Here is a 70238-nt window from a genome sequence, read left to right as displayed (position 1 = left end):
GAAAAAAGAAAGACAATCATTGGACATAGGCAAACAATAGAAACCTAGGCAGCAATCAGGATGCAGCTAAGGCATTCCGCTAAATATGGAGAATCATTAATTAGGGCTCTTCCCCAAAATGATGTTTCTTAGAAGAACTAATTAATGGAGGAAAGGGCTTGCAGGAACCTTTTCTTTGTTTCTTGAAGGAGTATTTTGTAATTTAATGATATAAGTATCAAATGTACTTTGGTAGACTGAATCCAGATACTTCATGCTTTCTATAGTAATTTTAAGACTATTTCCCTTTCTATCATTGCTTTTTGGATTTTGTGGTTATTATATGAGAATGCAATTGATTTTGGGGAGGTTTATTTTACAGCCTGCAACTTTCTATAGCTATTGCCTCAGTTAGTTTCTTTGTTCATTCCCTTGGATCTTCTAAGTAAGCTATCATGTCATCAGCAAATAAGCATAATTTTATTCCTTCTTTGTCTATCTTTACGCCATTAATTTACTTCTCTTTTCATCTTGCTAATAATAGCGGTCACTTTAAGAATTGATTTATTCCTTTCTTTCTGATTCCCAACTCTCCTAGCTGATGGATCATCAATCTAGGAAAGTAGGACCTTTGATTCACAAATCCTGGTCCCTTTGAATTCCAATAGAAGAACTGGGCCTGTCCCAGCCCCAACCAGGATCTGAGCCAATTTAGGCTCTACCAGCCCCCATTCTAATGATCTGCTCAGGTTTCCCAACCCCCACCAAGCAAACTCAAGCCCCCACTGAAAGCCAAAAGGAGCCAACTTGGGACTCCACCCACAGACCCCTTTAGCTAAATCTCTCATTATAAAAGAGCCAAACTAAAATCCTCTTTGCAGAGGGTTGAAACATGCCAGCCTTACGCCTGACACGCCAGGGATCTCTGTCCACTGGAATCCTGTTTCTGGTGTCCTCTTATCTCTTTCTCCTTACCTATTTCCTTAACTATACTTTAACCTTACTTCCAAACCCCATAATAAACCTCTTTTATCAATCTAGCTTTTCTGGTCTGTAAATTACTTTGCCGGGATCCACGCCGCCACTAGACCTCATTTAACTCCATATCCTTGCGCCAAATCCAAAAGGGTTGCAGGGGGGCTCTATTTGACTCTCTGTACCCCGAACCTGCCACTAGACTTCAATTAAACCCTAATTTCATTTAGGTACCCCATATCTAGACCTCATCAATAGCATTCCTATAACTATATTAAATAATATTGAGGAACAGTGTTGTTTTTTATGTGTCCTCACAAGCTCATCTCCACTTTGTGCTCTGTATGGTGTGTACTCCAGTCCAAACCCTAGCTACAACAGATGAAAAGCAAGAAAGATTGGAAAGGTGGCCTAGTTTAGTTGTTGGTCATTTGGAAAGGGTTAATTCTCTAATCCTGCAACAGTGATTACAAGGAATGGGATAATCTGGAAATCCACCCTGCTGAAGGACAAGAGGGTAACTAAATACTGAAGCTCAGCCTGAGCTCATAAAACTACAAGAGAGATGAGAGAAAACGCTGGGTAAAGAAGAAAATGAGTGATTGGGGAAGGTGAGAACAATTTGTGTCTTCTAAGGTTGAGAGGATGACTTAAAGTCAAGAGAGTAGCAGCTGAGAAGGGGAATAAGAGAGGAGTGGGAGAAAGTGAGTAGTGTTTTTACCTTTTATAGTATTCTAAATTCCTAACCAAGCTTATATCTTTATGTGTTTAGACTTCCTTAAGTCCTGGCTAAAACCTCTCATGTCATGGTCCTCTTCCAGAATGAAGGACAAACAAGAAGACAACTATATCAACAACAACAGAATCCCACCTTCTACAGGAATCCCAACTTTAAGTTCCTTGATTCTGGTTCATTCCCTCTGTTGATCATCTGAAATTTATTCTATCTACAACTTTTCTATATTTAATTGTTTGTATGTTGCCTCTGTAGACAACAATTATATTGTAAGCTCCTTTTAGATGTTATCTTTTTTTTTTTTTTCCTTTCTCTGTATCCCTCACACTTAGCCCAGTGCCTGGTATATACATTGCTGATATTGAGTTATTTCAATCAAGTCTGACTTTTTGTGACACCATTTGGGGTTTGCCATTTCTCAAGTTCATTTTACAGATGAGGAAACTGAGGTAAACAGGATTAAGTGACTTGCCCACGGTCACACAACTAGTAAGTGTCTGAGGCTGGATTTGAACTCTTCAAAATTCCAGGCACGGAACTCTGTTCACCCACCTATCCTTTTTTTAAAGCCTTAAAAAAAATCTTTAACACCTCTTCTTTGTCTCTATTTCTTTCAATCTATTTTTTGTAATTCTATTAACTAGGTTAAGGGTAAAATTAGATGAACCCAGGTATCCTGAATAACTGCCTCCCACAAGACAATAATAACACTGATAACTCTAAAAGGAACAGCATAAAGTAGAGGAAGACCAGTTTTTATTCAACATAAGGGGAAATGTCCCAATAATTAAAAATTGTTCCTAACTATAACTGGGAAGTCAAAAAGTAATGAGTCTGGGGGGTTGTGTTTTAATCATATGAAGTATTCAAGAAAAATTGGAAGACAACTTTCCAGGAGCATTGCACAAAGTCAGACTTTGACCTTTTGAGCTACCCTCCAACAATAAGACTGCATCTAACAATACAACCAGCTGCTGTACCCCCAAGACTTGGGGGTGCTTTGTCCTCTCTCTATTAAGATTCCAACTGCTCTGGATTTGGTCAGACTGGATTAAACTCTATACCCTGACCCTTACCTCAGATCCCTAAGTGAAAGGCTGTTTACAGCTTTTGTCCCCATAGGAGAGAGTAAGAAGGTATTCAGAATATAACATAAGTCACACATGGGACAGCTATTCAATTACTACAAACAAATGAAATGCTTGGCTTTTTCTCACCAACTCACATTAACAAACTTAACTGTCACATCCTACTCCCCACTGCTCCTTAAGAATAGGCATTGTACAAGCCTAATGTCTTGCACACAGTAAAAACTTGTGAAATGGTTTATCACTTTTCACATAAGAAACGGAGGCAGGCAGAGTGTTAAGTTGAACTCAGTTCTTCCGCATTCCTTCCTTCACCCAACCCACTGCATATATCTCAAATACTGCATTGAAACAAACAGATGTATTCTTGAACTTTGCTTGTGGAAGCATCAATCCTTCACTCCTGGACACTCAATGAGAACCACCTTCTCTATGCCTCCTCCCCTAAGTTATTGACATCTCCTACCTCTCTCTTTGCCTCTCTCCATTCTCTCCTGGGATCTCCTTTCATTTTATTCCTTTTTACTTTATTCCTCACTCCCTTCACTTAGATACACTCACTGCTCACCTGGTGACCAGTTCATTCAACCTGGACAATAAATAGCTGAAATGAATGCACAATGTTTCTCCCATCCCCTACTTTTCTCCCAGCCCCCGTCTCCCACGCAATTCCTCTGTTAGGACTATACAGACACCTAGCGATCAAAGCAGGAAATTCACTTCCCAGATTTACTCCACTTTCCCCATCATTCATCCCTATTAGAAATCTGAACCAGTGCTGAGTCCTACTCCAGATGTGTTGAGTCTGTAGCCTGATTCTTTTGTATCTTTTAATTCTGAGGACCTTCCAACTCTCACTTGGCCATTGCTGTTTCAAAAAAGTGATTTGAGGTATGTGCAGTAGGTTGAGTGTTGGAATGAAAAACAAATGAGTTCAACTTAATAGCTATATATGATCCTTAACCTCTGCCTGCCTCTGTTTCTTATGTGAAAAAAATGTTAATAGCAGCATGGGGATCTAACTATTAATTAATTATGTAGTCAAAACCAAATTCATTCAAAAAACCCTGACCAGAAAAAACAAATCTTTGGCTTTCTTCTGGTTCTTTTTTGCTTAGCTGCTGTTCTAACAAGAGAAATAATTATGAAAGGGGAAATGGCTGAGGCCTCCTCCATCTGAAGTTAATATGTGGCCTTTTTGTTCTGTCTGTTTTTGAGTTTTTTCAGATGAAAGAGTATTGGTGACAATTATAGACCAGTGGACTTTAAAAGATCAGAATATGGAGTCACCGGAAATTTAGGATCTGGAATCTATGCCAGCTTTCACAATAAGCCCATCTCAATATTGAGGTTCTAAAGAATGATCTTTGTTTGGGACCCCAGAGCAGCAGTAGCTGAGATAAAGACATATCTAGCAGCTGTGCTGTGTTGGAAGTGGACTCATGGGAGTGGATGATATAAAGAAACTTGTTAAGTTGGAGCCCGTTTTGCCAGAAATCAAGACAAAAAAAAGGGAGAGTGTGGCCCCAGCTGTTGGGAGAACATGTTCACAACTTCTGTTCTTGCTTTATTTTTAAAGTAAAATATCATTTTGTAAAAGTTAATTGATTATAACTGGTTAAATGGAACTGAAGTGCTAAACACTTAATAGTGGGAAAAATATAACAGAATGAGTGCTTGAGCTGAGAGCATTAGAGAAAGCTGTCCTGTTGCCGTTGGAGGATACTCCTAGGACCCCAGGAAGGAGATATAGTCAGCCTCACAGTCATGACTACATTCATAAATATGATACAAAGTAGAAAAAGTAGGAAAGGTGACTATCAGAGAAACTTCTCTAAAATATTCTAAGAAAAAAATGATCATTTTTAACTAGTGGGGAGGACTTGCAAAGGTGCTCTGAAAAAGCTTTAAGGAGGTGATGAACCCCTGAATTGGTCCTGGAAGGAAGAGAAGGATTTTAACAGATGCAGATAAGGAAAGTTTGATTCAGACACAGAGGACAAACATACACATACAAGGAAGGAAACTACTATTAATTATTTTTAAATTAATTATTAAGCACCTATAATGTGCTAAGACTGTTAAATGTTTTGCAATTATTATCTCATTTTTATCTTTACAACAGCCTCAGGAAGTAGATACTATTATTATTCTCATTTTACAGTTGAGGAAACTGAGGTAGTCTGAAGTTCAGTAACTGGATCACATAGCTAGCTAGTGACTGAGGCTTGATTTGAACTCAGGTTTTCCTGACTCCAGCTTTATTCGTAATTTTGTAGGAGACAGAAGAGTATAGGGAAAAAAATGGAAGATAGCCAGTTGTTTACTTTGGCTTAAATGGTGATTTGTGAAGAATAATGGGATATAATCCTGCATCCCACACCCAGGTCTCAGGTTTAGCTCACTTTTGTTTCAAGAACTTATCTCTACTAAGTTTAAAAGTTGTATATGTCTATATGGTTCTTTGCTTATAGAATTTCCATCTAGTACTTCCAAAGGAATCATTATTTCCTCCTCCTCTCCTGAAGGAAGAATGTGTCTCCTGTTTCTCTACAAAAATCTATATCTCTCCCTTAAATTCTACCCATTCTGGCATCAATCACATCAGATAAGGCTTTAGCAGCAGTTGGATTTATTATATATCATACCATTTAATATATCCATACATATAATATAAAGGAAGTTGCTCGACTGGGAGCAGTAGGGCCACATCCAGGGCCATCTCCAGTGGTCCTGATCTCTCTCTTGCCCCTGGATCCGGAAGGTGCTGAAGGAGAACGTGAGGCTGGTGACCTTGCACAGCCTCCCTCAATTAAATCCAATTCTCTTGCATGTCATGGCATCATCTCTTGCTATATCACAGTCCTCTTTGAGAATGAAGGACAAACAAAAATCCCTGTGGGGAGATCTGCAGGGGTGGGAAGGAAAATAATTTATTGGACAGTGAGCAGTGGGGAGGAAAGGGACCAGTTTGTTGGACAGGAAGACATCTTCAGCTCACGCTGTCAGTTGCAAAGGCAGAATCCACTACTTGTTATTTTAATGTCTTCCATGTCCCAGGAAGGAAGAAAAACAAAAACTCAGCTGAATTCTGTAGTTGATGAGGAGAGGCTCCTTACTTAGAATGAAGAAAAAGGGGATAGGTTGGTAACCTGGCACAGGTTGCATCGTCTCATCAGTCAATTCTCATGAGGCTCTTGGTAGTCTGTCTGGAACCGTCTGGAACTAATCACTCTACCCAGTAATAGCAGTTAGTCAAAGTCTCAGAAGAAGGGCACAGGGAAGCAGGGATCAGAAGACTATTCAACCCTGCCTACTTGTGAAGGATAAGATGGAGAATGAACATAGTTTTTCTGACTTCTCCCTCACAAAATTCTAAAAGAGAAAGGAAGGAAGGAAGGAAGGAAGGAAGGAAGGAAGGAAGGAAGGAAGGAAGGAAGGAAGGAAGGAAGGAAGGAAGGAAGGAAGAAGAAGGAAGGAAGAAGGAAGAAGAAGGAAGGAAGGAAGGAGGAAGGAAGGAAGAAGGAAGAAGGAAGAAGGAAGGAAGGAAGGAAGGAAGGAAGGAAGGAAGGAAGGAAGGAAGGAAGGAAGGAAGGGAAAAAAATTAGTTTCCGAAAGCCAAATTCAAAGGCATTATTCCAAGAGCAGAACTCTGGGATGTATCTGCTTAAATGTTTCATCTCCGAAGCAATGCTCTTCAAATTGAGAGTCTAGGAATCCTAGTTAAAAGAGAAACTGCTTAATGAAGTCTCAGGAAGTTGTGAGTCTTTAAGGATTTCTTTCAAAGAAGGGAGAAAAAAAAGCTTTAAAATGAACATATCAACTGTTGGAATATAAATAGGTGATTCTAAAATGCTTGAAAAGCTGGCCTTCTTAAGTAAGCCTTCGGAAATCTTATCATTTATTTAGCAGACTCTCCCCTTGATCACATCCTCATCCTTAGAATCTTTGATCTCCCCTTCCTTTGCTCCTAGCCCACTAGAATTCATCTCAAATGCCAAATAAATGAAGTATGAATTAATGAGGTCCTATTTTATTGTACCTGGTAATATTTTTGCTTCTTCCCAGAATTTTAATCTTCTAGAGCCTTTTTAAGACTTCCCTAATATCCCTGCCTTCTATTTTTTCTCTACATTTCTTGATTAAGAAGTTTTTATTATATCATTACTCTGCATAGTTTTTCTCTCCCCATTTTTTTTCTTTTTTTTCTGCTCCATTTTTTGACCCTTCCTTCCTTCTTTCCTTCTTCTTTCCTTCCTTCCTTTCTTTCAATAAGCATTTATTGAATACCTTTCTGGCATTAGGTACTATCAAATGCTGAGAATATATAAAGAAAAACAAACAAACAAAAACCCCAAAGCTATCAGTCTTCAAGAAATTAAGTTCACCTGTGATTCTACTTGGTCTGTGAGGATAGGGATAGTATATTATTTGTGAAACAGAAGATGCTTAATGAATGTTTAGAATTGTTTTATTTGGATAGTTTTAGCTCCAATTTTAATTTTTTTTTAGGTTAAACATGTGCAGTTCTCTTAAACATATTTCCATATTTGCCATATTGTGCAAGAAAAGCAGACCAAAAGGAAAAAACCAAGGGAAAGAAAAAGCAAGCAAAAAAAAAAAAGGTGAAAATATTATGATTCGATCCACATTCAGTCTCCATAGTTCTCTCTCTGGATGTAGATGGCATTTTCATCCCAAGTCGATGATAGTTGATCATCACATAATCTTATGGTTACTCTGTACAATGTTTTTCTGTTTCTGCTCACTTCATTCAGCATCAGTTCATGTAAGTCTTTCCAGGCTTTGCTGAAGTCAGCCTGTTTATCCCTTCCTATAGAATAATAATATTCCATTACAATTACATACCACATCTTATTCAACCATTCCCCAATTGATGGGCATCCACTCAGTTTTCAATTCCTTACCACTACAAAAAAGCTCCTACAAACATTTTTACATATGTAAATGTAAATTCATTCTTTCACCTTTTTAATATTCTCTTTGATACAAAGGGCTCAAAATTACATTGAAGTTCCAAATTGATCTGCAGAATGGTTGGATCATTTCATAACTTCATCAACAAAGCATTAGTGTCCCTATATCCACTCCAATATTGATCATTTCCTTTTATCTTAGCTAATCTGAGAGATATGAAGTGATACTTCAGAGTGGTCTTAATATGCATTTCTTTAATCAATGTAATTTGAAACCTTTCTTTCATATGTCTAGAAATGGCTTTAATTTCTTTAACTGAAAATTGTCTGTTAATATCCTTTGACCACTTATCAATTGAGTAATGACTTGGATTCTTATAAATTTGAGTCAGTTCCCTATATGTTTTAGAAATGAGACCTTTATCAGAAATACTGGCTATAAAGTTTTTCCCCCAACTTTCTACTTCCTTTCTAATTTTTGCTGCATTGGTTTTGTTTGTGTAAAACCTTTTTTAGTTTAATATAATCAAAATTATACATTTTGCATTTCACAATATTCTCTATTTTTTGTTTGGTCACAAATTACTACTCTTCTCCGCAGATCTAACAGATAAATTATCTTTTGCTCTACTAATTTGCTTATAGTATCACTCTTTATGTCTAAGTCATGAACCCATTTCAACCTAATCTTGGTAGAGGGTGTTAGATGTTGGTTAATGCCTAGTTTCTGGCATACCATTTTCCAATTTTCCCAAAAGTTTTTGTCAAATAATGAGTTCTTAACGCAGAAGTTAAGAGAAGAATAGAGTCCTTAATGACTATTCTTGTTGAATGAATACTCTTCTTCTTCTATAATATAGATTACTATAATTGTTGACTATTGTGATTATCTTTCTTTTCAAGGAGACCTCAAACTTTTATCTCCACCTGTGGACCCATTTTGCTTTGGCTTTCCCTGGAGATGTTAGCCTACTCTTCAAGTGTATCATCTCTTAGTCTTCCATTCCACTCTCTTCCTAGCTAAGGCTTCTGGCCAGAGCAAAAGGGTTGGGCATCCTATCTTCAAGGAATTAGTTCCTAAAGGAGTTGCTGAAAGGCACTGATCAGAAGATGTCAGAAGCTGTATTCCTGTTCCAACTCCTACTAACTGTATTGTCCCAGGCAAGTCACTTAACCTCTTTCCAGCTTAATTTTCTCATCTGTAAAATTGAGATCATGATATCTACCCTATTCACCTTGCAGAAAAATAGAATTAAAAAGTTAGGGAGATTTAATACAGCACACCTTTTTGTGCGGGTTATTATTAGTATAGTCATAATATTCAGGGATTTTCTTGACAAAGTCTAACTACCATCACCCATCACAGAAGTTTTTAAGTTGGATATAACCAATGGCCTGATTCTAATTTGACTGAGTATGTTGAATGAATGACTGAGTGAATAAAAAAAGTAATTATTAAATATTTACAATGTGCCAAGTACTATTCTAACTGAGAATACACTGGGAATACAAATAGAAAAACTGAAAAAAGTGAGTGGAAAAAATTCATCCTTGCTCTTAAGAAGCTTGCCTTCTAGTTGACATACAAAATACAGTTTTGTTTCAGGGCAAATAAAAGTCCTAAGGATACAGTGATAGATCAGAATTAGGCCTTCTTGAACTTTTTCCATTCAACCAAGAAATTTTTACGTGACCTCAGGTATACAAAACAAACATTTACTGATAATAAATCACAATTTTATGACACCCCCCCATTAAGTTACACTACTCCATATGAGATTCCTACCCACAGTTTAAGAAGCTTTGGTTAGATGACAAAGACCAGAGTTCCTCTGGTTATATTAAGAGAGCTAGGGAACAAGCAGAAGGAAAGCACCTAGTATCTTTCATTTCATCAGAAGGCTGAAAAGCCTTATGAGCAGCCAAGAATAGCGGAGCAAAGGAAGAAGGCAAGGGATAGGCCATCTCTGACGGAGGCAGCTCTTTCCTGCACTAGTCCCAAATGGTCCAACTGTTAGTATCACTTCCCCATTGCCTGAATGTAAAACAGACATAAGTGGGGGAGTTCTCATAAGTCTGGATGATAAATTGCCATCAGTAATGGAGGTGCTCAATTGAATCATCTCAAGATATCCTTAATGACTATTCTTGTTGGATGAATACTCTTCTTCTTCTATAACTAAATAAATCTCCTTTTGTTAATTGTCTCATTATCTCCCCCAGTATTAAATCTAAACTATCAAGGGACTGGTCTGAATCAGGTCCAGGCCAGAGCAGTTGATCTGGTTGGGATGATTGAAGCATAATTAATTCATCAAAATGGGAAGAAAGACCCAAGTTTCAGAGTAAGGTAAGTCTAGATTGACCTTTATGCTTCCGGTGGTACTTTTGGTGATATCTCTAAAAATGGGGGTCCTTTACTATGAGACATTCATGACTATTAGGAAATTGAAGGATAAAATGTCTATGGCCATTTAACAGGAAAGAAATAATGTGAATAAAGCTCTGTGTTCTTAAGATTATACCTTGAAGATAATTGTGATAAACTGTCAAGAGAAATGATTCATCAAGAAGCCTTACTAAAACTCTAATCAGTATTAGTCAGTTCATTATGATTTTATAAGGGGTAATGATTGTTAGCAATTATTTTAAAATGTTCACCAAGTAATATATATTTAGTCAATCATCTATTAATAGGTACAAGAATAAGCAATATATAAATCCATACTATTATATGTCACATAGAAATAGAGATTCTAATAGAACTCTAAATACAGCGTTAGCATAATTAATTACTTGTTTACCAGATATGGAACTCACTTGCACAATCACAAAAATGTTGATAAAGATATTTCCATTCTGTTTTGCTTTAATTCCAAGACCAAACCAAGCATGGCTGGTGGCAAGACACAGAGAAGTGTCCACCCCTGCTATATTCTTGGAAATATATATATTTCTGCCATCTTCTCCTGCCTAACCAAGGAGGAGCCCATCCATTTTATGACCCCCTAGTCAGTGGAGATATTCCTTCCTTCATTCAACTCATGATGCTGCTAACATATCATTTTTGCTTATATTAACTTTAGCCAATGAGATTCTGTATTGTCATGCTTCTTTTGCATATTTGAGTATCAAACTTTATTAATACAAGGCCCATGGAAGAAGGGGTTATTTCAGATCATGAGGAAGATCTGAGGTTCACTGCATTATAAGGGACCAAGGGACACCTTTAATAAGGTGTCATTGACTCAGAGTCCTGCCTCAGTTTCTTTTATTATAGGTTGGACAATTTTAATCCCCATAGTGCATTTTAGGCTCTTCATCTTTGTTGGGTTTTCAAGGCTGGGGATTTAAGCCTCCTATAAGTTCTGCTAAGGAATCCCTTCAAAATTCAGTTTACCTTCAAAGCAGCATAGAAGGATTGAATTTGGAGGTAGAGAGGGGTATGTAAAAATAGAGAAGAAATGTTTCTCTCATTAGAAAAGTACAAATCCATAAGAACTAGTTATGCTGAGCACTTGCTGGAAACAGATGCTTTTGTAGAGTTAGTGGTCATGATTGGCCAATGATGACAGGGGGAGGCTCCTGGAAAAATAAAAATAAAAGGACCTTCCCAAGTGACACCTATCAATTACTTGTTTGTTTGGTTTTTTTTAATAACTTTTTATTGACAGAACCCATGCCGGGGTAATTTTTTACAACATTATCCCTTGCACTCACTTCTGTTCCGATTTTTCCCCTCCCTCCCTCCACCCCCCTCCCCCAGATGGGAAGCAGTCCTATACATGTTGAATAGGTTACAGTATATCCTAGATACAATATATGTGTGCAGAACCGAACAGTTCCCTTGTTGCACAGGGAGAATTGGATTCAGAAGGTATAAATAACCTGGGAAGAAAAACAAAAATGCAAACAATTTATATTCATTTCGTAGTGTTCTTTCTTTGAGTGTAGCTGCTTCTGTCCATCCTTGATCAAGTGAAACTGAATTAGATCTCTTTATCGAAGAGATCCACTTCCATCAGAATACATCCTCATACAGTATCATTGTTGAGGTATATAATGATTTCCTGGTTCTGCTCATTTCACTCAGCATCAGTTCATGTAAGTCTCTCCAAGCCTCTCTGTATTCATCCTGCTGGTCATTTCTTACAGAACAATATTCCAGAACATTCATATACCACAATTTATTCAACCTTTCTCCAACTGATGGACATCCATTCATTTTCCAGTTTCCAGCCACTACAAACAGGGCTGCCACAAACATTTTGGCACGTACAAGTCCCTTTCCTTTCTTTAGTATCTCAACACTGCTGGATCGAAGAGTATGCACAGTTTGATAACTTTTTGAGCATAGTTCCAAATTGCTCTCCAGAATGGCTGGATGTGTTCACAATTCCACCAACAATATATCAGTGTCCCTGTTTTCCCACATCCCCTAAAACATTCCACATTATCTTTCCCTGTCATCTTAGCCAATCTGAGAGGTGTGTAGTGATATCTCAGAGTTGTCTTAATTTGCATTTCTCTGATTAATAATGATTTGGAGCATATTTTCTTATGGCTATAAATAGTTTTAATTTCTTCATCTGAGAATTGTCTATTCATATCCTTTGACCATTTATCAATTGGAGAATAGCTTGATTTCTTATAAATTAGAGTCAATTCTTTATATATTTTGGAAATGAGGCCTTTATCAGAACCTTTGACTGTAAAAGTGTTTTCCCAGTTTATTGTTTCCCTTCTAATCTTGTCTGCATTAATTTTGTTTGTGCAAAAACTTTTCAATTTGGTACAATCAAAATGTTCCATTTTGTGGTCAATAGTGATCTCTTGTTCTTCTTTGATCATAAATTCCTTCCTCTTCCACAGGTCTGAGAACTAAACTATCCTATGCTCTTCCAATTTATTTATAATCTCATTCTTCAACTACTTGTTTTTAAATGACTTTTTGGAAATGACAATGCAGCTAAAACCAGCAGTCCTCAATCCTATAAACTGTGTATGGACATAGCTAGCCAATAAGGGTCACCAACAGTGAGAGAATGCAAACAAGGCAAATCCCTGTAATTTTAGGATTGTATAACTGTGCCAAAGAAACTATTTTGAGTTTTGTTCTTTTTTTTTTTTCATTTGCTGTAATCTGGAATTTGAGAGGCTAACCACAATTTTGCCACAAGGATTTTGTTGTGATTCTTTGGTGCAAATCACAAGGGGAGGTACATAAAATGACAATGCTAGATTCTCCCCAGGAGCCAGAGACATTTTTGGAATTGTGGTCCCCTGTTTAATTAGCTGAGGATGGGCATGGGAGCTATATCACTCTGAAGAGTTTCTACCTACCACATGGACCTAAATATTCATATCTGAGACTGTCTTTCTTGGGCTCTTCTAAAATCAATCATACCTTTCAAAGGATCTTGTTCTATTGTTTCATTTTCCTTTCGTTATTTTTCTGTTTATGTTTTAGTTTTTCTCTTCCTCTTTTAGTGCTACTTGAATTCTAGTATGAAACTAAACTACCAGGAGACTGCCCTGAATCAGGCTCTCTTGTTTATGTAAACTTGCTTCTGCCCAGAAGTCTGGTATGCACAGCCCAGCCATCTCTGTAGCTCTTGGGCCCTCCAAATGGAATCAGTCTTCCTCACTCTTCCCTCCTCAGCCAACGAGGCAGAGGTATGTCACTGTCTCTTTACAGAGATCAGAACCTCTCCTCTAATCTCTACCCAGTGCTACCATTAATCACCCAAGCCAAGGATTCATTCTCACTGGATTTCCTTTTATGTAAAGGGGAAATAGGTCCATACGTAATAACAGTGATAATTAGCAATTGGGGAACAAATCATTTGTAAAGAAACAGCTGTTGAGCTACTGTGATGGGAAATAGAATCAGTTCCTTCTCCCAAGCTCAGCCCCCTCCTGAAGGGAAAAGAAATAATCTACAAATTTAACAGAGACGTGAGCTTTGAGCTAATTCCTCTTTAACAAACAAGTAAGGGAGGAAGCAAAGCACCTTCTGCTCCTCTGGAATCTCATCAACAGCTTTTCAGCTGGAGGGAAGGGTTATCCCCTTAATTTCTGCTATAGGAGCTCTTAGGATTTTAGAGATAGGGAGACATGGGAACAATAGCCCCTCCATGAGCCATTTGACCAGGTCTCTATCTGGAATTCTACCTGGAAGGTACAGGATGGATGGTAAACAATTTTAGCTTCCATCTACCAAAAGCTTCCAAAATAACGCCAGAACACCAAGTTCAAAAACATCACCAAACTGATGAACTGTCTCTAGTTCATTAATCAAGCACTCATTATATAGGTTCTACATATTTTTCTGGGAAATGCAGATGATATAAAAATAAAACATGTCTTTAAAAAAAAAAGCTAGCCCAGACACTGAGCTTCAAACTCTACTTTGCACTAAGATGTGCTATATAAATTATGTGATAACTGAAGGATCCCAACACTGATTTGCAGAAAAAGCTGGGAAACATCCACTTTCCTTCCTTTGTCCCTTTGCCCAAGCTCATACCTCAAATATCCTATCCTTTAAAGTCAAATGCTGTGTCCTCCATGAAATCTCTTCTAATTCCCCCAGTGAATAATGATTTTGTTCAATTCAACTCTCAAATATCATTTTGTTCATGATTTTATTAGGTATCTAGCTTGTGGCAGGAGGGCAAGGGTTTCTTTTATTTAAAAAAAATTATTTTAGTAGTATATCTGTAATGCTGGAGAAACTGAGGCAGGAGAGAGATTAGAGAGTTTTTAATATTTTATTAATGGGAGAGTAAAATTGACTGGACAGGACTCTCATCTCAAATTATCCAGTCAGACAGAGATAAAGATATACTGAGACCAAGGAATCCATGTTGGTCCCAGGACTGGAGGAGACTATCATCCCAAAGAATCCAGCGTCCAGCATACAGCCGCCAGCCGCCAGTCTCCAGACTCCAGCAATGAATGGAGGAACCCCAACTTCTTAAATACCTTTTCTCTAAACAAAGGAAGGGGTAAGAAGTGAGGAAAAACCTCTATCAGGATAGGGAGGCCATAAATCCTAGAAAACCCAGAGACAGGATGTCTGAATACAAAGAAGTAAAGATATCAATGAGATACCTTGGAATATTTTAGAGGGATATTATAAATCCTTGAGGACAGAAAAGAGTCAGGAGGTCTACTCTCTTGTTTATCTTGCTAATTTATAACCTTAGAGCAAATAATCCTCAGTTTTACTGGGTCAAAGGGGGATTTACAACTAAAGGGATTGAGACAGAACAGTTAAAGAAACTGAGACAAGGGAAACTCGTACAGGGAAACTGAGTCAGGACAGTTAAAGAGAACTGTGGCATAACATATCATTTTATAATTAAATATAAAGATGGTTTTCAACATTCATTTTTGTAATACTTCCAATTTTTTCCTCCTTCCTTTACCGCTCTCGTCCCCATTCTAGCAAACAATCTGATATAACTTAAACATGTACATTCACTTTTAACATATTTCTATATGAATCATGTTGGAAAAGAAAAATCAGAACAAAAGGGAAAAACCACAAGAAGAAAAAAAGTGAAAATAATATGCTTCAATCCATATTCAGTCTCCTTAGTCCTCTCTCTGGATGCAAATGGAATTGTCCATCCCAATTGGAATTGCCTTAGATTAGTATACTGCTGGGAAGAGCTAAGTTTATTTTAGTTGGTCATCACACAATCTTTCTATTGCTGTGTACAGTGTTCTCCTGGTTTTACTCACTTCATTCAGCATCAGTCAGTGGCAGGAGCTATTTTATTAAAAGCACTCTCGTGCTTGCCATCTGGGGGAGGAGATGGAGGGAGGGAGGGGAAAAATTGGAACAGAAGTGAGTGCAAGGGATAATGTTGTAAAAAATTACCCTGGCATGGGTTCTGTCAATAAAAAGTTATTTAAAAAATAAATAAGTAAATAAAGTATACAGTCCAAAAAAAAAAAAAAAAAAAAGCACTCTCAGCTCAATCTGACCAGAATCCCAACTTGACCAGACCAGATCTGATTCTGGAAGGTGACTCCAAAAGAGTTGTTTTTCCTTGCTGAATGACTGTCTCCAGCTGGAGTAACTCTTAGAGAATCTTCTAATACATTAGTCATAGCTCACAATTAAGTTCCCCAAATTAGTAGAGAGTCCCTAGTTTCCATAAAGGCATTCAAGTTAATAAATATATGTAAAGAATGGGATAAACTTTATTTTATACCACAGAACAATTTAAAGACTTAAAGACCTCACAAAGTCCATAAGCAGATACAGAAAACACATAAGAATGTCAAACATCCTGTGTCAAATTTTTTAGGTTCTTCTAGAAGGGAGATGATCATGGAGTTGCTAAGCAGTAAAAATATTTGTTCCTGAAAGTACTAGTCTCCTTTAAAATTCACAATACCACCCTGTGGTTAACATTATCCTTGCTTTTCAGGGATATAGAACAAGCAATTCCCTTTCCATTGTGCCAGAATTGTGGTCGTAACTCACTGGCTTTGTTATCCAGATAGGGCCCCAGGCAGGAATTATATGGACAATCTTCATTCTAAAGATTTGTACTGTATTAGGAAATCCCTTTTCTTTTCAGAAAGTTGGACTCCTGAATTATTAAACTCAGGAACTCTTGAACTTGAACCAACCCCCAAATTCCCCCCAAGAAATCTCTCTTCTCTGTACAAATGGTTGAATTCCCAAATTCTCAAACTTAGGCATTTTTGAACTTGAACACAAGGCAATCCTCACATCTACTTCTACCCAGGAAATCTGTCCAGATGGTTTGATTCCAAGTGCCTGAAAAATTCAAAACTCTCCATCCTCAACAAAGAAGGTTGGGGTCTAGGATACTGCCCATAAAATACCTCTCAAGGCATGTGTCTAACTTGGCCATTTGTTTTACAAGTTACTATCAACAGCTCCTGGCCTTCCCACCCCTCAAATTTCAGAATACTCTGTCATATTGGTCTGTCTCCTGAAGGAGTGAGAAGAGAGGAAAGAGAAACAGACACAGGCAGAGAGGTCTTCTCAGAGTTCACTTTCATAGACTGAAGTCTTGGCCATGTCAGTCTCAATCCACAACAATCATTAGGTAATTAGTGTTGGAAAGTGTAGTGGATTTGGAGTTAAAGACCTGTTTTCAAATTCTTATTTTCCACTTACCATCTCTATAGCTAGTCACTAATTTGGGGTCTCAGTTTCATCATCCATAATATGAAGTTTATTGGATTAAATGGACTCTTAAATTTTACCTTCCAGCTCTAAATCCATCAACCTATAATCTTTGAGCCTATAATTGAGTTCCCTATGTCCTACTGGCAGGGTTACAGTGGATATAACCATACTACATGGGGAGATGCCCTTCAGATATCTCCAAAGGCCCCATAATCTCATCAAACTGAATGGAAATTGTTGACTCTCTAGAGCAATTCTCTCACAATAATGATGAGGATAATGACAATACACATTTCTAAATGCTTCAAGAATTCAATAATTCTGTGACATATTTAACTTGTATAGGACTGCTTGCCATCTGGGGGAGGGGGTGAAGGGAGGGAGGGGAAAAGTCGGAGCAGAAGTGAGTGCAAGGGATAATGTTGTAAAAAAATTACCCAGACGTGGGCTCTGTCAATAAAAAGTTACAAAAAAAAAAAAAAAAAGAATTCAGTGCTTTTTTCATAACAATACTTTATAGGGGATGGTGCAAGTATTATTATAGATGGAGAAACTAAGGTCCAGAGAGATATCCAAGTGTCAAAAACTTGGATTACATTACAATATTTTGTTAAGCATATTTGTATTGTGTTATACTATATCGTACCATAGTGTAAGGGAAGATTGTTGTTCAGTCATATCCAATGCCAATGCTGTCCGGGGGGATTCCTTGGCAAAGACACTAGAGACATTTGCCACTTCCTTCTCCAGTAGATTAAGACACAAGTTAAATGACTTGCTCAGAATCACACAACAAGTAAATATCTGAGTCAGGTCTTCCTGACTCCAGATCCAGCACTCTATCCCCAGCTGCCTAAAGTACTGAAAAGCTAAAGGACTCATCTCAGTCAGTAAATGGGAGAAGTACTGGAACCTGGGTTATTCTGAAAGGATAACTTTACACCCATGATGCCATGCTCTTATGGTATATATTTTATCATGTTACATTGTATTTTCTATATATATCATCATAAACCACATCAATATATATTGTTACATTTTATCTGTTAGAATGGTTAAGTCACTTTTCAGTTACACTCTTCAAGATGGGTTTCTTGGCAGAGATACTTGCCATTTCCTTCTCCAGCTCTTTTTACAGATGAGGAAACTGAGGCAAACATGATTCAGCGACTTGCTCAGAGTCATACTTCCTAGCAGTGATTTGAACCAGGAAGATGAGTCTGACTCCAAGCTGCCTCTGTCAACCTTATTGGTATCATGTTATAGTATCATGGAATATAATCTAATTCACAAAAATATCATGCTATACTACTACATCATATTCATAATATACTATATTGTGTCACATACCATGTTGTAAAGTATTAAAAAGAGCCGAATCCTTCAGCTGAGTAGCTGCACTAAACAGTGAAGTTCTTTACTTCCCAGAAGATGACAAAGCCACAGGATTGCATCCAACACGATTAGGCAGGACATGTATGATAGGCAGCCGGGGGACACAGAGTTCGGACCTGATTCACTTCCTAGCTGTGTGACGCTAGAAAAGTCACTTACCCTGTTTCCCTGAGTTCAAATTCGGCGGCAGACACTTAGTAGCTGTGTAACTTCGGGCAAGTCTCTTAACCCCTGTTTCCCTCAGTTTCCTCAGCTGTGAAATGGGAATAATAGCAGTCCCTACCTTCCAGGGATGCTGTGAGGATCAAATGAGGTACGTGTAAAGCGCTAGCAGCCCGGCGCCTGGTTAAGCGCTACATAAATGCCACATAGCGTTAGTACGCAAGCCTAACGTAGCGCAGTATCCATGACATGGAACGCGCTGCGTTGTGGTGTGATTTAAGTGTAGCATTATATTTTTATATATGGTGACTGATTGTCATTCTTTTACCTATAGGAGTTATGTGTGCCCTAGCAGTGCTTCCCGACCGCTGACGCTGCGAGACTAGCCTCCCATTCAATCCTCGGCGCAGCATCCTCAGCGCCCGAGCCGGTACGCGCCGCCCATCTGCCAACCTAGGAGGTCACCCAGCCCAGCCTCCCAGCGGGGCTGCGCGAGGGCACCAACTCAGTGCGCAACCGCAGAGGCGGGAGGCGGAGCCTCGCGGATGACCACGCCCGCGGGCGGAGCGTCGTGCCCTGGGCCCTAGCCCCTCCCCCGGGCTCGGCTCGCTCCCAGCCGCCGCCGAGATCTCTCCCCTGTCTCTTTCGCTCTGGGCTCTGTCTGCGCGCGTCCCCGCGCCCGGGCTGCAGGGTTCTGAAGCGCGCCGCGGCGGCGCGCGCCTGGTGGGAGGGGGAGGAGGAGGAGGCGTAGGGGGGGCTGCCGCCGCCGCCGCCGCCGCCGGGGCAGGAAGATGGTGGCGAGCGCGCGGGTGCAGAAGCTGGTGCGGCGCTACAAACTGGCGATCGCCACGGCGCTGGCCATCCTGCTGCTGCAGGGCCTGGTGGTGTGGAGCTTCAGCGGCCTGGAGGAGGAGGAGCCCGGGGAGGTGAGCCCGGCCCCGGGGGTGGGGGCCAGTGGGGGCGTGCTGCTGAGACGCAGCAGCCCGGGGGAGGGGGGCGCGGGGGCGCTGCTCCGGGAACGGACTCGAACCCGGAGCTGGGGTTACCGGAGAGAGTGTGGGTGCATGGCCCAGAGGCCCTGGGGAGAGGGGGCGAGAACCAGAACCTCCCTCCCCCACCGCCACCCTTCTCCAGGAGGGAGCCCAGCCCCGGCGGGGGTGGAGGGAGGTCCGGGTCCTAGGAAGTCCAGAAAGGGGGCCTGATGCGGAAGGGAGTAGAGGCGCGAGGCGAGGAGAGGATCCCCAGGGAGGCAGGGAAAGAAGGAGGGAACCCTGTGAGCTGTGAAGGTCAAGGGGAGGGGAGCAGGCTGCGGAGGGGGGAGGCCGAAGCCGGGGAAAGCGGGGTGGCCACAGGGATGGGACTTCTGGGGGAGTGGGCTGAAGACCGGCCGCTGGAGCCCTAGGCCAAACTTTCAGAAGTTAGGACTGAAGGAAGGAGCCGGGGAGGGGGGCAGGTGTGCGAGAGGGGAGGGCCCAACCTTGGAAACTTTGGGGACCTCCGACTTGGCGGCCCAGGAGGTGCCACGCGGGCCAAAGTAGCAGATTGGAAGAAGTGGGGTGTATAGCGGATTGGAACTGTAGAGCCCAGACCGTGGGGGCTGTTTCTCTGCCTCCCCAGAAACTGGAGAATGGGGTACCTGATGGGGGAGGGGATTGGGTCTTCCACCGGCTGAGAGATGGAGTCTTTAAAGTGTTTAACTTAGGAGAATCAGGGAAATTTGTTCCCCCTCCCAGACGAGAGAAAGGAGCTGCTTCTTTTTCCACACTGGAAAGCGTTAGGAGCTTAGGGAGGGGAGCCGGAAGATTGCCCCAGGGGGTAGGGATAGCCTGCCTGTTACCCACTTCCCTGAGTGGAGCAGCCTCGGCATTTTGCCGGACCCGGGACTCCCCTCCAACATCCAAGAGCAAAGAGTCTGTGCAGAGGTTCCAGCCCCCTCCCAACTCCAGCCTTTAATTTCACACAAAACTTTAGTTCTATTTAGACATATAATAGTCCTGATCAGATCTCATTCTGCTCCGGCATCAGAAGTCTCAGCCCTAGTAAGGCAACTGTCATGTCCCTGGAAGAAGCCGTCATGTGTTCTCTCAAAGGCTGCTCTTTCTGTGACCCATCACCCTGCTGGGCTGTGGTTCTCACTTCCAGCCCAATGCTCATGCAGAAAGTGACAGGCCAGGAGACACTGCTTTCCTTGGAGGAACCCTGGGAATTTTAAGGCCGTGAGCTGTCCACTGGGTCCTCAGGCACACTGATTGTTGTCAATCAGTCAGGACTCCCTGGCTGTGCCTGATGAGTTCCTCCCCTATTTTCTCTATACCTTCCCAGGATGAAAGGAAAGGGAGAAGAAGGAATGAAGAAAAAGGAAACTGAATCTCAGTCTCACAGATTCACATATCACAGAATATCTGAGCTGGAATGGATGCTGCTAGTTCAACCACTTTATCTCACAGGGAGAACTAAGATTCACAGGTGTCCACAGTACAAGACATTTCTTCTGCTTGCCTTTCAGTGGGGCAGTTGTAGACGCCCTGGGGATGGATGCTACACACACCTACTGTTGTTTCTGAGCAGCTTAGGGAGCTCTCTATTCTCAGTTGGGGGTTGGGGTAGCATGTCTCTTATATTAATCCCCATCCTCTCAACCTGGGGGTGGAAAGTGGAGGTGTCACAGTCTAGTGACACATAGTTCCTTTTTGCCCTGTGTCCCTGAGCTCTGTTGAAGCAGCAGGGTTAGAATGAGGATTAAGAAAAGTACATCCCATCTATAGGAAGTCATGGCCCTGAGGTTTCCTCTTTGTCCTCTGTGACTAGACATACACGGGTGAGGAGGCAGGTAAGCATCCAGGACAGATGAACACAGCCAGGTCACAAGGGCAGTCAGCCCATCCCCCTCCACTTGGTGCAGAGAGGAAGCTGGCTTTAAGCTTACTGAGGTGATAAATTTGCAAGAGATCATTGTGTCTGCTGTTCAAGGCCTTCTCAGGAAATCGAGGGGAGCTTTCGTCACACCAGTGTGTTCCCACAGATAGCAGGGAGACTACACAATAGTGGAAGAGCTTTCCCAGATACCAGCTGGTGGGACCCGGAGGGGCAATGAGGAAGGGGGGTTCTTTCTCAGATTCCCCCAAGGTCACCGGCCAGGTCCGATCCAGAGGTCTCCCAGTGCTTTCTTTGCCCCCAGCTTCCTCTCAGCTTGTCCTTCCTAGGGTCAACCAGCTCTGGTGCAGTGCATGGAGATGCCCATTTTCCTACCCACATCCTGTCCCCAGGCCACAGAACTATTTGGCCTGTTGCCTTATTTTCTGCCCTTCTCCTTCCTCCCACTCCATTCTCTTCCCCTCAGCCATAGTGTCTCTGACATCAGCATCCACCCCAGAGAGACCTCAGCAGTGTTCTCTCTCCTATCCCCACCTGCCTGCACCTGGCAATGTCTTTTCACACCTACCATGTGGCACAGAACTAGGCTAATGAGCCATCTACCCTGCCATAAACTTGAATTACTGGAGTCTTTTACTGTCTTAACTTTTCCTGGAGATTGCTTCTCCTTAACAGGTATAGAAATGAAGAGAGTTCTCTGTCAGACCATCCTTCTCCCCCCTAACGGGTTTCTATTCCAGCCTGGAGACCCCTTTTCCCTCCCCCAACCTCTCCTGGGAACCTGTCAGGGGAGAAGATAACAGCTGTGAAAGCTTCATTTGTTCTGTTCCCAGGGGACCTCAATATCCTTAAGGCAGGGCTCTTCTGATTCCCTCCTACTTTTAGGGAGCCCTGGCTATAGTATGGCTTGGAAGTTGGGGGCTGCCGGAGGAGAAGAGGGAAACCTACTTGGTTACCAGGCAGAAAAATAGAAGCAGGGACAGCAAGTGTCCAGATGGGTTGATGTGGCTAGAAGAGTCAGCCCAGACTCTAGTTAAAGAATCCTGTGGAGGTTTTGGGAGTCCAGGAAATCAGGAGAAAGGAGAGGAAGGTGTCCAAGGCTCCCCTAGAGCCTGCTTTCTGCTTCTTGGTGAATTTTTTCTTGCCACAATGATAAAAGACTAGGAGAGAAGGGGGAGCTGGAAGGATGTCAGGAGCAGAAAAAAAAATTCAATTTGTACATATTTCTGTAGCACTTACAGTGCATCTTCCTCAAAGCAGTTCTCTGTGCTTTCCCTCCAGAGGAAGAAGCTGTGGCTCAGAATTGTTAAATGATTTGTGCAAGGTCACCCAGGGCATCCGTATCAGTCAGGACATGCACCAAGAGCCTTCTGACTACCAGGTCCTGTGTCTCTCCCGAAGTCTCCTAAAGTGTACATGGCTTGGAGGAATGGGCCAAGTGGTACTGGAACGGGAGCCACAAGGCTTGGGCTCTGGGTCCAGCTGGATCCTTGGCTTGTGTGGACTTATCTCTCTGGGCCTGTGCTCTCTGTAAAACTGTCAGCCCTCCCTGTCCCAAACAAGTGATTTCCTTTTTCCAGGCTTTGCTCCCAAGCGTCAGTGTAGTAACAAATGGGTGGAGGTGACCAGGTTGACAAAAATTTGCTGGTTCATTCCTTCCTTTACATTCCTTTACATATCTATTTGCAGAAAGGGAGACAGAGGAAGCCACGGCCACCAGACCCAGGCGAGGGCTCTAAAGACAGAGATAGTTCCGCTGGTCGACGGGGAAATGCTGGCCGGAGACACGGGCGCTGGAAGGGCCGAGCGGATAGCCCGGGGGTGTTGGTGGCCAAGGTGGTGAGAGCCGTGACGGGCAAGCACAGATTTAGCCGCCGGGTCCCCCCCGTCCCACCCCGAGAGCCCCTCAGCCGCCAGAACCTGAGTACTGGGGGTGGAGGAGAGGTGCTCCCTGGGGCAGGTGTTGCTGGCGCCTTCCAGCAAGGCGACACGGGCAGCGTGGAGGGTGCTCCCCAGCCCACAGAGAATGGCTTCACCCCCAAGTGTGAGATCACGGGCAAGGACGCCTTGTCTGCCTTGGCCCGGGCCAGCACCAAGCAATGTCAGCAGGAGATCGCCAACGTGGTGTGTCTGCACCAAGCAGGGAGTCTCATGCCCAAGGTTGTGCCCCGACACTGCCAGCTGTCTGGTGAGGCCCCAGAGGATCGGGTAGAACTTCCCTCCCTCCCCCTTGCCACCCAATGCAACTCCAGCTCTTTGGTTGGGGGACAGTCAGCTCTGTCCCTGCCCGGGAGGTGTGGTGGAACCCAGCCTGGGGAAGAAGCTGCCCGCCACAGGAGCCCCACTGCCCTCACAGGGAGGAGGTGGGGAGCCCTCGGGGCGAGGGGCCCGCTCTGTGTGCCCTCTCACCTTCCCCTCCGCCCTGCCCAGGAAAGGTGAGCCCCATGATTCAGTGGGACGAGAGCAGAGTGCAGCTGCCCCCGGGCCGGCCCTCCGTGCGAATTGCCTACATGCTGGTGGTTCACGGCCGTGCCATCCGGCAGCTCAAGAGGCTCCTCAAGGCTGTGTACCACGAGCGACACTTCTTCTACATCCATGTGGACAAGGTACCCCTGTGGGCCGGTGGGGGGACAGCTGAAGCCGGAGGGGTGGGGCCTCAGGACTCATGGGGCAGGGACAGAGGAGGAGCCAAGAGGCTCATGCAGCCGTGCCCGCGGCTTGTTTCTGCTCCCAGCGCTCCAACTATCTGCACCGAGAGGTGGTGGCTCTGGCCCAGCACTACGCCAATGTGCGGGTGACCCCCTGGCGCATGGGCACCATCTGGGGGGGTGCGAGTCTCCTGAAGATGTATCTGCGTAGCATGCAGGACTTGCTGGAGGCACCTGGCTGGACCTGGGACTTCTTCATTAACCTTAGTGCCACCGACTACCCTACCAGGTACTGGGGGCTCCTCTTCCTTCAGGACCCTGGGGGTCAGCTGGGTCAGTGCCAGCAAACAGGGATTTTTAGGGAGCGGGGAGAGAACACGAGGGGTCTTTGAGGAAATGAGAGAGATAAAAATTAGTGTTCCTTCTTCCCTGTGAGCCTTTGGCACAACAGTTCTTGATCTGTGGCCTTTTAAAAATGTTTTCTTTCTTTCTTGCATTTTGTGCTCCCAGTTATTATTATTATTATTTTTATTGAGGCAATTGGGGTTAAGTGACTTGCCCAGGATCACACAGCCAGGACGTGTTAAGTGTCTGAGAGCAGATTTGAACTCAGGGCCTCTTGACTTTAGGGCTAGTACCTTATCCACTGTGCCACCTAGCTGCCCCCAGTTATTCTATTTAGGCCTTTACACATATTCTAAGAAGGTTCCCTAGGCTTCATCATGATTTGAAAAGGAGTGAAGAAGTGCGATTTGCGATCATTATGTCTAGACCATCAGCAGCCCCAAACAAGGATGTCCTTCCTCCTCCTAGAAGAGTCATCAGGTCACAGATTTAGAATTGGAAAGGACATTGCTGGCCCATTTTACAAATGAGGATTACAAAGGGGCAGCTAGATGGTAAATGGATAGAACACCACGCCTAGACTCAGGAGGACTTGAGTTCAAATTCAAACTCAAATACTACCTAGCTGTGTGGTCTGTGTAATTTAACCATAATTGCCCTTCCTCCCCTCCAATAAATAAATAAATGAAAATTAAAAATAAAACAAATCAGGGTTATCTCTCTAGGTTTGCCCCAGGTGACACAGGGAGATAATAGCAAGGCCAAGATTGGAGTCTCCAGACTCCAAATACAATGCTTTTTCTGCTGTGTGTGTGTAATAATTTTTAATAGCTTTTTATTTACAAGGTATATGCATGGGTAATTTTACAGCATTGATAATTGCCAACCTTTTGTTCCAATTTTTCCCCTCCTTTCCCCCACTCCCTCCCCCAAATGGCAGGATGACCAATACATGTTAAATATATTAAAATATAAATTAAATACACAATAAGTATACATGACCAAACCGTTATTTTGCTGTACAAAAAGAATCAGACTCAGAAATATTGTGCAATTAGCCTGTGAAGGAAATAAAAAATCCAGGCGGGCAAAAAAAAGATTGGGAATTCAATGTAATGGTTTAGTCATCTCCCAGAGTTCTTTCACTGGGTGTAGCTGGTTCAGTTCATTACTGTTCTATTGGAACTGATTTGGTTCATCTCATTGCTGAAGATGGCCAGGTCCATCAGAATTGATCATCATATAGTATTGTTGTTGAAGTATATAATGATCTCCTGTCCTATTCCTTTCACTCAGCATCAGTTCGTGTAAGTCTCTCCAGGCCTTTCTGAAATCCTCCTCTTGGTCATTTCTTACAGAACAATAATATTCCATAACTTTCATATACTACAATTTATTCAACCATTCTCCAGTTGATGGGCATCCACTCAGTTTCCAGTTTCTGGCCACTACAAAGAAGACTGCCACAAACATTCTTGCACATACAGGTCCCTTTCCCTTCTTTAAGATCTCTTTGGGATATAATCTGCTGTATATATTAAAGGCATCTCAGTTTGCAATTACTAAGTTGGGAAAAATATATTTTCTAAATATAAAATTCAATTATAGTGAATTGAATTTTCTGTAGAGAAATTGACTGATTAGATTTATACTGGAGCAGTGAATTGGCAGAATTTTTTGGAAATCAATAAGGTATTATCCAATTAGGAGTTGAAAGGCTATTCATGTCTTTTGACTCAGGCCTCCCATTATTGGGACCATGTCTTTAGACTATTACTGATGGGTGGGAAAGACTTGTGTGTGAACAGTATTCCTCAGAGTATCATTTGTAATAGAAAAAAACTGGAAGGAATCCCATATGTCTAGTAATTGAAGAATGGCCGAATAAATTGTAGTGTGCAAAGAAAATGATTTGTATGTAACAATCTTATCCTACCGCTTAAAATTACAAATAAGAAAAATACAAAGAAATGTGAGAAGGCTTATATGAAATGACTCAGAATGAAAAGAGTAGATTCTAAAAACATTTTTGTGTTCTTGTGGTTCCATCCTGTCTGATTCTTTGTGGCCCCATTTGGAGTTTTCTTGGCAAAGATATTGGAGCAGTTCAGCATTCCTTCTCAAGCTCATTTTACAGATGAGGAAACTGAGGCAAACAGGGTTAAGTGATTTGCCTAGGGTTACATTGCTAGTAAGTGTCTGAACTCAGGTCTTTCTGATTCCAGGCCAGACACTATCCATTAGGCCACTGAACTGCCAAATAAAATTAGACACACTGGTTTTGACTGTATAAGTAACAGTCATTGAATAGGCAAATAAAATAAATAAGACATAATAACAATTATAAATTATTTTTCTAATTATATATTATATAATTTCTTCTATATCTAAAAATAAGATAAAATTTTAAAATAGTAAAATTCTGGAAAAATACACAAAAGGAAAAGAATTCAGAATGCCCTGAAACAAACTTAATTTTTTATTTAAAGTTAATATACATTTTTTCAAATATTTTCCTTTTTCAAATACATACAAAGGTGGTTATCAACATTCACCTTTGCAAAATCTTCTGTTTCAGGTCTTTCTCCCTCTCTCACCTCCCCCCAAGACAGCAAGCAATCCAATATAGATTTAACATGTGCAATTATTCTAAACACATTTCTAAGATTAATGTACGCTTTGAAAAAAACTGTTTCCTGCCCCAGGACCAATGATGAGCTGGTGACATTCCTGTCCAAATACCATGATAAGAATTTCCTGAAGTCTCATGGCCGGGACAACTCAAGGTGAGAATGAGGATGAGTTATGTGTCAGGTTAGCGAGAAGAAGCAGCATGAGCTGTGCAGAAGGATCCCCATTATATCCTGCCCTGGGATTAGACTTAATTAGAGGGATTGATTCACTGGTCATCAGTCAGGTAAGCAGTGAATGGTCCCGAAGTCCATCAAGCAGCTGACTGGAGGTGTGGGACAAACCTTTTCTACCCTAGACTTGAGGATCTCTTCCCACTGGCCCTGCCCCAGCTCCCTCCGACCATGCTGTCTCTGAATCTGTCTTTCTGTGCCCCTCCTCCTCAGGTTTATCAAGAAACAGGGCCTGGACCGGCTCTTTCACGAGTGTGACTCCCATATGTGGCGCCTGGGAGAACGGCAGATCCCAGAGGGCATCGTCGTGGATGGTGGCTCGGACTGGTTTGCCCTGACACGCAGCTTCGTGGAGTACGTGGTCTACACGGACGATCCCCTCGTGGCTCAGTTGCGTCAGTTCTATACCTACACACTCTTACCAGCTGAGGTGAGCAATCAGTCCTTAAAATCATCTGGAGGGGTGGGGATGCGAGTGACTGATGGTGGCTAAGAGGAGACGGTCAGTAGAGACACGTGGCACCTCATGAGGGGCTGGCTCATCTCCCTCTCCTCTCTCCACAGTCCTTCTTCCACACCGTGCTGGAGAACAGCCCTACCTGCAACACCCTGGTGGACAACAACCTGCGGGTCACCAACTGGAACCGTAAGCTGGGCTGCAAATGTCAGTACAAGCACATCGTGGACTGGTGTGGCTGCTCCCCCAATGACTTCAAGCCTCAGGACTTCCTTCGGCTACAGGTGCTGCCCCTGCCGAGCAGACTAGCTCGCTGTCCCTATGTGCCTTTCTGATCCTGGAATGAGGGGACAGGGGACTTTTAATTTCCTGGGCAGAGTGGGAAGAGAGACAGATAGCCAGACATGGGGCTGGTGAATAAGAGTAACAATTGACTTCATATCTACTCCCCCACACACATCCTTATCCTCTGTAGAGCCCCTACTAAGGGGATAGACCTCTACCAAAGGTAGAGTCAGGGGTCCTTCCCTGAGACTTATAAAGTTGTCTGGAGCCAGGCACTTAAGTGACTTTGTCCAGAATCACATAGGTGTTTGAGATGGGCACTTGAACCCAGAGCTTCCTGGATTTAAAGCCAGCTCTATAGCCCTGTTATTTCTCATATACCACTTAGAGACAGCCAGGTGGCTCAGTGGAGTCAGAAAGACCTGAATACCAATCCTGCTTCAGATGCTAACTTTATGATTCTCTCTCAGACTGTTTCCTCATCTACAAAATGGGGGTGCTAACAATCCCTGTTGCAGGATTGTTATGAGGATCAAGAAAGATTGTATTTGGAAAACACTTTATAAACCTGAAAGTACTATATCAATGTAGTTATCAGCCTACTAAGGCTTAAAAAGCACTTTGCATATACTCTCTTGTTTATCCTGAGTAACTCTGTGCAATAGCTAATTCCAGTTTCTTAATCCCCATTTTAGTAATAAGGAGATGGGGAATAACATGATGTGGAAGATGGAGAGCTGGGTTCAGGTCCTTTCTCTGACACATACTGACCAGTTGACCCTGGGCACCCTCTCAGAGCTCTAGGAACCTTCTTATATTCATTAGTTTCAGAGAAGATGCTGACCTGCTTTAGTAGAAAGGAGTTTCCTATACCAGTGAAATCATAGGGTTGGTTACCCCCTCTCCTCCCCCTCCCCTTATTCTGCAGTTTGCCCAGGATTGCCTCAGTTTCCTCATCTATAAAATGAGCTGGAGAAGGAAATGTCAAAGTACTTTGGTTTCTTTGCCAAGAAAACCCCAAAGGGAGTCATGAAGAGTCAAACATAACTGAAAAATGATTGAACAACATTTTGTACTTTTAAAGTTTGCAGAATTTGTAAAGATGCCACAGATCATCTCAAAACAAACTACCCCAAAGAGTAGATGCTACAGATGTTATTATTCCCACTTTACAGATTAGTAGACTGAGCTTCAAAGATGTTAAGTGACTCATGTTTAGTTACATAACATGGAAAAATATATATATAGTGATATAACATGGAAGGTTACCCCAACTGGTTCCTGACTCTTAAATCTAACATTCTCCCACAGCAGGCTACTCATAGAAAACCAAAGAATATCAGAGCTGCAACGTACAGCTCACGAAATATTTTACAAATGAGGCCCAAAGAAAGGAAACCAAACAATCAGTAAGCATTTCTTAAGTGCTTGCTACATTCCAGGCTCAGGGCTAAGGGCAGGCGGTTATAAGGAAAGGCAAAAATAGACCTTGCCTTCAATAAGCTTATAGTCTAATGGAAATGACTTGAACAAGTTCAATAACTACTTAGTGGCAATGCTGGGACTGGAACCTGCAGTCTTCTAAGTTCTGGCCAGTGCTCTTTGTACTTCATACCATGCTATTTTCTAGGACCCTGCAGCTGATCAGTGGTAGATCAAGGCCTGGATCTCCTGGCACTTTTAGAAACAGACCCTTGCTACATACACATTCAACATCGATTCAGAGGCTGACTTTTGATCCTCATTGCTGTCTTTGGGAAACCAAACTGGGGAAAGGCAGAGATCCTACAAGGAAGTTGGGTATAAAAATGAAGCTATCCTTGAGGTTACCAAGAGTCGATATGGAGATGGAAGCTAAAGTCAGAAAGACACCTCGCACACTTACCTGGCTGGGTGCCTCTGAGCTAGTCATTTGAAGCTTTAGTTTCCCCATTCTTAAAATGAGGTCCCTGCCAATTCTAAATCTAGCCAAAATCTTATTTCTGCTCCTTGCCCTTTAGTAACATGTGGGTAGAACCTAGAGATCTCTTTGCTCCATGTGGCAAAGTGTGGCCTCTAGTCTCTGCAATCCCAACAACTGTCTTATGTTATTTACATTCTAGCAACTCTCCAGACCTACCTTCTTTGCCCGAAAATTTGAATCAACTGTGAATCAGGAAGTGCTGGAAATCTTGGACTCTCACCTTTATGGTAGTTACCCTCCCAACACGCCAGCCCTCAAAGCGTACTGGGAAAATGCCCACGACATTGCCGATGGCCTGGGCGGGCTCAGCGACGTCATCCTCACTGCCTACACAGCTTTTTCCCGCCTCGGCCTACGTCATGCTGCTGCCATGGCATCCCCTCCAACTAACCAGCTCTGCAGGTGGGAGACACCACCCCGGTCCGCTTGCTGAAGTCAGTCATTCTCCCTCTCTCCCCGTTTTGATCACTCTTTGTGGACAGTGTCCCATAACATGGTCCCTATCATTGAAGAGTTCCTTCTTTGATGGGCAAGATGCTGTCTCTTTCTTTAGGGAGCTTTCATTACCATGAGGGACATAATCTTCCCCTTATCTCAAGAATTCTGAAACTGATGGGGAAGAAGAACACATAAATGAGGGTTTTTTAAAAAGGGAGGGGGCATGACGAGCACTTGAAAAAAAACTGTATAAATGAGAAACTTATGCTGTAGAGAAGTGGAGGGTGGAGTTGATGCAGGATGAGGTCTAGGAGGGTCCTATCTGGGACATCCCATTCCTGACCTGTTTCTGTTGACCAATGTCTTCATTTCTCCTTCCCCATCCCCAACATTCATCATAGGTTTGAGCCTAAAGGCTTCCCATCCAGTGTCCACCTGTATTTCTATGATGACCGTTTCCAGGGCTACTTGTTGACCCAGACAGTGCAACCTGTGGCCTCTGGGCCCGAAGAGGCGCTGGAGATGTGGCTGATGCCTCGGGGGGCCCTGAAGCTAACAGAACACAATGGTCAGGCCAACCGGCTGCAGAACCTGGAGGTGGGATGGGGGCCCTCATCCCCTTATCCCTTGTCCTCTACCCCCATTCCCCTGGTACAACACTACATTCATGGGTGTCCTTTGGTCTAGAAGGCAGTGATGGCCTAATATCCCTCCTCCATGTCCCTTCAGTCCAATCTAGATTAAATGAGGCGTGGCGAGAAAAGCTTTCGGATCTCAAAAACTCAGCTTTGACTTCCTTAGACAAACATTTATTGAGCACTTACTATATGCTAAGCACTATGTCAAGTGCCAGGGATATAAAAAAAAGTCAAAAATGAAACAGTCATTGTTCTCACGGAGTTTACATTCTGGTAGGGCAGACAACATCCTATAAGTATATGCAAAATACAAAGGCCTTTTTGGGGGGGCTCTCACTCTGCTTTGTAGAGCATTCTCCTTCCTGTCATTGCAGAGCAGTTGAGAAGAAAACTCCATAGTGATCATTCAGTCAGATCTCCTCATTTTAATGACACAGAGGAAGGGAAATAAGGTGCCCCCCCCTTCCCTTTCCTACCCATCCTTCTGCAAAGAAAATCACCAGCATCTTTTCCAAATGCTTCCCTCCTCACAGGTAGGCACAGAGTGGGACCCCAAGGAGCGTCTCTTCCGGAACTTTGGGGGATTGTTGGGGCCTCTGGATGAGCCAGTAGCCATGCAGCGTTGGGCCCGTGGCCCCAACCTAACAGCCACTGTTGTTTGGATTGATCCCACCTTTGTGGTGGCCACCTCGTATGACATCACAGTCGACTCTGAAGCTGAGGTCACTCAGTATAAGCCTCCCCTGAGCCGGCCCCTGCGACCTGGTGCCTGGACCGTCCGTCTGCTGCAGTTCTGGGAACCCCTGGGAGAGACTCGCTTCCTGGTGTTGCCCCTGACCTTCAACCGCAAACTACCTCTCAGGAAAGGTAATGAATGATGCTGTAGCCCCAGGGTCGGTCAGAATGGGGACTGTGAGGCCCAGAGGAGGATGAGCTTGTGCCACACAGCAAGTGGCCCTCTTGGTAGGGATGAGGCTGGGATTAGAGAATCCTGGTCCTCAGACCAGGCTAAGGATTCTTTCTTGACCTGGATGTGGGCTTGTCCAACGGAGTGGGGAATACTGATTCTGTGTCCCTCCTACGCTTATTGCAGATGATGGGAGCTGGCTACACGCTGGGCCCCCCCACAATGAGTACATGGAGCAGAGTTTCCAGGGCCTGAGTGGAATCTTGAACCTTCCCCGGCCAGAGCAGGCAGAAGAAGCTTCTCGGAGGCACTCTGAATTGACGGGCCCTGCCCTGGAGGACTGGACAGATAGCACCTTGGGCAGCTTCTGGTCAGTGGCAGGGCTGTGTGCCACAGGCCCCTCAGTCTGTCCCAACCTGGAGCTCTGCAGCCAGACCAGCTGGAGTTCCCTCTCTCCTGACCCCAAGTCAGAGCTTGGTCCTGTCAAAGCTGACGGCCGGCTGAGGTAGCGGGACCACAGTGGGAGCCCGGGGAAAATCCCGGGGCGTTGCACCTTAGGAACTCCATGGAGGAAGAGGTGATCAAGGGACCATCCTCTCCCATGGGTGAGAAGTTGGGGTCTAGCCTCATCGTCCCATCCCCCCTCCATTCGTTGGCTGGAGTGAGCAGCAAGTGGACCCTGATGGGCTACTTATCAGACAGTTCCAAACTGGGGACCAGAGAAGAGCAGAGAAAACTAGGGTTCCTTCAGTTACCGAGCCAGTGCTGCTCCTGTGCCCTCTTCAGTTTGTCTAAGTTCTACTTACTTTTTTAAAGATGGCTTTGTGGAGAGGGCCTAAAGACAGGAAAAGGAGAGAGGAGCAAAGTGCAATAAAGTCTCAGGCAGCCCCAGGGAGATATGGTGCCCCTAGGATCTGCAGAACAGGGAACCAACCTGGCACTTCAAGGAGTTTCCTGAGAGAGCCTGAGTCCCCTCCCTTTTGCCCCAGAAGCCCAGGTCAGTAGAGCTGAGGGCAAAAGATGCTGCTGGTCTTGTCCAAAAAAAACAACCCAATCAACAAACAACCCATCTCTAAAGAGCTCCTAGATAACTGGGTAATCTGTGAAACTGGGCGCCAGAGAGGAGATACAGGAAAGGGAAATGTTTGGGGCTCCTGGGTCTGATGGTCTGCTCTGTCTCCTTTATGTGAAATGGGTGCTGTCCTGAGACACCCATGGTGCTGACAGATTAGGCTCTGCAAAGCAGGGAGCTCGAGGAGTCCTGGACACAGGTGGTTCCTGTGACAACAGGAGTGAACTAGAGAGAGCAAAGCAAGAACTGCCCTCTCAGGTCGTTCCTGAGAGGGAACCAGAGCAGTGGTGAGCCTGGAGCGCTGTGTAAAACCTGAAATATGCAACAGCAGAAATATATCTCTTACATCTCTAATAGAGTCCCTAGTGTGCTTCCTGGAGGAGGGGCTCCTGCTGAGGGGAGCGGGCACTGGAGCTTTATGGTGCACTCCAACAGGACTCCAGTTGGCCCCTCCCCATCCTCTGACCATCCCCTTAGGAGCACCAGGCTCCTGTCCCTCCCCCCATCTTGATTGCCACAACCTTGACTCCTCCCATAAGCCATTCCAAGCCAGCTCTTTTCTCTCCTTCCCTCTACCAGATTACCTAAAGAACTCCAGGGCGCCATGAAGATGTTAGGGATATCATATCTGGGTCCACTGGACTCCAGGGATAGGACACTTTGCCCCCTGGATTTTTCTTAGGGATGGCCCCTAAATTTCTGAGCCCCTTGAAACTCTCTAGAAGGCTTAGCTGTTTCGGTACGAGGCAGAATCCTAGGCAGTTTTGATGGTCATTTTCATCCCAGGTGACCCTTCTGTCCCTTAATGTCATTTACACCATAGTGTAATTGTTAGTGGCTTACCTTCCTGTGGGCTATTTGCATTTTATGCCTTATCCCTAATTGGGGGATGAAAAGAATAATTAGTATTTATGTAGTGCTTTAAGTTTTACAAATATTTTACAGATTTTATCCCATTTGATACAACATCCCCAAGAGTAGGTGCTATTATAATCCTCATTCTACAGTTGAGGAAACAGTCTGATATGAGATTAAGTGACTGGCCCATAGTCCCACAGTAAGTGGCCACTGAGTGCCCTTACACTGTTTTCTATATCACTGAACAGCTAGGGTTTGACTGGGGATCAGAAGTGCCATCTACAGATCCCCAGTAACCCGTCTTTTTACCACATCAAGGTAGGAAGGAAGCTAAAGGAATTTAAAAGAAACAAGTTTGGGGTGGGGGAGGGCTTGAGAGGACAGAAAAGAGCTTGGGTACACAGTATTAGAAGAGGCCATTTTATTGAGATCGGAGTTTACAGATACGAAAGATAAATGGCTTGCCCCAGTCAGAAATTGGGTCCATGGATGGTGAGAGAAATAACACTCTCTTATAGCGAGTCACATCCTCTCCCTAGAAACCAGCAGTCTGGAGCTAAGGCCACTTTGAGAAGCCCTCGGTTCTTCGGGAACCACACAAGGTGAGGAAGGATGGAGAAGGCCCAATTGAAGAGATCTGGTTTCTAGGGAGTATTTTGCTACATCACCAGGAGAGGGCGTCCTTAACTAGGAGCTTGCCACACAACTCCCAGTTTTGGGGATGACCCAGAAAATGGAAGCAGGGAACTCAAAGCAAATGAAAACGCCTCTGGATTCAGAGGCAGTTTTGGTGATCTGTTAGGATGTTATTTTTCTGATTTTAAAGATGGAAAGAGCCATGGCTTCTTTCTAGTTAAAAGCAAAACAACAAACTTTGATTTCCAGTCCATTTAAATATTTTCCAAGGACCAGCCAAGCTTGTGTGAAAGGGGAACATGGAAAGCTCACCACTCAGTCTGATGACTGGAATGAGTTCTTTGCCCAAGGCAACCCATGAAACAGTTTGTGTGTGTGGTGTGTATATTTACAAATCCAATTGCAACTAGCACTTATATACTGCATATATTATTTCCTTACAACAACCCTGGGAGGAAGGTGCTGTTATTATCTCCATTTTATAAATGAGGAATCTGAGGCTGAAAGCACTTTGTATAGATCTGAATATCACCCTAAGTCCCTAATTCTATCCATCTATTGAAACACAGGTAATTCAAATGTGATTATATATGTGTAAACAGAGAAAAAGAGTGATGAAGTGAGAAGATGGGTGACTTTGGGTGAAGGAAGAAACCAATTGATATTTATGAAGTCCCTGCTATATACTTGGGGACATGAAGACAAATGACATCCAGTCCTACTATCAAGAAGTTTACAATCTTATCTGTAGAAACAGTAGCTCCACATAGAAGATATACATAGAATTAAAGAGTAATTTGGGTAGCAAGGAGCACTAGCAAGGGAATGACTGAGAAGTAGAGCAGGAAGATCCTCATGGCAAGTCTGGCAGTTGGACTGAACTCTAAAGAAGCCTGGGAATTTTCAAGTGGCAAAAATGTGAAGGGACTGTTCTGGGGCAGGGAAAAGGGGAAACTCCTTTGAAGGTCCCAAAATGGAAGATGGAATATTGTGTGTGGTACAGCAAAAAGGCCATTTTGAAGTACAGGAAGAAGAGAAATATGCAATAACTTTGGGAAGGGCTTTCTATGCCAGAAAAAGAGGGGTTTTACTTTTGATCCTGAGGGACTGAACAGGAATATGTGTTTTAAAAGAATTACTTTGGCAGTTGTATGGAATATGGCTTAGAAGGGAAGAGAATGGAATTAGGGAGACTAATCAGTGAGGCCCAGTGCATGATAAGATCATAGGATCAGATCTGATCTCTGACACACTATTTGGTCCACCTGTTCAAATCACTTGGTTTCTCAGTACTTCCAAATTAGGTGCTAGTGAATCAAAGATAAAATGGGACAAGCCTTTCATAACCTAGCTCCCTTCTGCCTTTCCAGTCTCCTTATATAATTTTTTTCCACATAATCTACCATCCAACTTCCTTATTCTTCCTCTCTCAGGACACATCACAGGAATTTGGACATTTTTTCTAGCTGTCCCTCATACCTGGAATTCTCTCTTTATCCATAAAGTGTCAGCTAAGGTCCCCACTTATGCAAAAAGCTTTTCTCCTTCCTCCTTGGTTTTAGTGCCTTCTCTCTGAGATTACCCCCAATTTATCCTATATATATATTGTTTGTACATAGTTGTTTGCATGTTGTCTCCCTCGTTAAACTGAGCTCCTGGAGAGCAGAGACTATATTTTAAAACTCTTATTTTTGCCTTTTCTTTATCTCTACTAATCATGGTGCCTGTTACACAGTAAGCACTTAATAAATGCTTGTTGCTTCAGTCAAGGTTACTTTGTAACAGGAGAGGAGAGACAACATGCAAAATATATGCAAATAAATGCAAGTTAATTTGTTGAAGGAAGCAGTAGCTGCAGAGGAAATCGAGGAGATTCTTCAAAAGAGATAAACACAAAGGAAAGATCAAGGAAGATTACTATGGGATTGGGAAGAAGACCTTTTAAACCTAAACAGTTCTCTAAGACAGTGAGCAGCAGATGAGCGCCAGAGCTATACCAATGGAATTTCCACACTTTCCTTAGCAGTAAAATAAGCTGGAGAAGGAAATGACAAAACTCTGTCTCTGACAAAACAGCTCATTTTACTAATGAGAAAACAGGCAAACCAGATTAAGGGACTTGCCCAGGGTCATCCAGTTAGTACGTGTTTGAGGCCAGATTTGAACTCGAATCTTTCTGAGTCCAGGTCTACCACTCTTTACTATACCATCTCCATGCCCTTCCTTGTACATAGTAGATGCTTAATAAATGCTTATTCCCATCCCCTTCTTACAGTCACCTATATTCTAATGGAGGAGACAAACATATAAAATATATATTGTATAAATACAACAATATTTTAAAAAGGAGTGAAATGGAAGTGCAAGAGAAGGCACTAACATTTGGGGTGATCAGGGAGGCCTCTGATTCAGAGGAGAAGCTCTATGAGGCCTTCTGAAGGCAGTATTGTTTCCTCCTGCACAAACGCCAAGACCAAGGCAGCAGAAACAAGATAACAAGCAGAGAACTTGGGCTAGGAAAAGCTTTTGCTCCTGCCATGCAAATAATTAAGACGAGAGTTTTTCTTGAAGGAGCCTTCTATTCAACTTAAACCATGTGAGGCTAATGTATTTGTATTGATGCAGATAAAAAATTTTAAAGTGTGGTGGCAGCTTTGAAATCCTCCCTTGTATGGCCCCTGGTTATAGAGACTGAGATCTGAGATCTGGAGGGAGTTGGGGCTTCGAAGACTATACAATAACCCCTTTGGAGAATCCAAAAGGAAAAAAAAAAAAATGAGTGTGGGGAGAAAGAAAGAAAAGGCCAGGTTGCTGCCCTGAGGAGAACAGCTTTTGTATTTCTGCCATGTGTGTTTGGTCTCTGTGGCAACGGGAGACACATGGCTCCATGGAGTAGCCCCCAAAGCCTGGATGCAGCCAATTAGGACTGAGAGTCCAGTTTCTTGATCCAATGGGAAGTGCAGATGGGTGGAGAGGAGAGTTTGTCTCACCGCAGGAGGGGATTGGGGGGTGGGTCGAGGGGACCAAAATGCAAAGAAAGATTCAGTCTCAATTGGAGGACCAATGGTGCCAGCGTCTGGAGCTCCCCAGGGACCGATGGGAGCTTGAGTCTGAGCCAGGGGGTGGGGAGGCTAAGTCATCCCAGCAGGTTTTCTATGGGAGCCACGTGCTGCTATAGATGGAGCAGCTACCTGGCAGCGCCTGATCCAAGGCCCACCACTGAAGGGGCTGAGCAGCTCCTGGAAGCACTGCCTGTGGAATGATACTGCCCTGGACAAAGGCTGACCAAGCCCAGAGCCTCCTCAGCCAGATCAGAGGGCAGGAGAGGCTGAGAAACCCCCACCCCCTTACAGGCACATAGGGACTGATGCCTGTGTAGGCCCATCCTGGCCAGTGGTGCTCCCTGCCTCAGGGTTAGCTCTTGAAGTCAATGCCTACACCCAGTATCCCACTAATCTGCATAAAAGTTCCCCAACCCAGGATCTCCATGGACACCGATATTCTTGCCATCACCATTGCCACAGGTGAGTACTCCTGTCAGATGAGACAGGCTCCCTTGCCCCCTAGTTCTGAGAAGTGAACCCTGCCTTTCACTCAAAGTGGTAGAATTTGGGACAGCTGGGCCACAGGCTCTCATCCCTACCCTGGGTCACCTTTTATCCAAAGAACACTAAAGAGGTGGGGAAGGAGCTGTTTATTCTTGGAGTTGGAAGTATGGATGAAAAGACAAAAGGGACAGAAAGTTAGATGTAACATTTTAGGGCAGGGAGTAACGAATTGGAAAGTGTCCAAAAAGAGGATGCTGAGTGAAATAGAAACTGTCCCGTGAGGAAGGTGCTAAGGATGGTTAATCTGGAGGAGAAAATTTAGGGAGAATGTGATGGGTATCTTCAAACTGCTGTCATTCAGGACAAGGATTAAAATGACTATGGTTCTCTGGAGATAAAATTTGGCTCCATATAAAAACTCTCTAATAACACAAATTGTTCAGTAAAGGAACCAACTGCCTTAGAGCATAGATTTAGAATTAGAAGTGTTTTTGGAAGTCTTAGCAGAAGCCTTTTATTTAAAGTATGTACAGAAACTAGATTCTAAGTGACTTGCCCATGGTCACATGAAGTAATGTTTTCACTATAACCACATTGACAGTGAGTTGTCTATCCTGAGAATGCTTAAGCCAAGGACAAACGCTGAGTCCTTGTATGCTGCAGATGGGATCCTGCTTTGTCTAGAGATTTGAATATGCCCCTCTTTAGAGTTAAGAATCCTATGAAATCTAGAAGTTACTTGACTCAAGAAGTCCTGAGTTGGAATCTTTTCTCAGACATTTTTTGTGACTCAATGTGCTGCTTGCTTAACTGCTAGGCCTAAATTTTTTCATGTTCAAAATGTGGACAAGAGCACCTACCTCAACTACTTAGGGCTGTTGTGATGACCAGCATATTACAAATGCCTGGCAAACCTTACAATACTAAATGTTAACTATTATTATTAGAGTTTACCAAGCGGATTCCTAAAGTCTTAAATCCACCACTGATGCTTGGGGTGGTCCTGGGGAAAGTTCCTCCCCAATTTGTTCAGTTTCTTTGTAAAGTGGGATTATATTATTGTCAAATCTCCCAAGGCTGACAGGGGAGGAGGTAAATCACAATCTCAGAACTGGGAGGAGCCACAGAGATCAAGTCTCACTCACTACTGACCAAATAGTTCACTCAAATTTCCCTGTCCTTTCAGGAGCAAGGAGTTATATACTCTGCATGTTTCCAAGGTCAATTATGTAATCAAAAACAGGAAGCCCTGAGCTTCTGCCTCAGTTTCCACAACAGGATATTCTCCCAGGCAAGTCATGCTGCCAGTACCACGGGGGAGGAAGACTGGGTCTGAGGTGGACAGGCACTAGCTACTCCCCCAGCCTTGGGAGAAGAGCTGGGAAGGTTCAGGAGGCTGGGCCCCTGACTGTTCCTTGGTGTGGGGGTGGGTAGTGTCTTCCTTTGTGTTTGTTCTGGCCATCTTGCTGCTGCTGCTGTATCATCGGGACCCCCAGTGTTGCCAGCTCCTCTGCTCCTGCCGCTTCCTCCAGGGTCCTAGCCAGTGTGTGAGTACTTACCTCCTTTTTCCAGCCTTGCCTCCATCTCCCCGACATATCCCTCTACCAGACATGTACATGGAAGGCATTTTTAGGAGTTAGGGCTTTCTTTTCAAAGCAGCAAAGGATACTGTCTAGTCTTGCTTCCAATGCACTCCTCTTCTTTCCAGGGCCTTAAGCTTAGGGTCTCTAAGGCTGGACTGCTTAGTTTCCAAATCAGTAACAACAGGTTGGGGAAGGGTTAATTCCTGGGCTCTTAGCCCTCAAGTCAGGAACAGTGGGCTGGGGAAGGGTTAACTGCCTCTGAGCCCTCCCCCCACTCCCATTATTGTCCAGAGCCAATGCAGAGAGCCCTTCTCTAGGAAGACAATACTTTTTCTCACAGTCTTAGCAACAGGGCCCTTTTACTTTATCTAGCTTTGAGAGGAAAACCCAGGGTCCCCTACTCCTGAAGTAGACAAAGGACAGAGAAAACCAGAATGGAGTAACCTATGAAGAGACAGTGCTTAGGAACATAGACACCATCAGCATTAACAGCTTATCCAAGGTCTCCCAAACGCTGACCTAGCAAGACAGGGGGTACTGTTTCTCTAAAAGGCCAGCAGGGCATGATAGGAATGTCGTCTCTTTCCAGCCAAGTTAGTTTTAGAACCAGAGGTTTAGAATCTGACTTAGAATGAGTTGGGAGTAAGGGAAGGGAAAAAAATGTGAGAATCTCAAGGACATGGGCCTTTGTTCAGGAGTCAGGCAGATGCTCATGGACTTGAGGAATCTAGAGCTGGGTGAGGGTCAGATGGTTCACCTTTGCTCATTCTCCCCTAGGACTGTCCCCCTCCCTACTTTAGCAATAACCAGGACTTGATGGGACCCTCAGCCAGATCCCAGACATCAGAGAGGATGAGAACTAGGGTGCAGGTGAGTTGGTTCTGTTGCAAATAAAGGGATGAGGGTAAGACTTTTATGTAGAGAAATCAGAACAAAGAATTCAAAAATGGAGGATGAAAACAAGGGATAGGCTATGAGAAACTGGAGATATTGTGTTGGAAAAAGGATCCTTAGATAGATTGAAAGAAATGGGAATTTGGGACACAAAACTCAAAATGTTCAGGAAGGGAATCCATACAATGGCTAATGGATACACTTGCTCTGTCTCCTTCCTGAAAAGGAGAGGGTCACTGGATATTGTTGATTATAGGGGCACTTCCAGGGTGATGAAGTATTCTGTGTGGGACTGCCCAGTAACTATCAGCTGCCCCTTTGGCATCCCCCACGTCTTCCCAGCTACGAGAGTGTTCGAAAAAAGGACCGGCAGCAACAGATCCACCAGCTGATTGCACATCGTTTTGGACTATGGGCCTGCAGAGAGGTAGGTCCTGTATTAATCACCTCTTTTGGGGTTTCCAAGAAGTTGTTCCCTACTAACCCTTATCCAGTCCCTTTCCACTCTCAGCTTATAGAGCTCCCTCATTTGAATTACTGATATAGACAACATCTAAGACATCCCTGGGGCAGAGGAGGATAAATTTTCTTTACTGAGGGAAGGACAACCCCTGTAACAAGACTTCTAGAGAGGGCACTGAGGGGTTGTCATGTGAGACAATTATTCAGCCCAACTTGCTTCTACAAAGGGCCAGAATCATAAAGGAGAAAAGGAAGCTGAATGGAGAGGCCAATGGGTGGGCAAAGTACAGAAACCAAAGTTGGGGCAGCTTCCCTCTTTATATGTTATAAGAGCTGACACATCTGCTTTTTTCTCCAGCTTCCACCAACCTATGAGGAATCCCTGGGTTCACTCCCAGAAGTACCCCCCAGCCCTGGCTCTGCCCCTCCATTACAGAGAACAACTGCCTTCCCTACTCAGAGAAATACTGCAGTGTAGGAGCATGCAAGCAACCTCCTCCTGGCTACCTCCATATCCCAGACCAACACAGGCAGCACATCTTCAAAAATGCTATCTGTGGCCATCACCCCTTCCCCAGCTTCTGTTCTCCTGTCCTAGAAAGCTTTCCCCAGTGTTTGCAAAGAAGTGATGGGCCTAGGATTACCGCCCACAAGCACAAAGGGTAAAGTGAATTATAGAGAAGGAAGTCTTGTTCAAGAACACAGGGAAAACAAGAAAAAGATAAAAGTGGATTTCAGGAGTCCTAATCTTTACTGTTCCAGCTTTCTGAGATTTCTGGAATGATCAGAAATGGATACTTTATTCTGATTCTAGAACCTCTTGATCTCTTTAGGCTCCTCTTGGCAGAAATGGCCAGAGGGACCACGGCCACCAAGCTAATCACTTATACGTGCCACATCAGACAAGAGGCTGACAGGGGGATGTGTCTTCTCCCACAGAGTAGAATAAATGGTATAGATAAATACACATTCTATCCTGACCCTTCAGTTTTAAAGAACTCAGGTCTAAGCTACCAATCAGCTTTTAGCACTGAAATCCCTTTCCATAAGATATATTCTTAAAAACATTTTCCTTGCTGCCACTTACAATGTTAGACAAAGGTACGAAAGGAATGTGTCTGAAACATTCAGTGTGATAGATTTGGTGTTATCTAGTTCACCAAAATAAATTGGAAGGTCCAGCATTCCCTTGAAAACCAAAACTTCAATCAGCACAAACCAATGATTTACATTCTTTGGACTTTTACCTGCTTCTTCTGCCATACTCTTTCAGATAAGAAGCCAGGAAAAAAATGAAGAGAAAAGAGGGCATTTCTAGGTCCACTTTGTGAAATTGGGGTATGGTAAGGAACTCAATGGTTCCATTACTCACTACCTGAGAATTAAAGTCTTCTGTCCATCCCAGCTTGCTCAGATTTATTTTTCAAATGATATGAACTCATGGTTTGAATTCATTTTATTTTGGATCTCAAATATATCCATCCTCATTACTCCTTGGCTGGTTGTTTCACATAGTCTCTTCTGTGTTTGCAGTCAACCAAACTCACTTTCTCAGGGAGACTTGTTTCCACCCTGATTCCTTGGCATCTAGCGTGATCTCCTCCTGGCATTATGACTTTATTTTCAACCAATGACATGGTCAAAAGGCTCAGAGCATAGCCACCAATTTGAAAGTGCCCACAGGCTTGGCAGGAACAACATGGACAAAAGTCTTGTAGAGCACAGCACCCTTGGGCAGTTGGGTGACCAAGTCTATACCTTCAGGACTGCTGGGGCTGGGCACATATACTTCCTTTGTGTAGCGGACAGTGCCCTCTTCTAGGGCATATAGACACTTGTTCTTACCCAGTCCTACCTGGAACACATAAAACCTTATCAGCCGAATAGCTAGGATATCTCTGGACAAATGAAAAAATCCTGGGGCTTTAGGGAATACCTTCCATAATGATTCTATTCACTGGAAGCAGACTCTAGGATGAGAATGGGGAGATACTAGAAAATTAGGTAGTTCAATTTCAGGTTCTGTTTTCTAATGCCTGAACTTTTTTGCCTTCTACTGCCTTGCCAATGATTCTATAATGTCTCCAATAATGTGACAGATGGAGAAAGTGAGCACCTCTAAGGGCTAGGTTTGTAAAGCATGTTCAATTACCATGGAAAATAAAAGGTTCCAGGGAGGTGCTAATTCTCAAAAGACAGTCAATTTCTCCTCCTTCAACAATATCTTTGCCTAAGTATAGGAAAACCTACTTCATACAGGAAAACTAACCAGGGGTAAACTCTGAACTCAAGTAAGGAAAGCAGGTCCTATGGACAAACGGAGAGAACCAAAGGGAAACTCACATGAGCTCCTGGATGCCAGCGGAACTGACGCTGAGTTCCAATGATGTTACCAGCATGAACATATTGACCTAAAACAGAGAAAGATTTCAGTAGGGAGTCCTGAAACATTGAACCATTAGGAAGAATAGTTACAAGAGGCATTAATTCAGACTCCAAAGGAACAATGATGAATTCTTACATCATGACCTAAGTGTTTTAACTCAGCTTCTGAACCTGCCACAGAGTGGTATTTATATAAAAGTTGAAGTGACTTGAAATCACTCACATGGAGAATTTCCTTCTGCAGTCATGGCACTGACTCTCCATGCCTTGTCCAAAGGCAGGCTCCAAAGAGGACCCTCATGTGCTAGGCTCATAGTACAAAGCATGGGGCTTTCATCATTCTCCTTCAGAAAAACAAGAGGATGAGTAGAGAGGGGACCACCCTGAAATACACACTCACCCTCCAATTTCTTGATGCCATAGTGTTTGCCTGGTGACTTCCCGCCAAGATTTTTTGAGCTACCTCCAGTCTTCTTGGATGCGTATCTAACGGAGGCAACCATGACCTGAGGGGGAGACAGCCCTGCAGTAACTGTAGAGAGATGACAAGAAATGTTATTCAGGGGGAGAGCAACCCAGACAGATCAACCGTCCCTTGAGAAACCATGTCTCAAAGAAGGCATTTACAGTGTTGAGAAGGAGCAGTAGGTGGAATAGTAGTCTGTTAGGAGGTCCAGAAATGGCACCAAATGTGTTAGTTTTCAGGGAGTGTCCTGTGGCCCTTGGCTGTTCCTGGACAGTAGACAACCAATTCCTTATATTGTCTGGAGTATAAACACTAAAGGGAGTCTATAAACAGAAAGAAAAAGAAAATAAACACCCTGTACTCTGGGTACATCCAATCCTGTCAAGGTAGAACACAGACTATTTGAGAATGAGGAAAGAGAGACAACAGTGCCAACAGGACACCCACAGAGCTACCCACTTTGGTTCCATTGAACCATCCATCTAGAAAACCCTACAAAACACACACAAAAACAAATTAATTACTTTTTAAGCTAAAAAGTGTAGCCTTGTCTAAAGGAGCCCTCACCTCTAGCTCTTGGCTATTTTAAACTGATATGTCCTTGGGCCCTTCCCTCTCACAACATCTAATATAGGAATTCCTAATCTTTTTGGAGTAGCTTGACTTTGTGACTCTTCCCACCACCATCACAAGTGCTGACAATTATTTTTAAAATAAAAAAATTAATTTAAAATAATTTGTTTTGTAAATTTTGCAGCACTCTGAATATAGACCTCTTTATATCACAAACTCAATGTTGGTAATCATTACCTCAGGGTCCCTAGAGACACTGATTATTTAGAATCATATGTAGTCTTTTTTTTTAAATTACATATAAAAACAACTTTTAACTTTCATTTTTTAAAATTTTGAGTTCCAAATTCTTCTCCCTTCCTCCTTTCTCTCTTCCTTAAGGCAATTTGTGATATACATATAAAATCATATAAAATCTCTTTCCCTATTAGCCAAAATATTTGTAGTATTAAAGACATTTAGAAACTGCAGGCAGAAGATATGGGAATCTTCAGGTGCCTAAGTCTTTAGAATCTCAATGACATAAGGAGCTCTCTTTAGGATCAAGTTGTCTATGACAGAAAAGAATTAGATCACTTAGTTCAGTCTGCAGCCATTAAGCTGGTCTACATGCCAAGCTCTCCCAAACTGTTTTGGTATAAACCAAGTTTTACAGAATAAAGAACCCTTGGCCGCATCTTGAATAAAACATAGTTTAAGGAGTGAACTCTACCCTGAAACAGTGCTTCTGAACCTTGTTGATAATTTCCCTCAACAGTCTGGTCAAAGTTTTTATTTATTTATTTTTCTTTCCTTTCCTAGGGTCAATGTTGAAAAATGATGCTCAAGTCTTACAGGGGTCCTCAAACTTTTTAAATAGGGGGCCAGTTCACTGTCCCTCAGACTGTTGGAGGGCTGGACTATAGTAAAAATAAAAACTTTGTTTTGTGGGCCTTTAAATGAAGAAAATTCATAGCCCTGGGTGAGGGGGATAATCGTCCTCAGCTGCAGCATCTGGCCCATGGGCCATAGTTTGAAGACCCCTGCAAGGTTCCTTTCAGTACTGGATCCTATGATCCTATGACTTTTCTGGACCATGGTTTCCTTTTATCTAAGATAAGGGATTGGGCTAGAAAGCTCTAAGGCCCTTTTTTAGATCTATGCTTCTATGAATCTCTCTAGAACAGGGGTTAATTAATCCTTTTTCTATAAAGGATTCCAGAAATCTAGTGAAATCTATGGGTTCCTTCTAAGAATAATATTTTTAAAAAGAGAAAAATACATTGTTACAAAAGAAGCCAATTCTAATGAAATAGAGTCAGCAAAACATTTTTTGAACCTTTGACTGTGAACTCCTGCTTTAGAAGTTATCTAATTTAACTTCTTGATGCTACAGAATTTAATTGATATACCCAAGGTAAGCCAGCATGTTAAACCCAGGGTCCTGTTTTTAATTCCAGTGCTGTTTCCAAAGACAGAGGTATATATTATGTAACCAAAACCCAGTAAGGCCTCAGGGATAAATGAGCTATTTACCAGAGAGGGGTTATAAAGACAGAGATGTGAGATAGTGAGGCATGGAGAATTTCTGCTAGGCAAAATTATGAAATCTTAAAATCTAGAAAGGACTTTAGAGATCTAATCTAAACGTAGGAATGTCTTTTATATAATCCATCTCACAAGCCTCTGCTTGAATATTTCCAGGGACAATGAATTTACTTCACAAAACAGTTCCACTTAGAAGAAAACTGTTCTAAAGTTCTACAAGAAAATCCTTTATGCTATGTTATATGACAACTAACTTGTTTCCTTATAATGTCTAGTCTTCAGTCAACTGGTCTGCTTTAACTACGTTGTTCTACAGGACTACAAACTACTTTGCTTAGTATTCAAGATACCCCACTATCTCGACACAGCCTATCTTTCCAGCTTTATCACATAACCAGTGGGAGTCAAACTCTTGTTATTACAGCCAAACACATATTGGCCCCATTTCCCCAAACTCTGGATCTACCCAACTTGATGCCTTCCTTTAGCTTATAATGTCCTTTAACTTAGGGAAATGAGATAATGGGTCAAGAATTCTATTGTGCAATCAGAAATCAGAAAGAGACCTGGGTTCAAGTTCCACCTCTGAGGCTTACTGACTGTGTGAGTCCAGGCAAGTCACTTAACTGCTAGGTGTTATAGGTCATAAATTGCGGAAAATATGCCAATATGCACTGATATAGGAAGCCCCTTTAAAAAAAAAAATTCAAACCTACAGAACAATCGTTTCAAATCTAACTCAAATAGTATCTCCCAGAAGAAGGCTCTTCCTATTTCCCTCAGTGAATCCCACTTAGACTACACTCTAGACTACCTTGTACAATCTGCATTTCATTTGGTAACTAGAGAACCCATTAAGTACTGAAAACATAACCTTCTGTGCCTTATCCAAACTTTGCATCTTACCCAGCATGCTTACTCTAGGCAAAGCACTGTGCTCCACCCTGGATATATAAAAATAAAAAGGCAAAACAGTCGGTGCTGTATGCGGCACATACTCTGCAATAAAAGCCAGGGATTCTTCCCACTAAGTCTTCTCTTGGACCCAACATCACCCGCTTTTTCAGCTGACCCTGACATGGCAATTATCTCCACTATTCTCCCTCTCCCTGTAGACTGTACTCAGTGTTCTGCACCCCACACTGCACACACCGCTCCACACGCGGCCCGGCAGCCATACAACACAGCAGTACAGAAGAGCTCACGGGGTGAGGAAATCAGGAACGCCTCCCTCAAATCTCGATGCTACGCAAGCCCCGCCCCCCCACCAGAAGGGAGTCGGGAACGGAGGGCCACTAGGGCAGGGGTTCTCTCCCATTAATCACGTGACCCGTGAGCGCGTCCTTCCTAAAGTGAGGAGGGTGACGTGGCCTGCGTTAATCCCGGCTTCCTCAACCCATGCAGTGGTCCTCGTAAGGCATGACCTCTACAGCAACCCCATTAGCCCCTTCCCCAGGAGGTGAGCCAAAGCAAATTACCCGCTCCCCTCGCCAAAACGGGGCCCGTTTTCTGCGCCAGCAACGCCAGCAGAGCCGACGCTGCCATGGCTACTCTCTAAACGCCACCGGCCGCAAAATCTTCCACTTCCGCTTCCGGTAGCGGTGTTTCCGGGTCTCGCGATATTTCGGAACTTTTGAAACGTCTGCGCGCGTGCGGAGTCCAGAGACCCTTCAGGTGAGCGGGGAACTTTGTTCTCTTATGCACAGCCCCAATTCCCCCCCACCCCTCGCTATTCCCAGGAAGGGAGGAGAACTAAGGCGACACGAAACCTCCCCAGCTGTACTGAGGGTAGTCAGAGTGAGGAAGTCCCGTCTCTGGGAGAAGCCAGCGAGAGATGTCTTTAAAAAACTAACGTTTTAAAACCAACAAAACAAGCAAATAAAATTATGAAGCGCCTACTACGTGCGGGGTACCTGCCTCAGCGCTGGGGGTCCCTGTTCAGAAAAAGCTTACACTGACGGAGGAGACAGCAAGAACGTTATGGATATATGCAGCATAATAAATACATGTTTGGTCGATTTAATTAGCGATACAAAGTATTTAAGTACAAACTCTTTTAGGAGGGAAGGTACTAGTTGTTGGGTGGGAATCTTGCAAAATATGATGCTTGAACTACGTTTTAAAGGAAGGACTCTGAGGTAAGGAGGGATCCCAAGGAGGGATGACAAGGCACGGAGTCGGGAGATTAAACGTTGGGAGTTAGAAATGGAGAGAAGGCTAGTTGTCCCCAATTGAGGGTGGAAGGAGAGGGAGGAATGCTATACGCAGCCATAAATTTGCGCAGTGCAGGAAAAAAGGAAGGAAGGTATTGTCAGGCACATTGGAAGATGGCTCTAAAGAGCAAAGCGCAAGCATCGTGAGGAGAGCATGGGGTGGCAGGGTGGCTTCGTTCTGTGCCTGGTAAAGGAGACTTTTGGCAGTAGGTTGACTTCCTGAGTAGTCCATTTCTTCAGAGAAGCATTACTTCTTTTTTTTTTTTTTAATTTTAATAGCTTTTTTATTTACAAGTTATATGCATGGGTAATTTTACAGCATTGACAATTGCCAAACCTTTTGTTCTAATTTTTTTCCTTCCTTCCCCTAGATGGTAGGATGACCAATACATGTTAAATATATTAAAGTATAAATTAAATACACAATAAGTATACATGACCAAACCGTTACTTTGCTGTACAAAAAGAATCGGACTCTGAAATATTGTACAATAAGCCTGTGAAGGAAATCAAACATGCAGGCAGACAAAAATAGAGGGATTGGGAATTCAATGTAACCGTTCTTAGTCATCTCCCAGAGTTCTTTCCCTGGGTGTAGCTGGTTCAGTTCATTACTGCTCCAATAGAACTGATTTGGTTCATCTCATGAAGCATTAGTTCTTGATGGAGTGCAGTAATTCCAAATCCAGTAATCCCTTTCCACTGGAATTCCACTTGCATCTTGAAAAGAGCACTAGGTTCCAAGTAAGAAGCAGCCTGACTTTGGTGGACAAGGTACTCGACTTAGTGGGAGTCAGGATGTTGTGTACTCAGTGCTTTTTCAGATATTTAATTATTATGAGATCCTGGGCCAGTCATTTTTCTCCCTCTGAATAGAGAGTTTTGATTTGATAGTTTTTCAGATCTCTTTGAGGCCTAAATTATGAACAGCATCTCAAAGTCTCCAGTGGCTTTCATTTAACAAATGAGGAAACTCAGCTATACTAACTTGCCCAAGATGGCACAGCCAAATTGGGACTTGAAACCAAGTCTGCATGATGTCAGCCTAACTTCCCATCTCACCTGTTTGATGTCTACTGCTGCTTTGCTCCTCATGATGACCTCATAAAATTACAGGATTAAAAAAAAATTTATGTTAATACTTTTTAAATATCATTGTCACTTCTAAATAACCTGTCATGACGTCATGTTTAAATAAAACAAATTAACACTAAGCCAAAAATGATAGGATTTAAAATTGGAAGGTGAAATAACTTACCGAAAATGATGGAGATAGTAACAAGATCAAAATTTAAACCCAAGTCTGGTGGCGTCCAAGTTGAGTGCTCATTCCATTATACCACATTCATTCATTCTTTAAGGCTTCCATTATGGCCTTCCCCTGATGCTCACGAGCTCTTCAGGGGAAAAAAATGTCTATAGGACAGGTATCTTTCTTACCCCTTCTCATTAAATTGTGGTTTCCAATATTTTCCATGATTAGAAGAGGTTCATTTAATTTAGTAAAACGTGATTTAGGGACAGCTAGATAGTGCAGTGGATAGAGCACCAATCCTGAAGTCAGGAGGAGCTGAGTTCAAATCTGGCTTCAAACACTTAACACTTAACACTTCCTAGCTATATGATTCAGAGCAAGTCATTTAAACCCAATTGCACCTCAGCAAAAAAAGAGAGAGAGAGAGAGAGAGATTTACATCCAGAATGGTTTTACAACTTATATGAATGTGAGGAAAGTTATTTCAACTTTCTCGAGTCTGTTTCCTTATCTGTAAAATGGGGGCTAATAGTACTAGTATTACCCAGTTTCTCAGGTTGATTGCAAGGAAAGTTCTGTGTTCAAAAGTTCATATACAAAGTTGTATATGGGATCCTATTACTGATCTGACTCATAAGTGAATGAATCAGACACTATTATGTATCTTTGCAGGGAAGCTTAAAGGCCTTTTAATGATGGATTTGAAGAAGAAACCACTAGATACCAGTGAGAGTGACTCTGAGGAGTTACCAACATTTACCTTTCTGAAACAGAAGCCATCTTTAACAAAGAGCAGCCAAGTTGTGGTCCACAGCTCAGATGCTGAATGTTCCTTTTTATCTCCAGGGTCAAAAGAACTACCAGTAGTGCAAGAGGCAGCCAGAACTGTTTCCTCCAAAGAGCCAGTTACAGTGCTAAGTAGTGAGAGTGACGAGGAAGGGGAACTTATTCCTCTGGTACAGAGACTTCAGTACAAAATAACAAATAGTTTTCCTAAAGCACAAGAATCAAGTCATCATGATTCAAGCTCCCAAACTAAATGTGCTTTGGGCCATCAACACAAAGAAGGAACAGCAGGTAAATGGGAAGAACAGCCTTTTCCAAAGGCCCTTGTTCTCTCTAACTCTTCCTCAGTAAAAGATGCTTCAAAGAATGAGAGGGACATTGTTGTTGAAGAATCATGCAATCATCTTTCAGCCTTCTCATCTGCCTTCCCAGTGCAGAGTAGAAATTTATCAGCCACAGAGGAAAGTTCAGTGCTTTCTCCTCCCCAGAAAAAAAACAAATACACTCAGAAGGAAAGGGGAAAAGGTTGGCAGGGTCCCTTCCAAACCCCCCCAAAACAGAAGGAAACTGAGAAGAAACAGCAGGAGAGAGAGAAGAAGAAAGCACTGGCCAATATGCTAAAAGCACAGAAGCCAGAGGAGTGTCTGAAATATGTCACAGTTGTATTAGATCCAGGTATTTTTGCCTTTCTTCACTTCACATTGAATTGCCTATTCTCTTGACCCTACTGTGACAGTGCACTTTGCAATTTGCTGCAGCTCTCTTACAGCTTGAAGGTGGTGGTCAGGTCCTCAGTGCTCTGCAATCTATGGAGTGTCATTGTACAGTCGAGGCACAGACCGTTCCATGTAGCATTACTTGGAAGAGGAGAGCCAGTGTGTCTCAGGTAAAGGCCTTTCCAAAGTTTTTGTATTCTTCCCAGAGTCCTTTGTCATAAATAACTTTTGTCCCTCAAGTTAGTCTGTCACATTATTTCTCTGGTTTTGGGTCCATCATGCTTCCTGTTCCTCTTTTCCTTCCTCTGCTCTTTCAGAAAGGTACAGTAGACAGAGAAGTGGCCTCAGAGTCAGGTAGACCTGATATGACCCCAGACATTCTCCTGGGGTAAGTCACTTAACCTCTTAATTACCCTCTCAGTGCCTCTGTCAATTCTCTAAGATGTTATATAAAAAATGAGTAGCTGGTATACTTTGATGAAAGTTGTTTGCTGGCTGGATTTGTTTGTAATCTGCCACTGAAATCAAACTTCCAGCCTCTTCAGTCATTGAATCAATAAACATTTATAAAATATATTATTAATAAACATTATTATTGTATGCCAGGAACTATATTAAGCACTGAGGATACAAAAGGTAGTAGACAGTTCCTGCCCTCAAAAAGCTTACAATCTAATGGGGGAAGACAACAAATCTATACAAAGCAAGCTACATACAGGATAAATTGAAAATAATCAAAAGAGTTTCTCTGGGGATTAGGGGATTAGTGAAGTTTTGCTGTAGAAGGTGAGATTTTAGTTAAAGGAAATCAGAGAAGTCAGTATGAAAGAAGGAAGGAGGCATCTATTGTAGATAGCTTTTTTGAGGGCAAAAGGGCAAAAGAGAACAAAACAATAGCGAGTATGGAAGTATTTTTTTTTAGAATGGGAGAAACAGTAGAGGATAAACCATTAGAAAGAGATTTAAAACAAATGAAAGAAATGGGGATGACAGAGAGGTGAATCTTTTGGAGAAGTTAGGATGGAATGTAAGTGCTTGAACAAGTAGAAGAGGTAATAGAAAGAGGAAGGCCACTTTATCATATGAAACAGGCGTCAAGGAGAACAGAGTTACAGATGCAGATGCAGAAGGCATCTGAATGATGGGACATGAAAAAGGAGGGAGAAAAGGGAGCTAATGTCTAATGTTTGTTTGTTTGTTTTCTTGTAAAGTATGAAGCAAGCCTCTCAAATGAGAATATGAGAAACAAGAGCCATAAAAAAGTTTAGAAGAACCAATGTGGAGAGTGGGAGTTGGATTGTCTAGCAACAGTGAGGGCCCAGTTCAGATTGTGTAACAAGAATTTGTAATGGATCCATTCAGAACAGTTGTGTGATTTTCTCCACCTTCATTCAGCATTTGTATAGAAATGATAGGAGTGACCCAAGGAAGAACCTTGGCTGGGCATAATCAGAGATTCAAGAGGACAGCGAAAGGTTAAATTGGTTCACCAAAGAGTAAAGGTGGGGAGAAGAAAAAGAAGTGGCTAGAGCTGGCGAGATAGCCTGGGAGAGAACTGAGAAGGATTGAAGGTCACAGTGTGGGTGAACAGTAGGGTTATGTAAAGGAAGAGAGACAGTTGAAGAGCCAGTAGATTTGGCTAGATGAAGGGATTTCAAAATCTTTAGTACATTTGGGGATGATGGCAAGATGACACGTATGACCATTTTTGTGTGTGACTAAGGTGAGATAGAAGAGTATCTCATGAGAGGTGAATAGATTGAGGAATTGAGAGAATATATATGTTGAAGTCCCCTAGTATGAGGATTGGAATTGAAGAGAAATTATAAGCTAGATTTTGAATTCGTTGAGAAAAGGGACACTAGACAATAGCTATCAGGATTTTGATGGGATAGTTTATATGACTAGCATGAATCTCAAAGCTACATCATTGAGTGATGGAGGAAGTGGGAGAATTTAGAAGTGGCAAAAGTTATTCCTCCTCCCCTACCTTGACCAGCACTGAGAAGAATGATTGAAGAGCGCCCAAGAAGGCTGTCTCATCAGGAGAAGTGGAAAGTATGTGGAATGGAGTTTGGGTGATGATCTATAGTTCAGTCACTGAGATTTGAAGAGTATGATCAGATATGAGAATGTTCAAGTCTCTTACAGTATAAGTATTGCTATTCCATGCTTCTTTTTTATATGACAGATGTTATAAGTGCCAGGTATAGGCTCCCTGGTTCTGCTTTAGCTACATTCATCCACACCTGGCTCATTCTTTTGCTTTTTTCTAGCCTGTAGAAAAAGCATGCAATTAACCAGAAGGGGGAATATATTGTAATTTGTCCACCAGGTGGTACTCTACTCCAATATCTGAATGGGAGGGCTTTCTGAAACAATAATGTTGCTTATGCAAAAACAAAAAACCAAAACCTTTCTCCCTTACTTTGTGACTGAACACATTTATTTATACTCGCTCCCAAATTCAAAAGTCAGTTCATAGAATGTTTTAATTATGCGAATCCTGGGATTTTCTATATGACTGACTGTACTCCATCATATGTGGGAATTTTTTTTTCATCCAACCAATTCAATACTTCCATTTCATAGGCAGTCCACACTTTCCATATACTGTTATGGCACCAAAAAAATTAATGAGGTGTATGTAAAGAACCATTCAAAAGGCAATACTTCATACTTTCTTCAGGTAGTGAAATGGTTAGAAGTTATAAATCTGGCACTTCCATTAAATGGGACAAAATACAATTATCACTGTAGGAGTGGAAAATGGGGCCTCCCTCAATCTTATCAATTGAGATAGCTCCCAGAATCTCCCTGTCCAGGTGTTCCAGAATCAGTTTCTGATCTAGATCTAATTCCAAGCAGTACCACGTCCTGTAGCAAATCAGCTTATGTATATGAGTCTAGTTCAGCTTATAAAATTTCTAAGATGGAGAAATTTCATTTCAAAAGAAAAAATAGTGACTTCCCCCATAACCTTGGGTTGAAGACAAAATATTAGAATTTTAGAACTTCAGGAGGCTAAGAAGGTAGCTAATACAGCTGCATCATTCCTCTCATTCTACTTCTAGGACAGCTGCTCACTCCATTGTAAAGGCTGAAAATCCTGTCTTTCAAGGGTCACATTTTGAGAGGGACTCTTGGAGATTCAGGAGAGAGGTGATTGACTGCCTGGAGATCTGAGTTCTAAAGGACTTGGCAAAGCTGTAGGCAATTCTTGGGAGCATTCAAACAAGAACTATGCTTCCCTATTGATACCAGTAGCCCAGAAGCTTTGGGGGGGAGGGGGGAAGTGGGTCTGTCGTTAAGTAGTGGCTATTATATTTGTATAGGGAGACCACAAAGATTTAAGTGGTGTTTGTTATTGAAAACATGAATGCACATTGTGCACTTAAGATGTTAGAACCACCAGATTTAAGCATGATGTATGCCTTTATATTTAGTTTAATGTGATATATAATCTTGACGGATGATACTTTTCTGGGTAAGTAGTCTACCAGAAACTTACATCAACATTCTACTTTTCCCAATCCTGCATATTCACTATCCTCTCCCTCTTGACAGACTGGAGAAGGAGATTTGACCGAAGAGCCGAGTGTTCTGGTGCTGCTCCAGGAAAAGGAGTTTATGACAATGATCTCCAACTCAAAGCAGGTTGGCTAAGAACAGCAATACCTTTAAGAACAGCCGAAGTCGCCATTGCAATTACACTAATTACCATTTCCTAACTCTTACTTAGGACAACCCTGAACAGAAGGAAACTCTGCAGAGCTTTGTAACTTGGGTTACAACAAGGACATTAGGGAAAACTCTCTCACTGGCAGTCGTGGAACAGGAAAAATATTTTAGGTTTGGATTTGCTCTGGGGCAATTTTTAAGGGCCAGGGAACTGGAATTCTTTGCCTAACCAAAATTCATCAATAATGTACGTGCTGCATCTCTGGTGGTGTTCTTCTACCCAATAAAGTAGGGAGTTTCCTCTTAGTTACTCCCAATGAACAGAACTAGACCTAGAGCTGCTATCCTTTCTTTTTCTTATTAGCTCTTCAAAACCCCCGAGGAGGCAAAAACGGGGAGTCATGGTGAACAGAGAGCAAGCCAGAGGGAAGGTAAATCAGAAGAGATCAAATAACACAGAATTCACTCCAACACTGTCCAGGGTAGCAGTAGAAATGGTAAGTAGAGCTGCCTCTTTCCTAAGCTTATCACATAACAAGTGGGCACTCATTTTCATTGGTAAGGTATATAAAAAGGGAAGTTTTTGCCACAGAAAGCTCTACTTCCTGAGGACCTATATTGAGCGTTGGTTAGGTAACAGGATCTCTGAATCATGTTAAGTGACAGTGAGAATAGGCTGCCTACACTGTTTTTATTTCTTTCTGTACCCCAGGTTTTCATTGTTGATGTGCTTTCTAGGCTTTGGTGGAGCTGCAACTTCACACAGAAGCCCAGATTAGAATCCTAAAGAGCTGGAAGGAGCTGGCTGACTTCATCTGTATGTTCACCAAGGCAGTGGCTGAGGCACCCTTCAAGTAAGTAATAGTAAGGACAAACTTTAGGGCTGGGCCTATCCATATTTTTGTATTCAAAGAAAACATCCCTTTCCCATGATCCTGGTTCCAGTGCTCTTAGAGGACCACTGAAGATGAAGATAGTGCCCAGGCTGACTTAATGCTCCTTCCTTATAAGCCCAGCAGTAGTAAAAATGCATGGAAAATTCCCCTATTTGGTAGCAGAATACCAAATACTGAAGCAGCAATACTTATATTGATGGATTTTGTTGGGGAAAGAACCTGAAGTCCCTGTTAATACACTTGTATGTTCTAAGTACGGTCTTTTCATCATTTATTTGGAAGAGTTGGACAAAATTTCCCATGAGGTAGTTGAAGTTCTATAGTCCAACCCCAGTACAATTAAAATCTCTTCAGAGCAAGATTTCCAAGTCCTAGCCTGCCCATTTATATCAGTGTGTCTTGACAACAAAATTTTAAAGCTACTTAGTGTGCTAAAATAAGCTCAATATTGATGTCACATGGTGGGCATGGAGCTTTATGGAAATTAGTTCTGTTGGGGTTGATTTAAATTGATATTTTGGGAGCTGGGTGAGAGAAGATGGCTTTTTACGTACTGTTCCTTTGAGCTTTATGTTCATTTGGATCACCTGTAGGAAATCTCGGGACTGCACTAATTTTTCCTTCTGTCTGGCGAGTGACTGGGCTGGAGGGGTAAAGGTGGACAGCTCTGGTAAAGGACTTGCCCTGGTCTGGAGGCGGCAGATTCAGCAGCTAAACCGAGTTAGCTTGGAGATGGCCAATGCAATTGTAACTGCCTATCCCTCACCTCAGCTCCTCCTACAAGTAAGCCAAATACATTGTAGCATCCTACATTTTAAGTTTGACATTACCTTTAGGCTGACAACCTACCTTTTAACTTCACAAATGAAATTTCTCATTCTCTACTAGAAATTAGGACTTTAAATCTTTACTTTTATCCATGTGACCTTGTTAATGTGACATTGTAAAATGGGGTGACAGCTACTCAAATTGTAGCTTGGCAAAAACCAGCTTGTGAACAGAGCTGCTTTTTCCTCCAAAAAAAAGAAGCTGCAGCTCTCAGCCACTTGAGGGTAAGGGCTAATTTGTTAAAGGTATTTAGACGACATTTTTTTTTTTTTTTTTTAGGCATATCAGAAGTGTTTATCTGAGCAAGAATGTCACAATCTGCTTGCAGACATCCAGGTGCGCCGAGGGGAGGGTATAACATCTACTTCTCGCCGGGTTGGACCAGAACTCTCTAGGCGCATCTATTTTCAGATGACCACTTTGCAACCAGATCTCTCTCTGGATGTCTCAGAATGATTCCTAATCAAAACAGATGGCTGAAAGCACTCTAGGATCCTCTTACAGAAATAAGTGGAAGCAGTGTTCCTGCCAGTTCAGTATCATTCTCCTTCTTGAAGGAAGTTAGCATGACTAAATACAGGAAGGCAATCTAGAGAGAGCTGTTCCCCATTGTCAATTTATCAAATTCTTCCTTAACCATCAAGTTAGGCAAAAAGTCAAGTCTACATGCAAATGGATCAAAGATATCCCACAAGACACTTATTTTAATAACAATTATAAAAACCTAAAAACAGTCCATTATAAAGTTTAAGAAATTCTAACAATTGTGATTGAAATGGAGTTAAAGCTCTTGGTGGGTTTGTCTGTGGGCTTGCTCACTATAACCAATCCCCTCACCTTTTAGAAAGTCACAACATGGAATGGAAATTCCTATCAGTTGGGCAGGGGTGGATCCATTGTATAACTCTGTATACTTGCTTAGTTATATGCTTATACAATAAAGTAAATATAGAAATGGTCCCAGTGCCTGAAGGAAAAAAATATTATAGTCATTTTCTACTACCACTCATGACATGTGTTTCAAATAAAAATAGTGAAAATAGGAACGAAAAATCATTTTCTCAATGCTAGGAAAGCCCTGACAGGTAGGCAATTCCACATCACTGTGCTAAAATACTTGTGTTTTGTCCTTGCAATTGGTAATATCCTCCTCTTATTCCAGGAGAGGTCTCTTTTTTTTTAAAAATCAGTTATTTTTCCAGCGAATAAGCATTATCAAGGGGCAATAATTTCTTTCTCCCTGAGAAAAAGACCTAAAGCAAAATTAACCCCGTGTCTAGCTTAAACTGGCTGTCTGGCTTTGTTAATATGCAAAAAATTAATTTTGCACAGTATTGCTGATGCCTCTTATTAAAAGGCTATGCTAGTAAGAGGCAGGGAAACAGAAATTTGGTTTATAAATCTTAGCTCCAGTAAAGTAGCATCTACTTCCATTAAGAATGACCAATGCTGCAGATAATAGCTCTCCATCATACAACAATAATAAAAGGTTTTTTTCTGACATGGGGATGCCCTGCCTGTACTTAAAACCTTCAGGCGGTCCCAGTTTTCTTAGAAGTGGCAGGAATGCAAAAGTCTGCATGAATATAAAAACTAATTCTAAGTTGCCACTGAGAAGTAAAAGATTTCTTCCTTCAGTACTAAAAGTCAGGCCACGTTCCTATCTAGGCTCCTGAGTTTATATAGATGTGCTGAAAAGTTTCTCAACACTGGATTGGGATAGCTGGATTCAAGCTATCACAAATTATGCCACTACAAAATCAGGGGGTTGGACGTTATATGTTGCTAAGATCCATAATCCAGCTATTTAAAAAATCCATTATTTTTGGAGTTACCAAATTGCTTTAGTGTCTGATACAAAAGAAAAATAGGTATTTTATCTCAGACAGTGAGTTTTGCATTTGTTGCCTCCTGATCTGGTTTTTGTTGTCAGCGAGATCCTGGCCCAGGAAGTTATGGATAGATTTGTGACATACAAAAATATAAATGTGGAGACAGCTGACTTTTAGTAAAAATATGCCTCACCTTTACATAGCTTTGGATACCTGGATTAGAAAAGGGGAACGTTTGCGTACTCCCCTCTAGCTTATTCCTTTAAGCATGCAGGCTACTGCTCCCCCCCACCCCCCACCCCTTCTCGTTTTCTAAATCTACAGGGAACAGAATCTTGCATAAGGAACAGAGGCAAGTTCTAACATGGATCTCCTAGGACATAAAAATGGGTGTCTCAGGTACCAATTAATTGCCAGTTGGGGATGATATAGTAATAGGTCCAATGCTATAAAAGGTAGTGTCTGGCAGAAGACAATTCCATAGGAATCCTGGTTCCACAGATGATGAGGCAGCCAAAGCTAGTAACACACTTATTGCTGAGAGTTTGGCTGTAAGACTCGTTGCAGGATTTCATGGCTACGAAGCCCATGGACAACATTCTCATAGATGGTGTTCACATTGATGCAGAAAGGCTGCCACTGTAGATCCGTCACCTGACAGGCAACTAAAACTCCTGTGGCACTGAGGAGCACCATCAGCAGCAGCTTTAAGAAAGCCCAGGACCAGGAATGCTTTTGAGGGCGAGACTTCACAGAGCGGGAACCAGACTTGGCCTCTGGAATGACAAAGCATGTTAGAAAAGAGAAGGCTTTAGTGGACAGATCCTCCCCACCCTGTTCAGAAATATACCAGAATCACATCCTGCTGGTCCATTCGTAACACATTTTAGAAAGGAGTAACAGGAAAAGTGCTTAAGATTGTTTCTTGGACATATTCAAAAGAAACAGATTCAGCTTTCCCCTCATTTGGCTTTTTAAAGCGAAAGTAATCTAAAGGAAAGTTTCCCTACACAAAATACACCAAGTCAGAGACTGATTTAGAATTTGGACACATTGGTCTGGATTACCATAGAGAAAATGTTATTTCCTAAGGCAAAAACCCTTATAGTATTTCCAAACTACAATTCATTAGCTGAACAGATGTAGTTCCTAACACTGAACACACAAGACAATTCTGAACTATCACTTTCATTGCAAAATTGTGATAACATACTTGCAGGCTGATGTGTCTCCTTCTTGGGCTTTTTCTCCTGTTCCTTTTTATTATTAGCTGCTTTGACAGCATCATATTCCTTTCTCCGACGTTCCTTCTCCTCTGCCTTTTCCTTCTTTCTCACTTCTCGTTCTTGGGCTTCCTTGGCTCGCTGCTTGGCCTCTCGCTTTTTCTCTATTTCTAAAAGTACAAGAGATAATTACTTTCCCCTATACTGCCATAATGGAAACAGTATAGGTTTTTAAATTCTAGCCCAGCCATTTTTATGCTTGCTTGTTGAGCAAGTCTTAAGCCTCAGGATTTCTGTAAATTGTGATGACTGGATCAGATGATCTGAAATCCCTTATGTTTTTCCTACACACCTATCTAACTCATTTTCCAAGAACTCCATCTAGTGGGAGTGAAATTAAAGATAGGCTGGATGGTGGTGTCCTTTATTCCGATGTATGATTTATAAAGTAAAGTTAATGAACAGTTAAATTTGACAAGGGCTAACTTTTATGCTACAATTCTGGTCTACAATTAACATGTAGAGACCGTACAAAGTATTTCAACAGACAATCCTTAAATCATGAACCAATCATTTCCCCGGAATACAGAACACTTTATTCTGGAGAAACAATAATGTTTAAATTCCAAGGTGATCCACAGAAGCATATTGAATCTTTAAGTCTCTACCAAAATCCTGCCACCCCAGAAACAAAAAGTCCTGCCAATAAGGAAGAATGAACCTATCCCCTATCATAGCAGCACTCTGTATGTAAGGAACAGTTAAGTTAAAAAGTCCATGTATCCAGAGAATGCCTGTAATTATATGCTAAAACATATATATCCCACAACCACTTGTCAAAATTCTCCATAAATTGGATGAGGAATCATCCACCTACTTCTACTTACCCTGCTGCTTTCTAGCTTTTGATATCCAGAAAATATCACTTTTGCTAAAGATATCAATAATTAACAATAAATTGACTTGACAAAAATCTGGAAGCAGTCTTAAAATCAGAAACTTTCAAAATCCATATCCCCAATCCCAAGAAAAGTTAATCCATTCATCTTCAGAGAGCTAGCCCAGAGCCCAACCCTGGTGATTGGTGGCACATAGCTAACTATGTTTAGTGACTAGTCCAAGGTACCAGACCATGCTCACCTTCACATCCCATCTAGCTCTTATCATCTACTATGCTACCAATCTCCTGGTGCCTCTTCCCCCATTTCTTCTCTCTCCAGAACAACAAAACTCCCTTCCCTGGTCACTACTAGCATACACACATGTAGTATTCCTAGCACTTACATAGTGACTAGTACATAATAAGCATTTATTAAGTATTTTTTCATTAAAAAACAATAAGCACTGACCTCTCTCAGCCTCCAGCCTTCTTTGTTTCTCTCGTTCTTGATCAGCCTGAACGACTTTCATGTGTTGCAGTACCTGCAAAGAGTCAGTACTACAGTATTTACATATGAAAAGAGCAGTTCAGCAAAACTAAACCAACACACTGACCACATATGACATGGAGTATATGGTCTCTTACCTTTGTGATGAAGAGCAGAAAATAAATTTTCTCAATTCTCTCCTTGGACCATGTTTAGTCATTAAAATGTGTTAAGTTTCCTTTGTTATATTTGCACTGTCAAACTGTGTAATACATACACACATACCCCAGTTCACAAAAGTCCCACGCTTCTCTGAATTTCTATTTGCTATTTCTTTTTTTTCCCCTTTCCTTTTCTTTTTTTTGCTGAGGCAATTAGGGTTAAGTGACTTGCCCAGGGTCACACAGCTAGGAAGTGTTAAATGTCTTAGGCCAGATTTGAACTTAGGTTCTCCTGATTTAAGGGCTGATACTCTAACCACTGCACCAAGTAGCTGACCATTATTTGCTACTTCTAAAGGTACATAATATTCTTCCTTACATTTACCATACCACAATTTGTTAATCCATTATCAAGTACTTTTGTTTCCAATTTTTTGCTACCACAAAAAAGAACTCTTAATTCTTATAATTAACTATACTAGCTCAAATTAAACGAGTCCTAGAGTTGAACAAGCAGTATTTTCAAACTTCTACATGCCCTTTTATCATTTAAGCATTTGAGACCTGTAGAAAATTGTATTCCTGTCCTTGCACCCTAACCAATCATGGCTGGACAAGATGCTTGATTAATTCATTAACGTAGTATGGGGAAAAAAAAAAGATATAGGCCAAAGGAAATATTCACTTGAAACAAAGCTCCATTTCACTCCTCATCCTGAAAGCTCTTATCAGCTTCAGATAAACTGAGACATGTGAAAGCAACAAGCGGCGCTCCAAATTCATAAGATGCTGAGGAAGAGTTTTTTTCCTCTTTTTAAAGAAGATACTGTCTATTATGAAACAAGGGAGTAAAATCTGAACTGTTAAGATGTTAAGATACAATGAATATTTCCATATTTTGCTGCCATATCTGGGCAGGATCTTATACTTTACCATGATAAACAAAACATTGGACACTTATTTTCAAATGTGTTGAAATGTGTCAAGACTTGGAGTCCTGACATCTCAAAACTAACCATAAACAGTAAAAACAGGCAGAAGAGGTCAGATACAGTGAAGTAATTTCTTCAAAACAGTTTGCAAGTTCCAGGGGCCAGAGTTTGAAGAGTACTAAACTATATGACAAAGAACTGAAACTTGCTAAGTTCAAATATGTCTAAAACCCTTTGAAAGGGAAGTACAGCTTAATGCATGAGTAGGCTATTCAAACAACAGGTGTTTGTTTCACAGGAAGATCTGGAGAAGAGCCAAGCACATCAGCAGAAGTTAGCCAAAGTTCAAATTCTCTGGAACGCTAGACTCTTAGGTGTTTAAATTTACTACCACCCCCTCAATTCCTGTTATAAGGCATATTAACCATAACCACAGCACAGAAGTTCATGTAAGATAATGATTAGAAATGATGGAACTTAAAACTACCACTATAAAATGTAGGTTCAATTAACACTGATTAGTAGATATTTTCCTGTTATACCATTAAGAAATTAGATAAGTGGTACGAACCATAGCATTCTATCTAGCCTGTGAAGTAGAAATATAGTACAGTAACTATTGTTAAGGGACAGGTCAATGCTCCAAGAGCCTCCATAGCTGTATGGATCGTAACTTCAGAAAGGGGTTGCAAGGCAGCCTTTACTGACACAGATGTTGTGGACTGGGAACAAGATAAATTGGAGGCAGAGGGAAGAGGAAAGAGACAATGCAACAGCCTCTCAGTTAGAGAGGTCAGAGAAGAGCAACTGCCTCTCAGTCTCCTTGTATCATTCTCTCACAAAAGGAGATCCATTCTTTCAGCAGCTCTCCCGTGTATTCCAACAGACTATGATTTTAGAGATGAGAAGAGCACAATGCCTTGACCTATGATGGTGGCCTTATGTAACAATTGCAGAGTGTGTTGACGGACAGTTACATGTGGAGGTGTTTTTAGTTTTCATATTAGTAAAGGCAGAACATGTTATCTCCTAATCTAGACACTAAAGTTAAATAATAACCAACACTGATATTTCACTTTAAGATTTGCAAAGTGCTATATATAACACATTGCTTTAATCAACAAAAAAGATCTGAGAGAAAAAACTAAGAGATGCCAATAATACTATGGGAATACAAGAACCAGGGAATACCTAAAGATGAAATACAGGGGCCACATACTTACCCTGATAGCACTCTGCTTACATTGCTTCTCATCCAAGCAATCACCAGCTACTTTGGCCAGGACAGGATCTAAAGGATTATCTTTCAGATCTAGCCATTTCAAGTTCTAAAGAGGAGACAAAGACATAGATTAAGCCAGAATTCACAAACATGTTCATCCAAAGTAAATAAATATAAAAGGAAGAAAATAATTTGGGTTCTAAGCAACTGAGGCAGTCAGGTAAAATAATTCCCTTTTCAGGAAAGAAGAGACCTTGCCAAAATCTCTTCAGAAACACACTAGTGTGTGAAACATGTTGGTCAGTGTTTGGCGTTATAGAGAATTGTTACCTTAAGTTGTGCAAAGCTGACAGGCAGAGTGACAAGCCTATTGTTGAGGAGGTCCAAGTGTTGTAGGTTAACCAAACGACCAAAGTCGGCAGGAAGTTGCTGCAAACGATTTTTACTCAAGTCCAGTTTCACCAGGTGTGTTAATCCACAGAACTCAGACTAGAACCCAAACCAAAGACAATTTAGAACACTTAAAAGAGATTTCAATGACAGACCTAGTCAAATCCTTGCACATATTATCAATGAAGGCCATACCATCATCAATAAATTAAAACAGCATAATGGAAAAAAACATGAATGTGGAATTTGAAAAAATTTGGATTCAAATCTGGCCTCTGACAACCATTATCTGTGTAATCCTGAGCAAGTAACTTAACCTCTCCAGGATGCTTTTTACATGTATAAAGTGAGAATTAAAATGCTGTAGTGTCAATTTTTTATAAAGTTAAAAGCACTCTAAATGTCAGCTATTGTGATTTAATAGCACATCAGATACTGTCCCAAAAGTATAGATAATCCAACAGATATTAAACAGGGAAGAGAGTGGCAAAAGAACTACATATGCAGAAGAATGATTTCCTGAAAAGGTAAAAAAAAAAAAAAAAAAGTTTCATGAATTCCGACTCAAATAATCAATACTCACTGAGCATTTATGGTGTGAAGGTAGGGCAGAGAATAGGAAATATAAGCAAAATTCAATCCTCTAATTTAGTGAGTACTGACTGAAGTGCCAAAAACTGAAGCATCAATAAAACATTTTAAAAATTACATTAGAAGTTCAGAAGGGGGACACAAAGAGGGCAATTTTGTTACTAGGGTGTTAAACTATGGACTTTTAAAAAATTTCATAAACTGGTGTTCACGGTGGTTAATGATTAAGTTCATATCATAATTTTTTTTTAAATAATCCCACCCTCAAGTATGTTAATAACTATAATTTAAAGCAGATTATGCTAAGTCCTATAAGAAAGGTTTAAATACAGTGATATAAAGTAGGTCAAAGGAGGGAGAGAGTATAGCTAATTTGAGAAATTGGTGGGAATATGGGAAAGTGCTCATAAAAGATGAATTCTTCAAGAACAGATTCAGACAAATTTTGATTTAAGAAGAATTTAAGCACACGATGAGTATTCTGAAAATAGCAAATTACCAAGTTTGACTACAGTGTAGGGAACACACACACACAGTGCCAGTTATCCCATAAATGCTCCAAGGAAAACCTAAAGTTATTTCAATTATCATCCTATTTTTCCAATCTGAATTTTCTCCCAAGGCACAATCAATACTTTTGGTGTCCTTTCCACAGCTTACAAAAACTTTCTTTGTTTCTATTCCCTTCTTTGTTCCCTTCTAGGTTCCCTTCTCTGTAAAATAAGAGGACTGATTTCTAAAATACTTTCCAGTCCTACCAAATCCTGATCCTGACTTAGAATACAATGAGCAGTTATCATGAAGTCTTGAGAAAGTGAAAAAGTGAGAGACAACTTTGACAGTAAATTAATTGTAGATGTTCAGCTATTGTCCAATTGTAGGTATTTTTTGCCCATTGCCAATTAAAAAGCTGTATTTTTGTACAAACAGGTTTTTAACTTTTCACTGTATTTTTAAGATAAAACTTTAAATCAATGGAATCACTGGTTCAAAAGTGATTAGTGTTGTAATTCTTGCTGTATACTTTCATCCTGACTTCCAAAAAAATTTGACATCCTATTGTGCCACCAGCAATGTAGTATGGTGCCTATTTCCCTGTAGCCCCATTTTAGCACATTTTTAGAATTGTCTTTTTCATTCTTTTGTGATTTTACATGTATGTGTCCTATCTCTCAATTAAGCTAGAGTACGCTTTGAAGGCAAGGACTACATTTTTCATGTCTTCCTCCTCCTCTTTCCCTACCTAATAAAGGCTAGTAAGTAGGATTAAAGTATACAAAAGACGTGTAATAAAAACTTTGTTACTTCAATCAGGTCAGTGCTAAATGTGATCATGAAATCTGGCATTAACTAGATAAAAGACAACCAGGACCTGAATTAAGTTAGCACTTATAGGAATGGAAGATAAATGGCAGATTTGAGAGGAGTTGTGAAGGACAAAGCAAAAGGAACTGGTAACAGACTGGATGGGATGACAAAAAGCGGTTAGTCTCAAATTTATAGTTTCTTACTTGGGCAGCTGATGAGCTAGTGGCCACAGAGATGAGTCCAAGGCCCAATAATCCTTTCCTGTCCCCACCAAGGAAGCATGTTGTTCCTAAAATACCCTTCTTCCTAGGAACTCAAAGCGATTCACAAAATTGTTTCCATTCTCAGTGATGTGAGGCATGAAATATTTTCCTTACTTTGCAAAGGGATAATCTGAGGCAAAAAGAGAATGAGTGACTTGCTCACATTGTAGATAAAGCAAGGACTAAACCCCAGGTTTTTATCTCCTAATCTGGAGCTTTATCCACTCAATCTCATATCCCTGAATCTTAATGCCACAAAAAAAAACCAACCACAGCCTAAGCCATTCTATGACAATCCTCTCTTGTTCAGGAATTCGTCAATTTCCCTGCAAGACCTGTTTCTCTTCAGGACTTCGTTATCATCTCTAAAGACTGAAAAATCTACCATCTTTGACTCCTTCCTCCTTTATCTGCCACCTGTAATCACCAAATTCTGTTTTTACCTCCACAAGATCTCTTTTGTCCATTCATTAACATGGCCAGTATTCAGGTGTAATAATTACACTTCAGTACCCTAACTGGCCTCTCTATTTCAAAAGAAAGCCCCCTTTACATATGGGGGTGAATCTTCAAAAACATAAAACTCTAATCACAAAATAATTAATACTCAAAAGTCTTCAGAACTCAACAACTTCAAAGCTCCTTCTGGCTTTCAATATTCTCTGAGTTGTACCCAACTTTTCTTTCCAGAGCCCCCATATTAAGCCTCCTTTACAATACTGCCCAGAGCCTTCCAAATATGCTAATTCAAGCATAGTAGATGTCAAGCTCCATGCTTCTGACAGCTTCTACTTTGGTGTCTTAAGATATGGCTGCTTTTGACATAATCCAAACTTCTCTCTTGAGTATGTTTCTTAGCTTTCAGAACTTCAGTATCCCTACTGCTTCTCTTGGTTTCTTAACCAGTTCCCAAGAATGGCTTTGATGCATGGCTTCTGCTGAATCTGCCCAAATGAGGAACTAGTAATCTATTCCAATTCTCAAACTGGGAGCTTTAATGACTTAAGTCATAAATCATTTAGAGACACCCTCTGCTGGCCCCAATGTCCCTCCTTCTACACTGTTAGCCTCTAGTACCAGAAATAAAAGCACAAACACCTGAGCTCCTTAGATTTTTCTTCACATACATATACACACATACAGGTGTACATACACTCCACATGGTTTGCAAAAATCATACTCCTCTCCTCTTATACATGGCCTAAGACTCCCTGGTTTTTACATATGTGCAATTCACCTGAAATTATCATTCTCTCCAAATTCCACATGTCTACCATGGAAAGACTAATGCAAATTACATCTCCTCAATCTCAAAATAATTTTTACCAGTAGAAAGGACATTAAAGAGGCATTATCATATGCATTGCACCCTAAGAACTGTGGGACTTTTTCACTCAATTTGCAGCTAAAACCTTCCATTTGTCATCTCCATTAGAATGTAAGCTTTTTAGGGCAGAAGTCTGACTATTTTATCCCTATCCCCACCCAAGCCAGAAGTAATTTCTTAGAAATTTCTTTAAGCTTCCAAAGCACTATTTTCATGAAAACAGAAAATATTTTATTGTTTGTATACTTCCGCAGAATATATCACAGGGTCTTACATATTACATATATTCAGTAAAATAATGAAATAAAGACTATCCTTATCAATCTCTCCTCCCAAAACCAACTACTAGCCTCCATATATTTGAATGGAGCCACTGGCTCTCCCAGGTATTTATGCTCATAGCAAATCTTCCAGCCTGAAGCAAGAAGCATCCCCCCAGGTGCTCCAAGAAGAATCAGAGTCCTTTGTAGAGCTTACCGGTAAGGAAGTCAGTTTGTTGCAGGACAGATCCAGTACAGTAGCCTTTGGGAGAGCAGCCTAGAAAAGGAGCAGAGGAGAAATGTAAAATCCATATTTGGTCAGGATACTTGGTGATATCTATGTGCTACTGGAGTATTTTCTGGAATAGGGGAGTTGTAATGTAACGAAACTAGAATGAAATGCTGAGAGGGTTCAAAAAGAAGAACAAAAACTGAGACCAGCCATCAGTTATTTATAAAATTACAGAAAGAGCAAAGTGTGGCTATAGGGCATACAATGAAGGAAAACTTGGATAATAGAAGAGATCTTAAGAACTTCAGAAACAATTCATAAGAAATACATCTTTAAAAGTCTTCAGAACCACCCCTTCTGGCTAGAGCAGGGATTTTTGACATTTTTTGGCCTGGACACCTTTGATAGTCAAGTGAAGGCTAAAAAGGCCACTTCTCAAAATAAAGCTGTTTTTGTTTTCAAAATTCGAAATTGAAGGTAACTCTAAATTTCCATGAAAAGTTAATGAAATATAATGTTTTTCCTTCCAAGTTTATGACCCCCATCTTCCCCAAATATCCAACCAACATTAAGAACTCCTGCCCAATTTGCCAACTCCATCCTGTTTGGGGATGAAATGAGAATGGTCTCTCCTTTGAATTAAAACTGGAGACAAAAAATTCCAATTCATGACATTTTACTTCTAACAGGAACCAAATAACTGCAAAATATTACAGTTAAAAGCAACTCTGGGGGTCACCCAGCCTGTCTTAACCCACTCCATCTACAGTGAAGGCACAAGACGCCTACAAACGTAAAGTGACTTGCACAAAAACACAATGCTAACAAGTGGTAGAACCAAGATTTAAACCCAGGTTTTTTTAGATCGAATATTGCTATGGCCACCTTTGGGGCAAGTCACTGCCCTTTCAGGGGTTTCACACTTCCTTATCTGCAATAATGAATAACCCGATCCCCAAGGTCTTTTCCTGTCCTAACGTTCTCCCAGGTTTGAGAAAACGACGGTCAGTCTGACAGAGCGGCCAGTTCAGCCCAACTTTTCCGGTCCGGCAATGCCTCAGGCTACTTGTAGCCGCCGGCAGAGCAGAATTCCCAATTGTCCCCTAGAGCCAGCCACACCCAGATCCCCAGGAAGGCCTGCTCCTCAGGGCCCGAGGGAGAGACTGCGGGATCCTCCCTCCTCTGAGGTCTCGGAGCCATCACCCTAAGTCGGAGCCCGAGAACCCCAGCGCACCTCGGCCCCTCATTTTACAGAAAAGGAAACTGAGGCCGGGACTGGAGAAGGGGCACAGCCCTAAAAGCCTGGGAGGGGGCCTCCGTGCCCCCACCGAGGGAGGATCCAAGCCCCCCCGAATGACACGTGTCCAGTCCCGGCTCCTGGGGCCCTACTCCCGCTGCCGCTCGGACCGGGGACAGCGCCCACACTGACCAGCTCCTTGACGGGCACCTCGGTGAGGTCGCCGAGGCTCAGGTCCAGCTCGTTGCCGTCCAGCTTATCGCGCAGGCTGGCCCCCTTGCCTCCGCTCTTGGCCATGGTTCCGGGAGGTGTAGGGAGAGGAGAGGGGCGGCAGGGGCGCGCGAGGAGGCGGGGGGAGGAGGCAGCTTCCGGCGGCGGGCACGCGCCCTGGCGCTCCGCTAGGCTCCGCGCGGCTCCACAAGACGGCCGTTTAACGGCCGGAGATCCGTTTGCCAAGCACAGCGTAAGACGGCTGAAGGCCGGACACCGCGCTCCTGCCCTTGCGACTTCCTCGTATCCGTGGGACCGGTGCTGCCACCGCTACCCTCTGTCCAGGATACAGTGACCAGAGACGCCGCAACTCGCAGCGTCGTTCCCGCCTCCGTCACTGCCGCCGCCAGCCACTTCCGTGTCCACGTCTTCCCTCCGGGAGACACCGAGGCATTCGGGTGGAACCAGAGAGGCTCGCGCATGCGCGAGCGAGCGCCCCACCGCCCCCTAGTGCTTCGGAGGCTCCCGCGAGGCGCACTGGAGAACACAGCCAGTGCCCCCAACAGGAGGGTTGTATCCTACGCACGCCAAGGTATTAGCCCCTGCACTGTCCTAGGGAAGTCCTAGTCAGTCAGCGCGCGTTTATTAAGCATCTTCTGTGTGCCGGGCACTATAGTGGTAGTTCAGAAATGAAACTGTCCCTGTTCTCAACCTGTTTCAGGAAGGAGACAATATAACATCGACAGCTCTCGTGACTCACCTGCGCGCACACGCATGTCCACATGCACACATATGTACGCAACATGACTCATGCGTGTGCGCGTGCCTTCATGCCATGGGCGCCACCATACACGCTGTATATATTATGCGGATGCATGGTAAATCCGAGGCTTCATTGATTAGACAACTCGGTGGAGCAGTATATAGATAGACTTAGACTTAGGAAAACCCGGCCTGAAGTTCAAATTTGACCTTAGATATTTATCAGCTGCAGGACTGGGTAAGTCATTTAACCTCAGTCTGCCTCAGTTTACTCTTCTACAAAATGGGGATAATAGCATCGACCTCCCAGGATGTTCGCATGAAACGGGATAATATTTCTCAAATACCTGGCACATGGCAGCTGCTATGCTTGTCCGCTCCCGTTCCCCTTCTCTAAAATGAAAAATGTTTGCACTTTGCAAACTTCCAAACAGCACATAAATGTTGGCCATTCGTGTTGTTCTCTTCTCCTACTGCTGGTTGTCCCCTTCCCATGGGGCTGATCACAGAGCGAAGAGGGTAAGTGACTTGCCCAGGCAGTAAGTCAGAGGGAGCAGTTCTTCCATTGGATTTGAATCCACTTAGTGGGAGACTGCAGAATGCTAACCAATGCTCTTTGAAACCTTTTTCTTTGATTTAAAAGACACCAGTCGCATTCTGTTTTACACAG

General features: G+C 42.3%; 4 protein-coding genes across 5 annotated transcripts; 2 read left to right on the top strand and 2 right to left on the bottom strand.

Moving 5' to 3' along the window:
* The first annotated feature begins 19194 nt into the window (after positions 1–19194).
* XYLT2 (xylosyltransferase 2) lies at positions 19195–33298 on the top strand. The gene is made up of 11 exons (XM_051994324.1): positions 19195–19379; positions 23017–23515; positions 23758–23933; positions 24062–24264; positions 27026–27106; positions 27398–27614; positions 27749–27925; positions 30029–30291; positions 30729–30924; positions 31499–31832; positions 32059–33298. Exons 1-11 carry the CDS (start codon positions 19245–19247, stop codon positions 32379–32381), a joined length of 2604 nt encoding a protein of 867 aa, XP_051850284.1. The 5' UTR covers positions 19195–19244; the 3' UTR covers positions 32382–33298.
* Positions 33299–42363: 9065 nt separating this feature from the next.
* On the bottom strand, positions 42364–47472 carry MRPL27 (mitochondrial ribosomal protein L27). Its single transcript, XM_051994328.1, has 4 exons — positions 47355–47472; positions 43711–43842; positions 43269–43336; positions 42364–42780 (listed from the first exon to the last, which is right to left on the bottom strand). The coding sequence occupies exons 1-4, from the start codon at positions 47419–47421 to the stop codon at positions 42574–42576; spliced, it is 474 nt and encodes a 157-aa protein (XP_051850288.1). The 5' UTR covers positions 47422–47472; the 3' UTR covers positions 42364–42573.
* Positions 47455–57429, top strand: EME1 (essential meiotic structure-specific endonuclease 1). 2 transcript variants are annotated; one of them, XM_051994326.1, is made up of 9 exons: positions 47455–47550; positions 50017–50805; positions 50889–51016; positions 54414–54503; positions 54589–54698; positions 54892–55024; positions 55266–55381; positions 56017–56206; positions 56531–57429. In XM_051994326.1, the coding sequence occupies exons 2-9, from the start codon at positions 50037–50039 to the stop codon at positions 56705–56707; spliced, it is 1713 nt and encodes a 570-aa protein (XP_051850286.1). In that variant the 5' UTR covers positions 47455–47550; positions 50017–50036; the 3' UTR covers positions 56708–57429. The 2 variants fall into 2 exon arrangements, with proteins under 2 accessions (XP_051850286.1, XP_051850285.1); XM_051994325.1 differs by lacking the exon at positions 47455–47550 and having other exon boundaries at positions 47935–50805.
* LRRC59 (leucine rich repeat containing 59) lies at positions 56929–69142 on the bottom strand. The gene is made up of 7 exons (XM_051994327.1): positions 68789–69142; positions 67345–67404; positions 63319–63477; positions 62990–63094; positions 60656–60728; positions 59297–59476; positions 56929–58859 (listed from the first exon to the last, which is right to left on the bottom strand). The coding sequence occupies exons 1-7, from the start codon at positions 68891–68893 to the stop codon at positions 58615–58617; spliced, it is 927 nt and encodes a 308-aa protein (XP_051850287.1). The 5' UTR covers positions 68894–69142; the 3' UTR covers positions 56929–58614.
* Positions 69143–70238: the final 1096 nt, after the last annotated feature.

Source organism: Antechinus flavipes, chromosome 4 (assembly GCF_016432865.1).
Source record: "Antechinus flavipes isolate AdamAnt ecotype Samford, QLD, Australia chromosome 4, AdamAnt_v2, whole genome shotgun sequence".
NCBI classification, from domain to species: domain Eukaryota; kingdom Metazoa; phylum Chordata; class Mammalia; order Dasyuromorphia; family Dasyuridae; genus Antechinus; species Antechinus flavipes.
The sequence above is the reverse complement of the archived record's forward strand: the minus strand, read 5'-3'. Positions and strand labels throughout refer to the sequence as shown.

What these genes read in the sequence shown, in the direction of transcription:
- XYLT2 (XM_051994324.1), top strand. Translation starts at nt 19,245, where the DNA reads ATGGTGGCGAGCGCGCGGGTGCAGAAGCTGGTGCGGCGCTACAAACTG. An exon ending in AGGAGGAGGAGCCCGGGGAG is followed by an intron (nt 19,380 to 23,016) that starts GTGAGCCCGGCC and finishes ATCTATTTGCAG; the next exon opens with AAAGGGAGACAGAGGAAGCC. An exon ending in GCCACCGACTACCCTACCAG is followed by an intron (nt 24,265 to 27,025) that starts GTACTGGGGGCT and finishes TTCCTGCCCCAG; the next exon opens with GACCAATGATGAGCTGGTGA.
- EME1 (XM_051994325.1), top strand. Translation starts at nt 49,986, where the DNA reads ATGAATCAGACACTATTATGTATCTTTGCAGGGAAGCTTAAAGGCCTT. An exon ending in CACAGTTGTATTAGATCCAG is followed by an intron (nt 50,806 to 50,888) that starts GTATTTTTGCCT and finishes AATTTGCTGCAG; the next exon opens with CTCTCTTACAGCTTGAAGGT. An exon ending in CACCTCAGCTCCTCCTACAA is followed by an intron (nt 56,207 to 56,530) that starts GTAAGCCAAATA and finishes TTTTTTTTTTAG; the next exon opens with GCATATCAGAAGTGTTTATC.
- LRRC59 (XM_051994327.1), bottom strand. Translation starts at nt 68,893, where the DNA reads ATGGCCAAGAGCGGAGGCAAGGGGGCCAGCCTGCGCGATAAGCTGGAC. An exon ending in TCAGCTTTGCACAACTTAAG is followed by an intron (nt 63,095 to 63,318) that starts GTAACAATTCTC and finishes TCTCCTCTTTAG; the next exon opens with AACTTGAAATGGCTAGATCT. An exon ending in GGAGACACATCAGCCTGCAA is followed by an intron (nt 58,860 to 59,296) that starts GTATGTTATCAC and finishes TTGTCATTCCAG; the next exon opens with AGGCCAAGTCTGGTTCCCGC.
- MRPL27 (XM_051994328.1), bottom strand. Translation starts at nt 47,421, where the DNA reads ATGGCAGCGTCGGCTCTGCTGGCGTTGCTGGCGCAGAAAACGGGCCCC. An exon ending in CGTTTTGGCGAGGGGAGCGG is followed by an intron (nt 43,843 to 47,354) that starts GTAATTTGCTTT and finishes ATCTCTCTACAG; the next exon opens with TTACTGCAGGGCTGTCTCCC. An exon ending in GCTGGCATCCAGGAGCTCAT is followed by an intron (nt 42,781 to 43,268) that starts GTGAGTTTCCCT and finishes TATGTGTTCCAG; the next exon opens with GTAGGACTGGGTAAGAACAA.